We start from the raw sequence: 54,732 nt of genomic DNA on the forward strand, positions 1-54,732 counted from the left end.
ACTGTTTTTATTGATAACTCTCCTCCTCTGTGTTCCACCACCAGTATCCTCCTGAGTTCTTTGTTACCGGCAGTCGTTGCAGCTCTCCCATAAGCCCTGCTGGGCTTGCAGCCTGTTTCCTGTGTGGTTTAGCAGCACAGCAAGGTATCAAAGCCTCAGTCCTCCTCGGGGCCTGCAGATAGTTCTCTAATGCCCTCAGAGTAGTTTCCTGGAATAAGCTGTTTCAGCCCCAAGTTGCACTGATCCCATCCTTTCATCTCCAGGCTGCCTGATTAAAAGGCTGCTTTAAGCAGGAGCAGCGTGGCTGTCATACAGGCTTGAAGGCACCCCGCTCCCCCATCCACCCCCCAGTCCAGCTGTTACAAATCACTCCAACATCTGCAAGTCATTACCAATGGTAGAGAAACAGCCGTGTGCCAGGGAGGTGCCCTGTTAGCCTGTAACACGTTAGGATGAGCTGGAGGCAATCAGTGGAAACCAGTTTCTCCCAAATCAGTCAGGAAACTGGAGCAAGTTGGAGGAGGGGACAAGAGCCTGGACTTGGGGTCTTTCTCTGAAATAACTGTTTATATTGGGCAATGCTGCCTTGCTAAACTAGGGGTCCATCTCTCCAGAACTAGAACCAAACTACAGGGAATTAAAGATGTTTGCAGTCTTCTGTATTGACAACCAACAACAGAAAGAGGAAGGCCGATTGTGAACAGCCTCCCAGCAGGATGAGCAAGCTCTTAACAACCTGGACAAGAACCCTTTACCCAGCTGGGAATAAATGCACTTCCACTTCTCCATCACCCTAGGCTCAGTTTACAAATGCCAGGTAGATGTGCCAAACTTGTAGAAAGTAAGTCAAAGTGCTGCAGTAAAGCAAATGCCTGTTCTGTTCTCTCCATTGCACATCACCACTGCTCTGCCCCAGTTAGCACCAGAGCCTGGTGAGGAGGAGGAGGAAGGACTGATGCAACTTGGACTTCAACTTCACAATTCTCCCCAAGACTAAGCCTGACTTTAGTGTTGTCTTCCCTCAAGATGTGTCTTCTCAGGATCGGAGTCAAGCTCTTTCTGTCCCCTACTCACTGGTTTAGTGAGTGCCATCCTCCCCAGCACTGCCATTTTGCCGCATTCAAGATGCACTCAAAGCAAGGCTGGTTTGAAATGGAGCAGACTGGTCCCCACACAGAGCCACTCTGGCAGCTTCCCACTCCCACGCTTTCTGCTCCACATCGCTGCCTGCGCGCCCCGAGCTGGGGCAGCTCCCTGCATCCCTGCTGCTGCACTTGTGAGGAACAGCCCGACAACAGGAAACACTGTTTACTTTGTTAACAAAACCACCTAATTAAATCCATGTGGAGAGAAAGCAAGAGAGGCAGTTTTGTTTCTCTTGCTAAATATTGACTGTTTACCCTTTGGGCACAGTGACTTTATTTCTCCCTCTCACCTTACACACAGGGCATCAGAACATGAGCCTCTCCAAACTCGCTGCCATTAGAGCTTCCCTAACGAACCAGCGTGGCTGCAGCACAAGGGACTAATTAGAATAGAAAATTCCAGTCTCCAAGCGCCACCACTGACCTCCAATGAAGTGAGGTTCTGGCACGTCCATAAGGCAGCATCCTGCCTCTCAGACCTTTGCAACTGCTGTCAGTCCAGAGCAAACAAACTAAGCAGCTGAAACCGCAGCTTTCCAGGATTATCCAGAAAAGTAGAGAACACAACGAAGCACTCTGCAGAGCTCTGTACCCGTTCCATGAATTACCTTCATCTTTTTAGTTCAGCTTCAGAAGGACCAGCCACTCCCAGCTTTCAGCCTGATGCTCCCTACAATGTCCAGAGGGACTCTGGAGCTTCTGCACTGACCAGGGCTGTCATCTCAGCATAAGAAGCAGCAAAGTTAGGGCCACAATTAAAGATAATTTCCCTTAGTGCCACCTTAGAGCTGAGCACCGGGTATGAACACAGCACTGGTCCACAGGAGCACAGGCCAAGCAGGATGGGCACATTAGCCAAACTGGGATGCAGCTTTAGCCAGCAGAAAGCAAGTAGCGTCTGGTACGTGGCCAGGAGCAAGGGTGCAACGTCTTGTATGCTGCGGGGTGTGAAGCAGCACCTGATTTCGCCATTTGCAGGAGTGATTGAGAAAATTTCAGCTCTTGTGTACTTTTGACACAGAATGTCCACCCTCTTGGGGGTTTGCTGAGGTCAGCAGCCCATTTCATACATCAAAATGTGCTACAGCTGCAGACCAAAGACAGCTTGGGGTGGGGTGGGTATGCACACCTGTGACAACACAAGACAGACATCCCTCTGGCTACCTGACAAGTGAAAGATCACACAGTTTTATAATCCTGGTGTTGGAGGACATGAGCTCTGAACTTCTCTGTCCATGCTGTTAGAGGTGGAACAGGGTTGTCTCACGGGTCAGAACAAATGGCTATACACAAGCCTTTGAACCTGTTATTTTACATATAAATATATATACACACATACAAAAAGGGAATATGTCTATATAAAAGAGACATAGTGTCTATATAAAAGAGACAATATATACTCACACATATAAAAGGAATATATATGAGAAAGTTTAAGAGTTCCAGGAAAATCATGTGCTTATTTGTTTGTAACTCACATCAAATTCTACCATGAAATTATCCAAATATTAAAAAAAAAAAAAAATTTAAAAAAAAGAAATGTTGAGCTGTGATAACATTAAACCAAAGTGGCCTACAAAAAAAATTATTCCTACTCCTCTGATACACTAGGTAGTTAATCAAGACTAGAAAAGTGGTGACCTGAATTAAGACAACATGTCAGTTAATGTAATTACAGGACAATTACACAGATCCATTATTTTGCACTGTTCACCAAGGAGCCAGTAGCACATCTGCAGACAGCAAAAGCCAGGCACAGAGCAGGTTCACGCAGGGTGCCTGAGCACATCTCTAGGCCCTGCATTCTCCACGGATGGCACACCTTATTTGCAAGATAAAACATTCTCACACACCAAAATTATTACCAGAACATGTCTCCAGGGTATCAGACAGGTAATGAAAAAGATGTAGAGCTCCAGCTCAGAATTAAAAGCTCCACTGAAGAAATTTGAATAGAAAAACAACACTGGGTTTATTTCTTAAGGCATGGCGTTTCCAGAATTACTTTTATTTTTTAAATGCAGGGGAAAAGAAAGTTTCTTTTTTTTTTAAATACAGGAAATTTTGTACAGCATTTCTGATAGAAGTTCACGATGGTTTGCTCTCAATGGTAAAAGATTTTCCCTACTATTAAAAAAAAAAATAAATCACGTAATATAACAGTCTAAAGACAACCTACTTGTGCTTTGCAGTTGATTAAAAGTATGTGCACATACTACTGTGATATGTCAACCAAAAAACAGAGGTACAACATAAAAATACATAATGCATTTTTAAGGTTACCTGATGTTCACAGCATCTTTATATTGGACTAGAAATCTTAATTGACTGAAGGAGTCGGGGAGGGGAAAAAAGTTAAAAAGCATGTTTTACACAACTGGTATACTTGATTCTAAAAGACTTTATAAAAAGTTACAGGGAAAATAAAAGTCACGTCACTGAAATCCCCTCGTCCTTGTTTCACTGTGTGTTGGAGCTGCGTATTTTCTGTGTCAGTACCAAATCTAGCACCATATCCTACCTAATATGAATGTTTGTTACATGGCACACACAAACAAACCGCATACAAGAAGTTTTACCATAAAAATGAAGATATTTATTCAAGAAGTACAAATTTGATGGTACCAGCCATCTTTGAAAGCCATTACCATGAGGCAGAGAGGACACAAACCAAAATCTCTTGCTCAGAGCATATGAAAGCAAGTGTCTTACAAATTGCCAGCTAATGCAGTCATTTTGATCATTGCTCAAAAGCCACCTCCACTTTTTAAACATTCCCTGGACTTGAGAGGCACAAACAGGGTTTTTAATACAAGACCAGTTAGTTATTTTAATAAAGCCATCAGCTAAAATTTATTTTGTTTTAAATTTCCTTAATTTGTCTCCAGCCTTTGACTGGATTCAAATTTCCTAAGGATAACAGGACTCGGGAACAAGCAGGTGCAGAATTTTTGGAGCTCAAGATGAACTAAAAGTTTTAAGGCAGGAGTCAGGATTTTAAGTTCTCTATTTGCCCCATGGCTCTGATCAAATTGTCTTCATCTGTAAAATATACAAATACAGAGTTCTACAGGATAAATACCCAACAAGTGGTCCTGCTTGGAGGGCAGGAACATATTTCTTCATGAAGAGTCCTATGGACACATTTATTAAAAGTCTCAAAGTCCACAGTAAGAAGCCCGCTGTCTAAAACATCTCATCATCCGACTATTTGACTTTTGTAGGCTCAGTGGCATGTATCTCCCTTGGAAGGAAAGCTATAGCTCCATCTCCTATGAACAAGAGCAACACACACACGGCTACAGACTAGGTGGATGAAATATGGAAGAGGAGAGCCATTTGCAGAACAGAGCAATCAAAAACACTTTATGAAAAGGAAAAGTCTTAAAGCAGGCAGACTTGTATATACAGTCATTAACCAACAGAAGTGTTTGTAGCTGCAGATATAATAGCAGGACATTCATCTTCTTTGGGAGAAGACGGAAGCACGGTCGCTGGCAAGTTTAACTCAAAGGCTTCCTAGATCAGTTAACTTGCAGACCACCAACATCTAGTGGGTTAGAAGCTGATTTTTTTTCTTTTTCCAAGAAAGTTGCAGAGCATACAAAGCTGATTCCCCAACCCAAAGCAAGTTTTCAAAAACGCCTTTCTTAAATACCACTACATCCTACTGCAGGAGAGCACAAGCTGTCCAAGAGCTGCCAGCCATCATCCAGGAGGGAGGCAGAATTACGGGAGAAGTAGTGAAGGGCAAAGGAAAAAAAAGCCCTTTTTCTAACAGAGACTACTTTCATTTCAACTTAACAGGATCTGAGCAGCGCAGTGAAAAAGCCAACAATTTTTTTTTTTTAAATGTAAACATTCTCTGTATAAGGTGCAGGGTCTTGGATGTATTTACAGTGAATAAAAATAAAGACATAGAAAAGAGTTTGTAAAATATAGATCAAGAGTCAGAAATGTAGCTACTACTTATGCTTCTGAAGAAGACAGAAATGGAGAAACATACAGCATTCAACAACTTGTCAATGCTTACACAGCTAAAATGCTTTCAAAACTCCATGGCTAAAAGCATCCCACCATTGTAACAAACTAAGATTTATTTTTTTAAATTGTTTTAAAAAGATTTTTACGTTATTTACTAATAATGGATATATATGCAGAAACATGTCATACTACAGCAATATTTTATCAGTCGGCTATCTGCTTTATCAAAGGTTATGCACATTGCCATGTGTTGCTCCAATGAATCTACCTTTCCTCTCCTCCCCAAAGCAACTTAGGAGCTTTCTGGAAAGGCAAAGAGGAGCTGGGGTTTTGTTTGGTTGCTCCTGGGGTGGTTTTTTTGTTGTTGTTGCTACTAATTTTAGCATTGGGGTGTCTACTAAAAAACCCAACTTACTACACTGCTGACTCCCATCATGTAGTCTTCCAAAGTATTTCCCAGATCCAGAGAAGCAAAGGCTTTCAGAAAGCTAAAAAAAAAAAAGTTCTTGCAGTGCAGCTATTCCAAGGTGTGTTTCCTGCAGAGGACACCAATAAACCGTGATGCACAAAGAGCCAAGGTAGTCAATTAAACTTCTGTGAGCTGGATGTTCAGAAGGAGCAGCTGTCACTCAGTTGTGGAAGATGACCTTGAGCATCCTTCTGCAGCGCACGGAACAACGTACCTACGGCATCTGCAGCTCTTCTGGAGCTCCCTTGCCCCTGCAGACTACATGTGTTCATGCCTCTCTGCCTTTCAAGCTGTTCAGGAGTGTGGACTTTCACTAGGTTATTACTTCTGGGTCAGGCAGAAGCAACGATAGAGTATAAAAATCTGAATCATGTCAAACAGACCTGTCACTAACACAGTAAAAAGTGTTATCTACTGGCATCAGTTCACAGACAGAGCTAATCAGGAATGACACAAAGGGCTGATGGGTCTAAAAAATAAAAAATATCCTATTACTCCTCACTTGTCTGCACTTGGCATCTCAGTTCATGGCTGCATGCGTTAAAAAACCCATTGCATTACTCCAATCCTAACCCAGACACCGCACAGCACTGGGCAGCACTCCAGCCAGCATGCCAAACCCAGCCCAGGCCGTGCTGCCAGCAGCGTGCAGCTCCACGTCCATCCATGCTGCAAAATGAAGATGCACACACCAGCGTGCTGCTTCTAATCATCCTCCCTGTGAGGAGCGACTGCTGTCGGCCACAAAGCCCTGTACCCGTCCTGCCTCACCCAGGCTGCCAGCTCAACAGCCATTTAATACTTCGTTAGTCTCACTTCAGCCACGTCTACTCTGCTCTGCAATTAAAGAAGCCTTCCCTCCTGCCTTCCCTCCCTCCTCCAGGCATGCTCTGCCCCAGGAACCCACACGAGTCCCATGGGAGTCCCCAGCCTGGTTTCCTGTGCTGGTGTTTGCATTGAAGACCATCTCTTAGGACAAAGACAAGGCTTTTCAGAGACAGAAATTACTGTTCCCTCAATGTATATTGCGATCTCTAGTTAAATACATGGGATACATTAGTCAACATGCCGTATGCTGCTACGCCTTCATTACTGATACTTTTTCCAATATATATATTTTGAAACTTAGAATTCTTCCCCAATACAAATCTTGTAAAACTTGTTTCCAGCAGGGTACGTGCTTAGCACATCTGTCATGTTATACAGAAGAGGCTGAAAAGTCTTCGCTTTCACATACAAAATCATTTTACGGCTGAATTTTTTCAGTTTTGGATATGTGCTTAAGGGATAGGAGGGTGAAGGAGGCTGTTAGGGAAGAGTATTTTCCTGAACCAATTCCCTGTTCTACTCAAAGCCCACCCATGACACACCCTGCAGACCATTGCCTTGCTCCCCACCATAAAAGCAATTAATGTAAAACATAGCAATCTATTACAGCATAACAAAACTGAACCTTTTCCAAGTAAGAAGGTGGGGAGGGAAAGAAGCAGCTCTCCCAGCCCCTATACACTGTAATCTCAAAACCAGTACATGGTGACAATTGCCTGAAGAAAAATAGAAAAAGAAAAAAAAATAGCATCCTAACAAAAAAGTAGTGTTATAGTGTTCACAGTTACAGAACTGTCACCTTGGTTTGCTCCTCCTTAATCTATCACGATTTCCTCCCTTCCAGAAGGGACTGCAGGGAAATGACATCGTAAAGACCATTTACAGAGATACATAAGTTATGACTTAGGGACAAGTAGTGTCTTCCTGGCATGAAACCATCCTTTGCCCACCAAAAATCCAAGAGATTTTTGAGTTATTTATATAGCAAATATTTTTCCCCTCTTCCGGAATGCAAAAAATCTGTCTGCAAAAACCCAGTATGGTAAATCATATTTGTCTTAAAAAAATGCCACAATAGAAAACTTTTGTTATAGATTAGTATTTATCATCTTAAAAAAAAAAGAAAAAAGAAAAAAGAAAACCAAGTCACTGTGGTGTTTATGAGAACAAGGAACTAATTTTCCTTTACAAAGCTCTACCACAGCCATCCTGTACCAAACCAGGGCTAAAGGAGCTGTCAGAAAATTCCAGCTTTAATACAACACGGAGACCAAAATGAAACCTATATTTATATGAGGTAGGGTGGGAAACACATAAAATGTGGATCTGGTTTCCAACTATCAATGTCAATTCTGCGCCTGCTTCCACCTGCTGAGAAAGACTCGTGATGTTGTACAGGTAATCTCTGCTCATTCTGGCTCCACGCTGATGCTCATGGAGCAAGAACTCCCTTCGAGTCCGAGAAACATTAATGAAATTAATGAAGGAGCAAAAGTAACAAGTTTAAAATCGTCAGTATAACCCACCAGTTTCACTAGCAGACAAGAAAGAGCTGGGACAACTGTAGCTTTAGAACACTGAGTCAGAGATGGAAGACAGAAACCAATAAAAATATGCTATTTGTACTTGAATAGCACATTCGACTTTGGAAGAAGTGAAGTAATTTCAGTGATGGCTGAAAAAAACAAGCAAACTAGAAATCACGTTTAAAAGGAACAGGGCATTTGATCTCAACCAAAGTCATTACCAGACAGGGGTGCAGAGCAGTCAAAGGAACACAGAGAGCATCTCTAACTGAGGGAACAAGCAATCAGATTCCCCTTCCCCAAAATATGCCCCGATTCAGATTTTTGAGACTAGAAAAGGATTTGTCGTTTGCCAAAAGGGCTCCTCCTACATTCTGAAGGGAAAGCACTGGCTGTGAAGCACCACCAGCACACTCTGGGCCATGGCTGCCTGTTGGCAAGGAAACCTCCAGCTGTCCTGGCTGGAGAGTCACCAGAGCTAGAAGACTGGCTGCTGCTTCAAATTACATTCACATGAAAAGCTGAAAACCACGTGTTGTCATGTCCCCTTTACCATCTTCCGTGCTTTGTGACCTCTAGGAACTGAGGGAAGGAAGTTGCAATCCACGGCATCTGGGTGGAGCTGCAGTTTAACCTGGCCCTATTACACAGTGCCATCTGACAAAGGTGATGCACCTAACGCTTAAGGACAGACCAGCGCATCACTCGCCTTAGCCAGCCTGAACAAAGCTTGTTTTAATGATCTGAGTGATACGGTGACTCGACAGACACGTACTCAGGTGCCGGTCAGCCAGTAAACATCAGGCTAAGTCAGTCTTGTAGCAAGTTTACAGTACAGTACACGAGAGTATATATTGACTAAGTTATTGCCTAAGGCTCCGGCAGGCTGCGCTCCCAGCTCGGGAACCAGCAATGGCACGGGACTGCGTTGCCATCTTGGAATGTACAATTGCTTGGTCTGAGCATCACCAGGAGCTGCCCACGTGGGATGGAGACCAAGCCCCGAGCCCAGCTCTGCTGCCTGGGGCCAGCTGTGCCCCAGCGGTGCCTGGGTGAAGCACGTGTGTAAGGTCAAACCAGAAGGGATCCCCGTGAACAGGCAATGCGGGACCTACCCAGAGCAGCTGCGATTCTTGCATCAACTGTAGGTGGTGCTGATATGAAATTTTATAAATTGATGATTTTTAATTTTTTTTTTTTTAAAGTAAAAGTGCTCTCTGCTGCTCTGGCTCCATGGATCAGGACACCACCTACAGTTTTAAGAATCATTACATATTTGTATTGTTTAAGTGAACGACAATCTCTTCCCTCCCTCCTCCCTTCCCACTCCTTTGCCCTTGCCCTGTGCTGCTTGCTGTTGTGTTAAATATGAGATCAGGCAAACCCCAAAGGCCAGTTTACATTTTTGTGTTTTGTTTTTGCAGATCTCCATCACAGATGGAATTTTTGCTGGTCATTTCTTGGAACCAATCCATTAGCAGGACAAACTGAAGTAAGAGAGGGCAGTGAAAACAAACCCCATGACAGAGACGAAGGAAAGAAGAATCAATAAACAAGCAGAAATCAGTTTTCCACCGGGGTGGGATTTGCTAAGGGCTGGCTCACGATGACTTGCACCACGTAGTCCTTTGGGATTTTCAGCTCCTCCAGTTTCATTTTGTCTGCCAGCGGCCTGCCTGAGAAGAACCAGCGCTGGCTGCCTGGCTCCACTCCCTCTACCGCGTGCAGCCGCCTCTTCATGTGGTACACCGTGTCCATGCTGCGGACCATGAGTTTGAGGTCTTTGCCTGTGGACAGGCGCAAACGAAGCTGGCATTCGTGCCCTGAATTGGGTGGGGGATCAGGAATATCCAGAGTCTCCAGGTCGCCCTTCTCCTCTATCATGTTGATAGGCGGGGCGAGGCAGTAGACGGGGAGCTGGTACCGGTTGCCCAGTTCATCGTAACACTCTGTAAGAGCACCTTTAGGAGATAAGAGGGAAAAAAATTAATATGAATGCATTTCACATTTAACACTGAAGCAGGCATGCTCAGAGGCACTGACCCTGCTGTTAAACCATTTGAGCAATGAGGTATGAATTCAGGCTTTAAGAGATTCATTTAAAAAAAATCTGAAGTTTTCGTTAAAAATTGCTTCACCTCATTTTCATAAGGAAACTTGGGGTTGACTTAAAAGCACACCCTAAAAGTCAAATGCACCCCTCCTTCCAGATAAACCAGGATAAACTTCAAAAGCAGCAGGAAGGAAGAGGAGGGATGAGGGAGGATGATGTTCTCCCCATGTGTTGTTTTAAAGAGGAGTATTTCACCAGCAGCACAGCCCGAGGTTCAGGGCACACGTGCACCCAGAAAACGCTACTTGGATGAATTACACGATTCTGAACCTGACCTCCAAAAAGGCAAAATGGCAAAGACCAAAAGACAAGAGACCACTGTGAAAGGAAGATTTTTTGACTTCTCAAACATTTAAAAATTGCTGAAATGGTTTCGTATAGGACTCGTGTTTTAGTGAGCACTGCCAGAACAAACAAACACGACCACCCAAGTCAGACAACTCTGCGGCTCTGCTGGAGCACTGACACCCAGCACATACAGATGCTGAGCAAATGTAAAGTAATTCCCATATTCAAAGCCCTGAAGTTTCAGGAGTGATTTTTACTTCCCCAGACTCTTGAGAGGCTCCCCAGGATAACCGGTGTGTTTGTGTTCAGGATGACCGGGCAGTGGTGTGCTGCCTTGCATACAGCATTGCTTCTTACTGACACAGTTCAACGGGTGCAGAACAGCTCCAGAACTATAACACTTACTGAACTAACAAATACAAACTGACTTTTTCTCAGCATAAGACACAATGTATAAAGATATTTCAAGAAATACCTTGGAAAAATGGCAGCACATTTTTCATAATGTGTTAAGAGTTAAAAGCAAGAGAAGGCGGGAAGCAGAGCCCTGCTGCATACAGCGCACGTCACTGCTTGTGGCGAGCCAGGAAAATGAAATGCAGAGGAAGCTGCATCCTAAATCACAGCAGAAATCCCTTCCCAGTGTGGTTAAAAAATCCCAGATATTAACACTCAAAGCAAATGCTTCTCCCATGTCTTGCATTTACCTGCTCTAACAGATTTCCACATTTTTGCCCCTAGAGGGGGCACATTCACTTGCAAAATTATCCGTCCTTTTGTAGTTGGAAATGTCTGAAGAGGAGCCAAGTCCTTGAGCTACAGAATATTTAAAAAACCCTTTGACTCGGCAGTTCTGCGCACAACACCCAACTGCTCCTTGTTAGAAACTAAGGGTGGGTTTGTTGGAGTTTTTTTTCATGCTGGCAGTGAGTTCTTTGCTGTCTGATCAGCAAAATTACTGCAATATAGAATTATAACTTGGGGGTACACTGTGTCATTCAGCCCACAGTGACAGCAGCATCTTGTGCTAGAAATTTTCTTTCTTTTATACAGAAATCCTCTTTTTTTTTAAGGATAATTTGTGTTGATGAAAACAGACAGAGGAAATCTTTGCCTAAAAGATCAATGTTTTAGGTGCAACTGCTTTTGGAGGCTTTTCTGTTTGCATAGGTAGCATCGAGGCTGCTATGCCCTGAGATTTTTTGAGAACACAAAAGAAAAGGAAATACAGAAAAAATATAGTTATACCACTCATTGCTGTCTTGTATCATTTCTGAATCTCAGAGCAAAGCAGCTTTTATCAAAATTGTATTGGATACATGCCTTTCATGGTACTTTGTGATCTACAGACTAAGGTCTGAAGTTCCCATACTTCAGTTTTGGTTTACAGTGTTCATTTCATTCCATATGCCTGATCAATTTAGTAAATGTCATAGTACTAAATTCTGGATCACAGATCACAGAAGCAAACAGATGTAGTTTGCTGATAAAAAAAAGAAAGAAAATTCCAAACTTCAATAGCTTTTAAATTTAGCCAGAGCTGCTAAACTTGTATCTTTTTTTAAAAGTAATGTATCTTAGAAAGAATGTTCCTACTTTAGAACACGATACCAAAGAGTTAATTTTAAATACAATGGGGTAAGCTCACTAAGGAATTTCTTCAACATTTGAAGCTGAACTAACATCAAGGTTAAAACACATGCTATAAACAGTGGATTGCTTAATTGTAATCAGATAAGCAATATTAAAAAAATCCTCTGAAACAGCAGCTAACTTGGAGGTCTATCTTTAAAAAACAACAAAAAAAGAGACACAGTAGAGGAAAACTCTTGCCAATAAAAACTCACAGTCCCATCTCAGGCATAAACCTCACCAGTAATCCCATTCTTCCACTTGCACTGGTAAACACACCCTTTCTCAACTCAGCTCCTACTACCTACCACTCAATGGCTTTCAGGACTGGATATATTGATTAAAGCACAGAAGATGACTATTTCTGCGAGCAGAAGACACTTTATGACTGCACCACCTTCTTATCGGCACACTGTGCCTGCTGAAGGCCAAGCTGGAGCTCCAGGAGCAGGTCAGAAGTTGGTACTCATCTCCAAATAGACATGGAGCAGTGCACACACAGCCCAGTCCTCTTCAGTCAGCTAATTCCAAACTTTCAGTTAAGTGATCTCTGGAGAAGGTCAGGCTCTGCTAGAACCTTGAAGATGTCAAAAATGGCAACAAACTCAAAGGTAGAGCGTGAAGGGGTGTCATGGTCAGGTTGTTTGGAGTTCAGAAGCGCAACGATGGCTGAATGTGCTAACCAAAGGCGCAGTAAGTGCAGAGCTATTTTAAGCGATTGCAGGCAAATGCAAGTTATCGGAGAGGAAGAGAGAAAGTGGCTGAACTACCCGCAGCGAGTCCTATCTCACCAGCCAGATGGCAGCTCTTCACCGAGGCGTTTGCAGCTGCATCGCTTAGGCAGCGCAAAGCATGCAGGAAATTAAACATCCAAACTACAACACCCTTCATAATTTTGCTGTTATAATTCAATCCCATGTTTCTGACCTTTCCTGCAAGACGCATCAACTTGGGCCGCAAAAGTTATTCAGTAAGAAGGAGCACTAAAAGAACGTCAAGCTTTTATGAGAAATCACAGAGTAAAAAGAAAAATTTTTTTTTCTCTTTTTTTTTAGGTTTCTCCATTACCTAGGCAACAAGGTCTGCACCAGCCAGTTGTGGCATAGGAAGGATGCAGCTTCTTGTAAACCAGAGACAGAAAATGCAATGCACAGAGTTTTTACAGTCCAGGCTGGCAGCCCTGTGCCCTCTCCTGCCAGCATCGCACTCCACCAGCGGCAGGGTGCTCAGAGCCGCCAGGCCAGCCCTCCCACAGCCCCCTTAGACAGGTTCCTCCTTCCCTGTTTCGCCTTCCTTCCACAGACCCTGCAGCTGGATGTTGCATCAGGCAGCCAGACCAGGGTCAGGTGCCAAAGCCTAGAGGGCGAGTTGTTAATTTGGATTTTCACTTCTGGATTGTACAAAGAAACCAAGTAAGAGGGGAAGAAAGCAGTGGAGAGGATGGGTGGCAGGCAGACAGGCCCAGGTGGAGGATTCTGTACTGGACATGAAAGACCAAGATGTTATAGAAAGATCTTACAACAATATTAAGGAGAGGACAAATTAAGCTCATCAATACACTTCATATACTTGAGCATTCCTTGTGTATTTAAATACTGCTCTACATGTTAACATGACTTTAATAAACTCGGACACAAAACATCACAGTAGCAACATGAAGAACTGCCTTTGAGGAAAGACAATGACAGAACCAACCAATAAAATGACCCAACCAAAAAGCCAACCCACCCACTCAAACTCTAATCCTCCCTAACTTTCTGTCGTTCAGAATTAAGACGCCATGGCACACGCAAAGGAGTGCTCTGAGGATCTCACTGACCAAGTCATTATTCTGAAAATTTCACAATTAAGGACTTACACTGTCAAACAAGCTCTAGAGTCACTCAGTACCAATGCTGCATCACAGTTACAGAGTGAACTTTAGGCTTGATTCAAGTCAGACAGAAGATACAATGCTAGAACCACAGTGGTTGGGATTATTTTAATATTCCAAAAGTAATATCGACTTGGAGACTGGGGAATTATGGAGTGAACTGCAAGGCAGAACTTCCTGTTGGTTGTTATCCAGGTAGGAGACAGCTTGAGAGTTTCAGGCGGAAAAATAAGCAGATGTGATCATCATCAAGCATATGGAATTGGAACATTTTGAAATGAATTGCCTGCAGGACATAAAACTTTGTTTTACTGCGATTGTAAGGATGGAGATATTTCTCAGGCCTAGTAAGGGAAAACACTAAGAAGAACTGGTTGAGATACTGCTTCCATCCCTAAACAGTTCAGAGCATAGACTTACTGTCCCATGCATGAAAGCACCAGGAATTTAAGAGACCTAAATGACATAAAGGTAAACTTTTGCAAAAGTTATTGAAATCAAGCATATATGACCACACTCATCCAAAACTATAAACATTTTTAATGCACTTTAATGGCATTTTTCAGTTCTTCAAAGCTGCATGCATTCTCTCTTCAGAAGCAGCAGCAAATTTCTTGTTGTCTGTTCATGATGTGACATCTATTTCTTTGATATTTTGAGCAGTTTTGAGGACAATTGCTTAGAAACACCCTAAACTTAAAAAACGAGCAGACTTTCTTCTCTTCTTCCCTTCCCCCAGACAGACTTGCTGCAGTAAGAGAAATTAAGACAACACAAAACAAAATCTAGCATTGCAGTGAGACTAGCTAATTTAAGGAGCTTAAGTGTCTGTGTGTAACACGTTTGCTCAAGGAACAGCTGGTTCATTTGTTTTTCTTACTGAAAAGCTCTATTCCAAATCCAAGCTGAGCCTGGATTGCTGAATAAATTGGCAACAGTAGAGCTTTCACCTGTAAACTATTGGTTTGAATCCAATATAGGTCACTAATGCCTGAAACTCATTATGAGCATCAGAAAATAAGTGGGTCTTCTTCTGGGCCCTACAGTACAGCAATTCCTAGAGAGCAACAACCGAGGCAGAAAAACTGAACTATCTCTTAATCTTTGTAAGTCGTTGATTCCAGGTCACGGCTGGGAAACACAGGATCTTATGAGAAAAATAAGAAGTGTACTGACGTCAACAGCATGCAAGAGTGGTGAAGGGTGACTTTGTTCAGGACATGAACAAGATTGAGACTAACAAGTAAAAACATGCAGTGCTTTGTTCCAGCTCACCTACAACCACCACAAACTGGGAGGAGTTAATAGAGAAAAAAAAAAAAGCTCTTTCACATTAAACTCTGTATAATTTAATAATGACTGAAATGGCTCAATGCTGCAGTTAACAACTGTAGCTCTCCTGTTTTCTGGAGGGCAACGCATGGGAGTACTTGTGCAAGACAGTGCCTTGCACCACATATGGAGAACAATAAAGCAGCTATAATCATTAATGGTGTGGATGAAACACTTGATAATAAGCCACGTATCTAAGCTCCATCCCATGCTTCTTCCACACTAAACTTCCATGGGCTAAGAAAATTTTAACTACCACAAAGCTACCATGCAAAGCCTCTATACAGGTGCGAAATTGTCTCATAATCACAACTGCTTACACAACATGGCTCTGCTCCCATCCTCAGCCTCCCTTTATAATGAAGAACTTAAGTCCAGCTCCTTAAAGAATGGGTTTTGTAGATAATAAGTGTTAAGCATTTAATAATTCTCATTTCGATTTAACTGAAAAACAGCTCTTTCATTATGGGAACATTATCGGTCTGGCTCAGTTCCACAAAGGAGAACAACTCCCCAAGCCAGCAGGAGATGCCAGTGCTTCAGGAGCTGCTTGATGAGCGGGGACCAGCTCACTCCTGCTTGCAGCAACTGGCACAAGACCGACTGGAATTGTGCTTGGTGCATTACAACAAGGGGAAGGAGGAGAAAATTAAGATACTCTGCTACTGCCTTTGTAATCCTCCCACCCCGTTCTTTGGCAGGAGAACTAGCTTGTAGCTGGTTCACTGAATCAGCTATTGCACTGCTCATGCTCATCTCCTCACTTGGATGTTCTTCAGAAAACCCAGCTCACCCAGCCTCCAAGATTGCTGATAAAATAACATATATTCATCTGTTTGAAAAGGCAATAACCTGAGACTTTGTCTGCAGTAGAGAGCTGGACTACACAGACTCTTGAGGTCCCTTCCAACCTGAATGATCCTAACTAGCTGCTTTTGCTGTAATAATACTTTAAAGAGAAAACCTCAGTCAAAACACCTAGCCAAAGATCCTCCATGTGTATCTAAGTCATCTCACTTCAAACTAAGCACACCTCAGTCTAGCATGAGGCAGGTTTGGGAACCAAGCTGTCAGTCTCATAAGTAAACCATTCTTAAAACCAGTTTTGCAACTCACACCTGCATGCTGGTACAGGGGAGGAAAACCCAAACCACTGTCACCAAGTCGGTGGCGCCTGGTACCTACAGAAGCCAGAGGCAGCAGCACTGCAGGGAGCGAAACTTGCACTCAAAGGCGGCATTCTCTGAGCACCACCTGCCAAAGCAACTGAGATGCATCAGAGCAGCAAAGCAAGACAAAGGGTTTGTGCAGCTCCTTCTCAGTAACCTGCTGGTGAAGAGGGACATGCCATCATCACCCAGCCTGAGGTGCTGTAACACAAAGCCAGTCTGCCTGCACGCCATTGCTACCCATGTTTGTCAGAAACCTTCTGGTTTGGGTTGCATTTTGGGGAAGGGGCAGGGAAGTAGCAGGGGGTGTTTGTTTTGGGAAAAGGCTGGTGCAGATATGCAAGGTGCATCACTGGGCACACTGATACTCTCCCTTTATCACAGCAGAGCACCAGCATCAGTTAATTCATTAGCACTAATTAACTAGGCTGAAGGTGAAAGACAAGTAAGATTAACACAGTCTTCTGAAAGACAGAAATTTCTGCGCTAGATAAGCAAGCCACTCTTCTTCAAATTTTAGCTGCAGCTGGTAGGTGTGCTTCCCTTACCATCCCACTGTCCCAGAGAGGGGAGAGCAGGGAAGGGAGAGGAGAGAGAATAGCTGCCATGGGAGGAGAGATGAATGGGGATGAAGAATGATTTGCTAAGACCAACATTTATGGGAAAGGGGGACTCCATCAAAATTCCTCTTAAAAATCCTCACTTGAAAAATGCCAACAACAGTAGTGGCAATCCTGTAAGAAGAACTGGGATCTGCAGCCCCACTGTGCCTGTCTGCCAGAGAAAGAGAAGCCAGAAAAGAGGGGACCTACGGCAGAAAGCTCAAAACTCGTCAGCAGTGTAACTTACAGAACAGAGCTAATTATTCCTTAATACAGTTCTACTAGAGCACAAATACCTACAGTCTATGCACTTCATTGTCTTTTCATCTCCTCTTGTCCTGGCAGACAACTAAGACACCCATCAGGCTGGTACACACCTGTAATCCACACCATGGCTGAGGACTGCCAGTTACTAGAGTAGGACGATGAATAACAACCATGCATGACACAATGCAAGATGGTGAATTTTAACCACAACCATGGGTTCAGAGGCTGGTTAACCAGTCACCCAGCCATGGCATCCTTGATGACAAGTTCCCCATCCCTTTCCTCGCAGGCTTTTGCTGGGAAACAAACTCTAGAACACATCAATTCACTGGTGAGTCATTCTTTACCCAAATCAAGTTGGACAGAGAAAGTTAATTATGTATTAATGCTCGGTAGTTGTCGCGTTAGCAATACCATATGTAGTGCCACTTCTGTATCACTCTGTGAAACTTGGATCAAATATTGCAAGAAGGTAACAGCTTCCAAGAAACATTACATCAGGGTTCAAAGTCAACAAGTCTTTTTAGTAACGAAGTATTCATGTACTATTCTGCTTTGCATGTCATTAAAATAGATGCCTGTCTAGACAGGCTTCTTAGATTTTTTTTTTTTTTTTTAAATCTGGTTCATAAAAGAGGTTCTCTGTATACCCTCTTCATTTACATTTGCTGTTCTCCATTATCCATCTTCTTAAAGGGGGTGGGAGTATTTGGAGAAAAAAAGAAAGCGTAGTTTCACGATCACTTGAGCATGCATCATATCCCTCCATGGACAGCTAACGTGGCAGCATTTGAAGTGACCAGCTCACCTGTTCAGTGTGAGGACACACAGAACCTGAACTGAGATTTACAGAAGTTGTCATTGCTTTTGTCACCACTGAATTTTTAACTAGGCTGTTGTTCCTGCAAACCAAGAGCAAATACCTAGCACTCAGCATCCAAAACCCTATGACTAACGTGGCTACAACGGCAAACCGAACGGGAGGTTAACAACAGCATTTTATAAAACTGGGAGAGAATTTTCTTCTTCTTGCCAACCACAAAGACTTCACCAGTTTTTGCTTTCTTTGGAGGTCTACAAAGCTTTTCCTCTGCTCTCCTAAAACAGACTTGTAGAAGTCCCCTTCTAATGCAGAAGTCATGGATATTTGACTAAGATGTTGCAGAAAGGCCACCAGAAAGGCTCTTGAGGTACAAACGCTATATGCTTTCACAAAATAGGAGAAGAGAAGATGCCATTCGGACTGCAGAAGTTCTGTTAACCCTAAACTAGATCTCGACATTTATGAAAGGACTCCATCATCCTATGAAAAGCAACATGCTTTGTGAGCACTGTTTTTGGTGTGCAGAGAAAAAAGGCTTTGTTCATTACAATAGGACTTTTTGCATAATAACTTTCCTTATATGACAAAATACTTTGCTATTTCCAGTTACTTCTCGAAGACAAGGTAACTGCTATGCTATTTGCATTTTACTTTAAGAGGATTTTCTTTTAGCTAAGATCAGCAGGATACTAGTGATCCACACTGCAGACCACTACATCATCTGACAAATATGCCAGAGCCTGCTGCACTCCCTTCTGAATAAAACAAAAGGCAAAGACAACTCTACCTTTTCTTAAGACTAATCTCATTAAGAACAATCCACTTGTCCTTAACTGCTTGTTCTACCTTGGACTGATTTTTGTAGCTGCCTCAAAAAAAATTTAAAGAAGTCCTTTTGCTTCTCAGGTGGAGAAGGCACAGTCTGACCACGCTAAGAAGTCCTGCCCTACACAGGGAGGTTCAATTAGCAACTAGTGACTGCAACAACTCCAGCTGCTCCACCTCCATTGCATGGCCAGTACCAGTTCCCTTAACCTTGGAGCAATCCCCTGCCCATCACAATGCCCACTCTGGGCAGCAAAATTATATTTGCGACTTAGTTTAATCTGAGCTCGAAATGGAATGGATGGAAATTTGGCTTAAGATAGCACTTACAGCTTCAGCTAACAGAGCCACAGAGACAACCCCTTAGACCGAACAGAAAAGCAAATATTGGCTTTTAGGGAGCACAGAGAAGTCCCAAATCAGTTTGCAAGGAGAAAAGGATGTAGAAGCCTACTTTCTAAGACTAAACAACAACTCTCCCCTCGACCTACCTATATGCAACAGGGGACAGAAAGAACAGAATGACCTAGACAAAAGTTTGCCCTGTACCATTTTTTCTTGTTGCTCTCAAATCTGCCTGTATCCCTGTGATGACATTCAAAGACCTGTTAATGAGCCTGGAAGTCATTCATTGGCATGCTCAGTCTTCAAGGATAACCAGCAAAAATGTTAAAGACTCCAGCGAGGTCAAGCAAACTGACACAACTGCACATTAGTACCTACATCCCAGAATAAAACACAACACAAGGCTGTTTAACTAGGTGGGGATGGAGGGGATTAAAGAAGGTTAATGAAAGCAACAGAAGGCTGCAGCATTGCTTTATCCCATATAATGTGCTCTTCACCTCCAAGATGTTTTTCCTTCAGTTACCCTACTTACAATAAAAAAGAAAAAAATGAATTGATTAAGCATAAACGTAGAAGATTGCATGTTAGTCAGAGCAGCGTCATGCCCTAAACATGCACCTAGCAGAGGCTTTGGGGATGTATCTGCACAGACCCTGGGAGCCCAGACAGGTTAAAAACTCAAGGCCTTGCTGCCGCTATGACCTTCTACAAAAATCTTGCTTGGTCGCTACAGAACAAATAAAAGCAGCTCTGAGATTTAGTTATTTCTGTATAATAACCAATAGTGGAAGCATGCATGAAAACACATCCTTTGTTTGGTTGCAAGTTTTCTTTGCAATAAGGCTATGAAACAAAGGCTATCACTTGTGCTCGAGCCATGCTAGGTTCTGTATTAAGCTCAGAAATTTATCAGCAAAAAAGCAAAGCCTGTTCCACTTCTCAGTGATAACTGTCAGCAAAAAGCAACTACCAGCTCTAGGTCTGAACAAACTCAGCCTCTTCCAAGTTATGACTTAGAAGGCCTCACCGGTTTAACCTTTCCAAGTCATACTATCACAATGCAGCCTAACACTAAGGAAAAAACCTAAATTTCTCAGGAATTAGTGTTTTTCCCGTTATTGGCAAAGCTGGATTTCACCAGATGAAGCTGGTATCTATCCCATGCTTTTGTTGTGCTCCAATACACCCGGGCCAGCCTGCTAAAGCTGTTAAAGTGCTAAAGACATTCAGGAGCTTTCTCCTCCATTTCCAAAGGCAAATCTGTTCTGAAACGCACTCTCTGAAGCCCTGTAATGACCTGAAGTTACCATTCCAAGGTATTTATTGAAGGAGGTTGTGGAAGATTTAAAAGCACTAAAATACCTCCTTTTGGCTCACTACCAGGCTAGTGAGTACTGCCTGGGCTCTCTAACACACCCCAGGTAGGACTCTCCTCAGTCACTACCTGGCCCTAAAGAGCTGTGTTAAGGAGAAGCCTTCCCCTGCGACTCAGACACTTCTGACCATAACTCTCTTGCCTCAGTCTTGGAGAAAAGATATCATCTTCCTATTACTTAAATACCTGAAGCCAAAGCAGAGGAAGATGACAAATGTCATGGCCACTGTCAACTGGAGATCATGGAGGAGGAGCAGAGTGCATCCAGGGGCAAGGAGCAAGCGAGACACCCAAGGTCTGGCTTGAGCTCCTCCTTTACCAAACTGAGGCACTTTGAAAAGTATGAATTCCTTCAGGAACATCAATTTTCAGGCAAAACGCTCTATTCCAATTACAGAAGCAAGCAATACCACCTCTGAAGATCACCTTTTCACACAGAAGGCACCATCTAGAGAGCTCTCATTGGCTTACACCGAAATTTTCAATGAGGAATATGTTTGAAACACTGCATATTTCTTTTTCTCATTTCACTAGCAGACAGCAAGGCAGATGAAGCAGATACCCACCGCTGTAAGCAGTCAATGATGGAGTAAATGCCCACACCTGTGGAGTATCTAATAAACGAGACATCACGTCCTGACCACTATTAGATATCAGAGGAATATTATTCACTTAAACCAGACATACTCCTGTCTGGAACATCTGCAACATGCAGATCAACAAGCAGTCTGCAGCTTCTTATAAGAAGAATTTGAGACATTCCTTCATCATGAGTGGGGCTTATTTTGAGCATTTAATGACCACCATGTAGAGTTACTCTTGGTTGTTGTTTTTTGTTTGGTTGTTGTTGTTGTCTCCCCCCCCCCCACCCCAAACCTTTAAAGGAGTTAGCTGCACTTTCCTGGTCACACATTGATGGTGAAATAAAATGCAGTTCTGAAGACAGTGTTGTACAGTCATCCTCACCATAGCAGAAAAAGCAAATTGAAACCAAAGACAGGAAACAGACGGGCATATGCTACCAGGAAAAGAGACTTGAGAAGAGTCCAAATAATTATGTTGACAAAGCTCCTCAAAATACCTTTCAGAGAACAACAGTAGAAGTTAAAAATATTTAAGGAAAACAACTGTAGGATGTAGCTATAAGTGGGTTTTTATTTGAAGAGTTGATAGTTTCTAACCTGCACTTAGATATATAAATATTTCAGCCAGCCACAACTGCTTTACATCCTGATGATTTGATTCAGTGCTCCATTTGAAGAAAACATAGAAATTCAGCATCCCTCAGAAAGGAAGTTGTGTATCTATTTTAAAAAATATTAATCACAGCAGAAATGATGGAAAGCATCATCTTAATTGTAGCTCTGGACTTAATAGGCTTTTGAGAAAAAAGACTGTTTCAAGGTTAGAAGGAGGTCTGGTGAAGCACAACAGCGTAAGATGTCCTTCACTAGCATCAAAACACTTCTCCAGCGATGGCAGAAAGGGCTTGTGCCATTCCTATGGAAAACAGCTGCTGCAGAATCACACACGTTCCAATGCCACAAGCACTAATACAGGCTACGGTAAGGAAAATAAAGCAATTCCCAAAGAGGGATGGGCTTTCTCACTGTCTTCCTGCAGTAGCCCTTTGCTTTAAAGAAGAACAACGTGCATTTTACATCGTGAATACATGTACCCAGTGTCTGGGTACTGCCCCAAGCATGTTAGCTTTAAGTGAACGGGAGGAAAGAGTAAGAGATCCCACATAATGATCTGGGATTTTGAAAAGGATGGAAAACAAAGTTAAAATAACAGAAAGCGGTGCACCATTAGAATAAAAGCACCTCCAGTAGTGATATGCTAACCCAATTACAATTATTACCTTTAATTCCCTCATTGATTAGCTATTGTCATTTCCCCTCAATTCTCTACTCACTAATCTCCATGCTCAGCTTTCCACCGCACGCTATGCACAGTGGTTGCAATGCAGAAAGAACACGAATATTGGCCAAACATTAGCCTGGCTGTTATTTGCTTCCTTGAGAACAAGAGAAACACCAACACCGGAGCACCATGTGGCAGGCACTGCAGACACAGCCTTCTCACATGGAATTTGCCAATTACAAAAGAATTTATTTGTATTCCTCTAATTTTCAGTCAGGGGATCTCTTGAATAGCTCAGTTTTACAAGAAGTATGTCTCTAATGAAAAATACCACACAAAACACACGGTTTTAATTCAGCCACAAGCTGCCTAGTGATGGATGATACTCCAAACATCTCCTCAAGCATCTCTACCTCTCACCTCTAACACATCCCAGTGGAGCACAGTCCTCCCAGGGCACAGGGGCTACACCTCAGCGCTCTTCAGAAACTTGAAGTCACACCAGCTCAGGAGATGGAAATGAAGAACCCATTTAACAGTGCTGTTAGGAATCACTTTATTATGCGATAGACGATGGTTCCTCTGCAGTACACTGCATTTTAAAATTGCTGCTGGTTTATATCTTTCTTTTTCTGAAGTACCTGCAAGTAAAGACCCTTTGTAAATGATCCCACCACTCCTGAGGCTGTGGATGCACGGATGTGTTCCTGAGCAGCAAAACCATCCCAGCAGTTACCCGACTCCCAGCTCCTGCTCTTTCCTGCTGCTGCAATACCCATCAAATCACCCTGCTATAGGGGCTTGCACTTGTCTTACAAACTGGATGAGGGAATTGATGAATGTCAAAAGCAACCCAATGTTGTGGCAAAAAACATTTTAAACCCAAAGACCCTGCTCGGCATCCTGCAGCCCCGGAGATGTGCGGGGGAACAAGCAGGTTGTGTGAAAGGAAGCAGGCAACCTGCTCAGTCTTGCTCCACAACTTGGTGTTCAGGGTCCACAGCCCTGGTCAGTATTGGGAAACCAACTCTATCACTGCTCTCTCAAACTGAGAATACTCATTCTGCTTTCTTCCATGCTGCCTCTGACACCTGATAGAAATGGTGAACACACCTACAGACCCCACCAAAGTCCTTAGCTCTCAGTACTTCCCCTGCTCGGATGCACAGTCTCCCCTCCAAAGTGTCAACAGCTCTAAAGCAGGGTACCCAGCAAAGCAGCAGCCCCATCCTGCTGTACAGCACTGGTTCCTCTTCTTGCATCCCTCCTCTGACTAAAGCAAAAACAATCCAAGGAATTATATCAAATGAAATAAACCAGCAACTGATAGTTTTGCTATTTAGGAAAACAATCTTTTACACCACTTCACATGAAAACAAGGGTTTCTCTTCTTGGGTTTATTTTTGTGCTTTATAGGCACCTTCACACTAACACTCGGCTTTGCATGGGTTCTTTCAGAGTAAAAACTGGAGCAAAGACAGGAGAAAACACCACTGAAGAGCAAAATTAACTGGCTGTGAGACTCCAGGTCAACACAGGATGGGGTTACCTGCCTTAACTCCTGCCTCTCTTCCCTAGAAGGCTTTCAAAAGAGAAATGGGGAAAGTACTCAAGAGCATAAGCATTCGCAACTCCCCTTAAATATAAAAATAAAATCAAAGGTTTCTCCAAAGCTTTCAACTGCCATCTCTGAAGTGGTTACTATGATAGGTGTTTCTACTGCACTATAGTCTATAAATTAATGCTGCAAACTTGCCCTTTTTCAGTGTGAAGGTAAACAAATGGATTGCCTTAAGCACCCAAGAACTGAGATAACATGCTGTATTTTCAGCCAGGAAAAGCTGTTTTCTCACTTATATTTATAAATTGAATATCTCCTCCTTGGAGTTCCAGTTTAAAAAGAAAAATACAGCAAAAGCTGCCAATTGTGCAACACTCATAAGATGAGGCTTTATAGACTTGACAGTGCTGTTAAACCAAAGAACAACAGAAAGTGGTAAAAGAGAATGTGAAACAAGGCTTTAGAAAAAGATTTACATGTTTTGCAGTTTGCATCTACGTTTTGAATCCTCAATAAAACAGGACAATAAAAATTGAAATAATTGGTGTAACAATTGACTTCCATAATTTCACATGGATCAAAAGCTAAAATGAAACAAGTCTCTTCATTTTACCAGACAACTTGCTAGACCCTGTAAGTATCTGGCCAGTCTTCAACTGTGAAAACTACAGAGCTAAGGGACCTTTCTTGATTTGAGTGTAACATTTAAAAGGACTTTGCTCATGCAGCAGAGCAGCAGTGCAACTGCCCTTCCCCAGCACTGCGAGCATGAGTGTCTCCTGGAAAAAGGCTTTTCCCAAGAGCAATAAGCCATCCTTCCAGGTGTGCTGCCTCAACGATGGACAGAGAAAATGCTGAGAAGCTTGGAGGCAAGAGACAGCAGAGGAAGAGAAGCTGCCGTCCTACCAGCTGCCTCCCAGCAGCCACCAGCAAGCAGGTTGAAGCAGGTTGAATTCGGTGTCCGAGCAGGGGGCACATAGCCTGGAGGCCATTGGTTGAAGATCCCTAATTAGATAAAGTCTCCTAACGAACTGAAACAGCCAGAGCATTTCAGAGATTTCTCATCAGCAGGAGGTACTTTCTGTGGACAGAGAAGGCAGAAGAAACATGCACAAAGCTGCTCCATGAAATGGATTTTGAAGATGAGTTGGTTTCCCCCACCATTTTGCTGGAGCTCAGAGTAAGATGCCCATCCAGCAGTTGAACAATAACACGATTTCTTTTCACACTTGTCGCATTCTTGCGCCACGTCTGTGCTTCAGGGTATTGTGATGATGAGACTGCAACAACCGGAGCAGCCAAAACTTGAGAGGCACCAATGAAACTGGGACTGCAGTTCTCACCTGGGCAAACAACCCTTTTCCAGAGCACCTATCGGTGCTGTGCACACATGGAGGCGGGAAGATAATAAAGAGACTAGGTGCAACCTTGTAAAAGCTAGACTCCATGTGTTCACTAACCATTTCAGCAAAGATAAACCTAAGGAGAGAATTTGACATCAACAACTTAAAAACAGACACTGATACGTAGAAGAAAAACCAAAATACAAGCACTCTCCTAATGCACACTCATGTCCTCAGCACTAACAGCAACTAGCCTGGTTCCTTGCAAGACACTAGTAAGTTTTGGTTTGTAATTCCTTACCTTTGTTATTTTTTTAACTTAAGTAAAAACAAAACAGAAAAACCTTCTCTCAAACTAAGAACTTTTTTCTGCTGAGCAGAGCTTAGCAGAAAACAAAACCAAGAAAACCCCCAAAAACTAGTAGCTTCAACTGTAAGTTTTATGATATTCACTACAGAAAGATTTTAGAGTTTCCTTAACTTTTGCAGCCTGCGTGCTCATCTCAGGACTACTGCTGATCATATTGACAGATACACTTTGATAGTCAGACCTCCCAAAGCTTTCATAACTGCTGAAATCTAAAATTAGACAGCCACAGTCACCAAAATACCATTCACTGTCTTTTTAAAGAGACATTAGAAAAACCTGACAGAGCATTCTGCATCCACATAGAAAAACACATTGCTCAACGTTTCATGTGTGTAAACAATGTAATACATCACAGAAAAAGTATTCATCAAGGACAATTAAAAAGTCTCTGCAAACAAATGAGCTCCTGAGAAAGCAACTTCTGCAGCCTTAACCCCCTAGCAAAGGCTAAGCAATGGGTACAGCAGCTTGCAATCAAGGGTGAGAGAAAAACACAAGGATCTTGTGGCTTAACGGGCAGCAGTTTACAGAAGCAGATTAAATTTAAATGCTAAAGATGCCATGGTAGAATTTACTGTACAGATTCTCTCAACCACAAATTCATCAATACAACAGTTGAGTTCAATATAGCCATCACACAAAAAGCACTGCAAAAATTACAGAGTTCCACTTCTGGAGCTACTTATTTTAAGGGAGACATGCATTAAATGGTCAGTGTTAAACATCCACTATGTAATTTTGTTGCAGATATTTCAGAATTATTCTACAAATTTAAAGACTAACTCCTGAGAGTCTGTCAACTACCTTCCACTGCTTCCTTACCCATCTATGTCTGACAGCTGCCTTCTAGCAATTACTGTTTTGGGAGCCTGGAAAATCAGTATGAGACAGATACACAGAGCCCGTTGCAGAAAGCTCACTTACAGCAGCATCCCACCACTGGCATTCACATACAGCACTCCTTGGATGTTAACAAAGATCAGGCACATGACACAAGGAGCCTTAACATTCCCAAAGGAGCAGGGTTTGGCAGATATTCCCTTTTAATAGGTAAGAAAACCACAGCAGATGTATTTTCTAAAAGGTGACGCACAAAGTCTGAAACAGAATAAAATTAATACCTAACTATTTGAATTAGAGACCATGCTTCAACTTGACTTCGAAAAAGTAAGTCTGATTTCACTCCTGGATGGCATAAAGAAACCCTCTTCTGGTACAGGATCTGGCTTTAATACAAATGAGTTTATATGCCTGTGATATATAATTACTTTTTATTAAATTAATACAAAGTGGCACAGCCACTAACAGCTGATACAGCCTTAAAAGGACTGCTGGCACTTGGGTGCTAACTTTCCCTCTTTGGGACAGAGAATTGTCTGGTTCCTTTTCAATAAAAGCACTGAATGTTATTTTCATCCTTAGTTACTGTTTCTACAAAAATAAGCTACTGTGATTACTGCTCCCTTCCCTAACTCCAAGTCATCCACAACCTCGGGCAGTTTTGTTGTGCAAAGGAGGGTCTTCTCTCCCCTTATAAGCAAGGATGAGGCTGGTTGGGATGACTAACTTCCATCAGTGGCATATACTGCTCAGCTTTCCCATCATTATTGTGTCCCTAAGCCCTGCAAGGAAGAAGGAAATGGTATTTTTGCTTATGGCTTGCCTCCACTACCAGTACAGACTGTGTTGTCCATCCAGTCTCCAGCACTAGGGACAACTGCTTCAGGCAAATCTTGTATTTCTTGCACCAGCATGATCTTGCTATGTAAAATTTATATAAAACTATTGCAGAAGAGAAGTTAGAGCAAGCCAAGACCTGTAAGCCTGAGATTTCCCCAAATGTTCGAATAATCTCAGGAAGGATAGAAACAAGGTAATAGCACCCACTAAACAAAATTCATAAAACACCACCCTAGTAAAGGTAACATATGAACAGTCCATCAGTGCCAGGCAGCAATAAAGCACACTGATGCCCACCATCAATAACCCGTGTGCCCATCCAACGCTTCTGAGCACAGGCACAGCTTTTGTTTCCAAAAAAGCTTCTTTGAGACCAATGAGAGAAGGTGAAATACAGGCTGCAGCAGGGAGCAGAAGTCTTCCAACACTCCCAGTGACTTACCTAAGCAGTATAAAAACCCGCTCAGGACTTCTTGCACAATGAATATGCAATCAGCACTAAAAGCAACACTGACATCCTGCCAAATGCACCCGCGCTATGGGCTGCTTTCCCATTTACCCCAAATCACACTGTTCCATCAGCTTCAGCTATTGCCCTCGCTCCCCTTCCCCTTGCATTCCCAAGCTTGAGCAACAGCGTGAAATCCTTCATTTACAAACAAAAATGTGTTCTTCAACATAATAGAGAGCAACTTTCTTTATCAAGTACAACCAGTAAGTGCTCAAACAGTAGTTGCTAAGTACTAAATAATAATAATAAAAAAATCACAACCTGCTCAGTACAGAGCACATCCACCCTGATGGTCTATTGAGACACAGCGCAGCACTGGGATGCAGCTGAGCGCTGAAGGACAGCAGGTACGTGATGTAACGTGTCCTTTCAGACAGCAGTCTCCAAAACCCCTGAGCACACAAAGGGGAGGCAGCGCACAGAGGGATGCAGGACTGCAGGCACAGCCATTAAAACCTGCTCTTTAGTGCCAGGAACCATCAGGCCCAAAGGCAGCAAATATCACAGGATGATGCATAGTTACATCTTAATAGGGAAAAAAAAGAGTTTTGCTGGAGTTAAGAAATTGTGTTTGGACTGGGGTGAGGTAAAGAGTGGAGGTGAAGCATGCTTTCCTCTATACCACTGCTGTTGACTTAGGGGGGGTTTTGTGGGTTTTTTTAATGGTTTTCTGTTGAATATTTCACCCAAAGGGTGAAATATTTCTGTTTAATATTTCACCCAAAGGGGAAGAAAATGCTCTATTCACAGCAATAACATTTCAATAATTTCACCTACTTTTCCCCAGTATTTAAGTTAAACACTCACATCCTCACTTTTCATGGTCTCAAGTGTTACACACAGTAAATGTGACAGTTCTGCTTGCACACAAAGAGCCAGCATTGCAAGACTGCTCATGGAAAAAGCATGCTGCGAGCTACAGGAGCTGTATTTTAAGGCACAGAGAAGTTGACTGCTCCTGAGCACAAAGCCACTGGGCTTAACAGAGAGGCCCTTTTATCGTTCAAATAGTTTTAAAGGAGTTGAATTCAATATAGCGGTAGCTATGCTACAGTGGATTAAGTGTCCATCCTGAAATTTAGAAACTCCACTTAACCCCAGACAGATTCCAATTAATATTAACTACTATCAGGACAAGTTCATCTCAACACTAACATTTGATGCAGTCTCTAATGAAATACTACACACTCCAACATTTCCTTTTTGATAGCTGAGAAATATGTGAAAGTGTTCTTCATTAAATTTAAATGGACTTATTAATAAAATATTGAGGATGTGCTACTTTAAGACATCAGAAAAAAGAAGTATAAATTGGTGATAACATTATTTCTATTTTTAAATACATCCCACAGAGGCACTCAAGATAGATGAGAAGTGCTAAGCCCATCCCACAAGCTTATTTATTTATTTAATACTTCTTACATGCTATTTTTAACTGCAGAAGACGGCAAAAGGCATCCATAAGAAAAATTATATCAGTTAGAGTTTTCCTCACACAGGTTAGACAAGTGAGATATCTGGCTGAACACAGTGTTAAGAAGAGATGGGGTTTTTTTCCCCATTTTCCTATAGGTTTCTGGAATAAAAAAACCCAACTTTATTTTTGCAGCATCAGCTAGGCCAGAATTCATACCTGCAAACAAACCTCTGTCAGTCCTTACTCACTCCCCAGCCCCCTCTTCCCACTTCTCCACTTCCCACAAGGTTTAATTTTGTAAGTAATACACAGTTTGACTGCACACGCAACATGCTTACCACTCAGGGACAGTTAAAATGGAGATATACAGGTTTGGTTTTTTTTAAGCCTCAGTTATGCACATAGAAAAGAAATGAGAGGAAATGCCATAGTCTCATAGTATTGCATCATTTTGCAGAAGAGCTATTCCTTCGTGAGAGGAAAAAAACAACAGTTAGGAAATTTCAATTTTTTCAGTACAGTTAAAGAAATTTATCTTAAGTTTATGTTGGTAATGCATTTTTCCTTAGGAATCAAGTTCATGGGCAAGCTAAGAAATCAAAGGGAGAATGTTCCAGCCTTGTATTTGTGGTGGGGTGTTGTCAGACAAGTTTTTACATACAAAAATGCCAGAGCTGCATTGTCAAATTATTTACTTGCTTGGGGGGAGATGGGGGGGAGGGACGGGACATTGACTTGATTTCTACCTGTCATCTTCCTAACTGCTCACTTTCTCTGCAGAAATACAGCCTCAGCAGAAATACTGCCTTTTCCTCCCATTTGAAGAAACAAAGCCTGAACTCCAAGGAGGCACTCTGGCACGCCCTAGCAGTTTCTACCAGCGTCGCTGACGGACAAGAAGACAAAATTGCACGTAGGCATTTAGGTGTTATTTCAGGAGGCTCTGCAAGCATTCTGAGTCTCCTCCTAACTCAGTCACAGAAGACAACCTGAACTGGCTGTGTGTTTGATTTGCTGCCTGATCAGGTAAACAGTGGCAAACAATCAAAAGGCTATAAAAGATGAATTTGAGAGGTGACACAGGTCCCCTGCCATGCTCCAGATCCTCGTGTAGAGCTCAGGTCAGGGTGGGAGGACAGACCACCCTGCACAGGACAGGGTGCTGCAGGCACCAGGATGAGCTCTGCTCAGCAGCTACACGTACACAAGGAGAGCCAGACAGTGGTGTACCAGGTAAGCTCAGGACTGGATAGTTAATGCATATGCAGCAGCCTGATTTCTTAACAGCTATTTTCCCTTCTCTTTAAATTTTGCACAAAGTGAGGGTTTGGTTTTTTGGTTTTTTGTTTGTTTGTTTGTGTTTTTTTAAACAAAAACACAGAGGGTTTTGGTGTCACTCAGAACAAGGACAGTTTATTTGTTCTACCTACCTGGAGATAAGCTCAGTTGGCTGATAACAGGCATTATTGAGTCCATAAATGGAAGGCTTTTATTCATAATCTATTCATACATGGCACTAACAATGCCTGATGACTAAGAAATACTTGAATTTCTAAAAGAAGTAGCTTTCTCTGTAGTGGAAAGGTCACATTGCCCAGAGAACTATGCAAGCAGCTGATGCACAAGACAAATACCACCAGCAGAAAGTTGGATAAAAAGCAAGTAATGCAATTTTGTGGGTACAAAAATCACTACTAGACTCAAGATCCTGGATAAATATTCCAAATATTCTCTGTATTTGGAATCCAGTCTCAGGCCAAGCCTAGCTTGGGCAACAGAGCCTCTGATACAAGTTTGATTCCTGACTTATTTCTGAAATATTCTGAATATTCTGCACGTGGGCCTTAAAAAGCAGTCTACAGTCTCACAGCAGTAGGCAGGACCCCAAGCAAATTGTCTGCTGAAAAGCCAAATTTAAGAGTTCACATACTTCTATCCCCTTAAGTATTACATTCAATGACATTAAAAGAGCTAATTTCCAGGGCACGGCATCCATCCTACATTCCTGACTGCCCAAAGAGAAGAAATGTGAGTTATCTGCTCAGTTTCAGATTTTTGCTTGCAACCAGAATCTGCTGAGACTTAAAAGCCTTTAACTCTGAATAAGCTTAATAAGCAGTTACTCAAGAAACAAAGAAATGTTATTTTCAAAATCTGGGAGAGGTGGAACTATACATCACCTATCCTCTCTTCTTGTAAGCGAGGAGCACGGACACACAAGTGACTCCATCTCAGAACTCAAAGACACACTTCTTCCAGGCAGACTTAAAAACTTTCCCACTTGAATAAAATCCTCCTCTTCAATTACAAGTTGTTATGCTACTCTAATGAGAGGAAGCAGAGACCTAACATGTCAAATGGCTTCTTTGCATGACTTGATGTCGTAAATTTAACATTTTCCCTGGAAGTGCTGTTCATATGTACACTTGTGCAGCATTTAAACTGAATACATAATCTAATGCTGTCAAAATAGCTCATTACTGGGGTCTCATTAAATTCCATAACCACATTATACAACTAATATCCCTCTCACTGCAAAAGCATGATTCAAATTTTCATTTACGAAAAGGATTATGTTTCTATTAGTCTTCTGTGTATGGTCATAAGCAAACTCAGACCCTCACTGTGGAGACTGAATTTTCACAGACTAAGAGATAATTAATTCTTCAGGCTAAGCTACAGTCTGATCTGGAGAGCAATTCACATAAGCAGTTAAAGACCACAGTAGAAGGTAATCTATATTTTGTTAAACCTGCCCCATATACAACATTGAGCTTTCTTGACCTCTACTTTTTTTATTCTAGCAACTAAGCAAAACAATGCAGCAACTAACTTAGGTCTGCAAATACTCAGTCTCTGAGATATTAATTATTTCCATTTATCTGAATGGTGACTTAAAATTATCAATAACTTCAACTATCTATTTTGCCAGACTCCTCTCATCTATACAATTTTCTCTGGCTCACAAGCTGCCTAAACAACCAGTTTCTTCAGGGACATTTTCAGCAATGTAGATGTTTCGGAAGGACAAAAATCCAGCAACATTATAAATTTAAAAAGAGAATATTCTATTGTTTTCTGGACACAGAATAAATACAATATGCTATTTAAAATACAGTACTGGTATATATAATATCAAAAAGCCTGGTAGTTAATTTTGGATTTCCAGATTCTGATCATTTTTATGAACTAGTGCAAGGGAAGAAATACGGTATGGCACACATAGGCAGAAAGAGGTCTTCTGATACCAGTTCTATGCTAGACAACTTGACTCCCTCCTCTCTCTTTTGAAAACCACATTAGCAGGGAAATTATTTTTCTCTCTCCAATGGATTTGGCCTAGAATGTACATAGATCTGTCAGAGATCTCCTTGGCATTGGCAGGCTCTGGAAATAATCAATAAATTTCTCTTTAAAACTACAGCTACTACGGAAACCATTTTCTGTAGGTGTAACCACCCTTGACAAAAACTCCTTCATTATCAGTCAAACCAGCAAAACGCAAACCTCCTTGAAAACAACCAACTGTCGGGAGGACCTCAATTGACTGTCCATGAATTATGGAAAAGCCAGGTTGCATTGCAGCACTGAAAGTTTCCACCTCTCAGTGATGTTTCAAAGATCCTGACTGCTCAACAGGAGTGGGGAAAACAACACGTTAAGCCACAACTACTAGTAACGTTTCACACTTTAGTATGGGAAAAGACAGATAGATCCCGAGCTCCACCCCTTCCAAACTAAATACATGATCAGCTGTGACTTCTTCAGGAAACTGAGGTCCTAAACACTGTCAATAAAAGAAAAGAAAAAAAAGGCAACATGAGTAGTGACTCTCATGAAGACTAGTTACTGCAGAAAGCAAGGTACATGATCTTCCAAACCATCATTTTTATCTTCCCAGGAGACCCTAGTCAGCACATATATAACGTCTTTTATACGTGTCAGGAGAAAGTTCATTATTTAGTGCAAGCCTCTTCAAGCCCCTTCTGGAAGAGAGGGCACCAGGCAGAGCCTAACCACAACATGTGTCTGCTCCAGTTTAGTGTGTTTTGTTATGGATTGGTGGGTGATTCATTTTGGGGTTTCTTTTGGTGAGAGTTGGGGTTTTTTGTTGCAGTTTTCATTTGTTTGTTTCTAATTCTGTCCCTGTTTTTTCAGGTTACTGAAGCTACAAAGCCATTCAATTATTTATTTTTTTTTTTAAATAGAGAACTTGAACTGTATTTCTATTGGGAATAAAGAATAAGTGATTAATTTCAGAAGGGTGAAGTGAGGGAGAACAGAGCTTGAAAAAACATAATTCAGAACAACAGAGTGAAGGGGAAAGCACCTGAAATAAGTGCTTACAAGTTTATCTCATACCAGATCTTATGGCAGACTGCCAGCACCAAGTTTTTAGGAAACTTTTTCATCCTCTTCAGAAAATAAACTTTAAAAAGCTCCAACAATTCAAGTGCCAAAGAAACCCCTAGCACCGGGGAGGGGGGAATTCTACTCCTTTACAAAGGGAGACTGGAAAAAACTTAAGAAAATTGTGTCTTTGAGCATACAGATGTTTCAAGAGATTACAAAAAGTCACAAGTGTTGCCTACAGAGATCAGACTGTTAAACTGTGCATTACACCATGTACCAGATCATACATTCAAATTTAGGTAACAAAGGTAAGTTTTCTCAGTCCTTCTACACAGGAACATGATTTTGCTTTGAAATATTAAACAGGAAGATGTGCACACTGAAATACAGGTATTTTAAGCTACTGCATACACGTCTGCACTGATTTCTAAGTTAAAACCACATTTGCCTTAACCTACTGTTACACTTCTCCCAGGCCACATCCACTGTAGATGAACCTACCATGTGGTAGTGTTATGTTTGCACCATCAATGATTGCTTGTGCCAGTTCGTGATCGTTGCTCTCAAAAGCATGTGCAGCAGCCTTGAGGGCATCCCAAATCTCCTTGCGACCTTCGAAAGCTGGTGCTGTGTCCCAAAACTCGTCTCTCTTACTGCGCAACTGTCCGTCTGTCATGGGGTAATCACTCTTCCATTTCGGTTTCTCTTTTTTCAAGGGCTGGTTACGACCAAGAGCAACTGTGGAGGAGAAAGAGGAAGGGAAATTAAAAAAATACAGCAGCACAAAATAACTCAAGTCCCCATTGGTTATTCTGTTTAGGATCTACAAAGCTGAAGTTTACTTTTGGGCAATCCTGATCCTTTTTTCCCCCCCATCTCCTTCAAGGCACAGCCTCCCATAGATACGGTGCTTAGGGACATGGTTTAATTCAGAGCAAGTATACGTAGAAATGCAAATAAGATGCACAAAGGCTAGAACTGTCAGAGGCAGAAATCCCTAAAGAATAATCCAAGAATCCATCAAGCTCTAAAATGTGGTTACCTCATTCACAATAAACAGGAAAGCATTTGTTTCATTTTAACTACAGCAATTTTTGTGTAATAGCCAGTTAAGATAATTACATAGGTATAATGTTGGTGGATTAAAACTACCTGCTCAGTTTAAATTACAGCACTGCTAAGACTGTGCTAAACTCCTTCCCTTCCATTTGTGCAAGTAAGGAGTTATTTCAACTTTTATTGAAAGGAAAAAGAAAGAAGGAGTAAACCAGTGCACACTGGGAAGAGTTTCTCCCTGCAACAGTTAAAATCCCATTTCCTTCAGCCTCCTCCTGGCAGCCAGAAGCTCAAGGAAAAGGTTGCTGCAACAGGACCCTGCCAGGACAGTACAGGGAAGACAGCAGCAGCAAACCACAAAAAGCAGTTCTCGCCATAGCTCAATACTGCAAAACCTTGAATATATAGTTTAAATGTCTCCAGAGGAAATGAACAGTCCTTCAACAGTTAAACTAAATTTAGTGTGTTTGCAGCTGGAAATAGGCAGCCCCTCCATGGGACAGGTCACAGAAACTGGGCAATGAGTACTGAACGCTTCTGAATGACAGGTAAGCTACTCAGAACTGTAGTTAATTAAGGATCCCACCACTTATAATGCTGGGGAGACATCGTCCTCTACGCTCTCTGTGAAGTCCTTGCTGTCTCAAGAGAACAGAGGAACCCCAGCTGCCATCAGGCCAGGGAAGCATGAAGAGATGCAGTCTGTCACCCCACGTCCATGTTACTGAGGCCAAAATATCTCCTACAAGAAAGTCACTACAGCTGGTGTGAGATCAAAGCCTGCAGAGCAAAGCTGCTGCTTATCAGGTGCTCCTGGCTCATCTGCAGGTATGGGAGAGCACCAGGACACACACGAGGATTTACTTTTAGCATTCTGTATCCCATGTCCATCCTTGGAGATAATAAGAAGCATTTCCTTTCATCCAGACCCTCTTACTTTTCTGGCAGAAAGTTGACAATAGGTGATAAAAAACCATCTTCCTCTCACCTCAATCATACTCCAGTGCACAGTTTTCAATGGAAAAATAATGTAATGTCTAAATATTCTTCTTAGTTCTTAATCTAGACTTACACTGTATTTCTACAGTTAACTGCAAACCATATTTATGGAAAAAAGTGTGAGGGGGTGAGGGACGTGACTGAGAAGACTGTCAATATATCAGAAATACTCATTTCAGGTCAGCTGAAGTATTTTTCAAAAATAATACTTAATTCAAATATTCCCCTTCCTTCCTTCATTTTTTTTTTCCTGCCACAGATGCACTCAGCTATTTTCAGAACAGCACTCAACACCAAGCATTGGGTCTCAGTGCCTGGTGTTGCAGAAGGCATTTCAGCTTCACATAGGCTTTAAGGAGATCAAAACACATACATGAGGTTACACCATGTGTCCTTATACAATCTAACTTTATATGACCAAAGAACTACCCAATTCATTTCATAACTCAGAATGACACTCACACTTAAGTAGCTAAGACTTAAGTCATTGAAGATAGAATATTTAAAAGAACTTATAATCATAGACTGGTTTGGGTTGGAAGGGACCTTAAAGATCACCTAGTTCCAACCCCCCTGCCATGGTAGACAACTTCTGATGGTCAGATGACATTGCCAACTACATGAAGGCATGAGCCTTCTTCAGATAAAAAAAAAAAAAAAAAAAAACATAGTAGAGGATGTATTTGCATGGAAACAAAATCAGACAATAATTAAAAGTAGCAAATGACAAATGCATGGCACACATGCAGTGATTCCAGCTGTTATTCTGTATCCCATGCAGAAACTAACAATAATAAACTTCTGAATCCTTTCAAGTGACCACAAACATTTATGTCTTTTTGTTTCCATGAGATTGCTCCCATTTGCTTTTCAAAGAAGTGCTGACCATTTAACAGATTTCAGAACAGCAAACCCAAGTGTTTACAAAACACCAAGTTTCCTGGCAAAGCCCAGCAGTTCCTAGTCCAAGTCTCAGCTGAGCACACGCAAGCTGGGAGCTGATGATGGTCCAGCCTAGAACAATGGTGAAGAAGACAGCCCAGGCGAGATGGGCCGCATGCATTAAACACTATATTATGAAATTTTAAAAACATATGTGGTAAAACATTTAAACAAGGAATTGTTTCCTTATAAAGGCTTAGCAGGCAGAGCATGAGGATTTCAGACAGACCAACAGCACACTGTAAGAAATTTGAGTCAGTGGGCATCTCTTCTTCCATTATACTTGGGCTAACATATGTGTACGCTCAATGAATGCTAATTTATCCCACAGGGTCCTCTCCTTCTCCCCACACATTAATTATGAAAGCAGGTTAAAGGCACTTCCCAAGCTCGGCAGCGTTTCCTGCACACAGCCCTGCCTGCCCATTCCCCAGCAGCACCGCAGAAACTGCGCCAGGCCATTGCTCTCCCTTGCCTCTTTGCCCAAGACAACAGCCCAATGTATCACCTCTCAGTAGACAAGGAGAGCAAGGGAGAGACTAAGGAGACAGAGATCCTAACAGTCTCAAATAACTTCTCCCTGGAGATACAATCCTTCCTACACAGACAGCAGTGATGATAAACCCAGTGATAAATTCTTTTTTTCAAGCTGGAAAAAAGGATGGTGGAAGAAAGTGACTCTACAAATGCCTCTCAAGCCAAATGCACTCTAACAAGCCATCCATCCCAGAACTAAACCTTTAAACACAACTTGGCTTCACAAGCCAGTATTTAAAAAAGGCCTTTAGTGTGTTTACCGCTCACTAGAAGTGCTTCAAGAATCCCCTAAAAGCTTTATACACTCTCTGAAGAAATATTCATCTCTCTAGCTGTGTGGATAGATGGAACAGAAAGGATACAAGAAACTTAAGACATGTCAAAACCCTAACATGTAAAAGGGCCCAAATCTTTTGCTTTCCACCTCATGTTTTAGTCACTAAAGAGAAACATCACTACATGAATTTCTACAATCAAAGTTTCGGACCACATGAAAGGACTTTCCCTTTTCAGTAATAAGGTTGATAAAGACTAGTCAGAATGGGCAATGAAACAAACATCAGCAGTATGAAACACTTTGACAGTGTCAGTGTTATATTCCTCACTTTGGAAATAAACTAGAGCTCAAAAGAAAATATTGGCTTCATTTAAGACCACGCACATCAGAGGCACAACCAGCTTGCAAGATCTGGAAGAGAAAGTAACATCCACATTAATTTTTCATCTTACATCACTTCAGCATAAGTAAGAAATTATTATACTCTGCTTGAAAATATGAATAGTTTTATAAGTGCCAAAAAGGCATGTTCTCTCTGAAGCAATACTGAAAGTTGCCCATCTCAATAGATGCCAATGGGTGATATTTTTGGAAAGAGATTTATTGAGAAGGAAATATGAAGACCATTAACAGTCTACTTTCGACAAGGAAAAGATCAGCACATTAGCGACACTTCAAAATAATTTAGGCTGTTCTCGCTCCAGCAGCTCACAAATATTCAAGTGGTGCTGTGCACCTCAAAGAGGGGTAAGAAGTTGCAAACAACCTGCAGGATTTTGCTTAAGAACGGCCTTTCTTAGTGAGAAGCAACCACGCAGGTCACTGTGGCCTTACCAAGGCTTTTCCTCAGCTGCCCAGAGAGGTTACTGCAAAGGATACAGATGTTTTTTATCTTCCTGGATATTGGACCTGGTTTAGCCCAGAGAACTGCCTTGAAGATGCCTCCTGAGCTGTTTCTGTTCCCTTCCAGTCTGAATTGCACTTACTACTTGCATGGTACGCAGAGCACAGACTCCAAACATCATTTGTAGGACTTGCTAAGGTCCATTCAGGTTAACGCCAGCAAAAGCAATAGCTAAGAAGGTAAGAAGTCCTGATCACTACTAGCAGCATAATGAAATTCCTAAGGCCCAGCAGGCATAGGAGAAGAAACCCAGAGCTCTCTAGTTAGGCACTCTGGGATACAGGGTGAGGCTGGGGCAGGAGAGGGGATCACAATGATGTGCAGCAGGCTGGAGAAGCAGGTGAGGAGAGAGGCTGTCTCATCTGAACTGAGCATCCACCCATCCAACACGTCTGCCATTCAGGTGTCCCTAAACATGCAGAATTCAAGCACTGCTCAAGCCCCCTTCCCAGTCAAGTGGCCCTTACGAGACTGTCCAATACCTCAAAGTGACCTAAAACCAGGGGCAGACGAGCAGTTGGCTGGTTCTGTCCCATCAATACGATTTAGCAGCATATAATGTATTTTCCCTTCACAGGTAGAGGAGTATCCTGGAATCCCGAGGTAGCTACTACTGTCTGACTCACTAACCTTAGCTCCTGGCAAACTACTATTTATTTTTCAGAAGAAAAGACTTATTTCTCCACTCCTTGCAGACTATTTTATAAGCCGCATTATAAAAGTTTGTTTCCCTTCCCCGCAGCTTCCCATCAAAGCAATGGAATCAGTAAGGTTATCTACACTTCTTTTGAGTAAGCTTATGCTGATAAATCCAGATATTTAAAACAGTTTCTTAACAGAATGTCAAAAAACGTATGTAGAACTTTTTTTAAACAGCTGTTGTGTTTGTGATGTCGCTATCACTGTGGATCACAGTATTGCCGCCTCCTCTAAAGCGGACCAGATGAGTAGGAGCAGCTGGTAACAGAAGAGTCTCATACTAAGAGCCAATATCCAGCTAAAGCAATCATAATTCCCAGTTTATACACCCATGAACTGTAGCACTCGATAATCAAATGGGATAATATTTCTGCCCCAAAGGGCTTACTGTCAAATCAAATAACACAAATGCAACAGCTGAAAGAGACATCAGACAGCTTACAGCCTCTGGAGAAGGACAGGTGGACCTCTGCTTCAACTGTGAATTAGATTTTCCTCCTTCCCAGTTACTGACCACACAGGTAACCCTGGAAGCGAGGCCACAGGATTTGGTCCCCTGTTACAGCCCAGAGTTACCTCCAGCAGCTGAGCTAAAACTTAAGCATTTGGGGAAATGCCTCCTTTGCTGTCAGTCAGCCTTATGTGAGCTCTTCCCTCCCAGCTCATTTCTTCAAGTACCTTTCACCTATTTCTTAAATGTTAGGAATAAAATTTGGCATGTTAAATTCATGCAACTGCTCCACAGTGAATGTCTTCCTTTTCCTTTGAAACAGAAGCATATGTTGCTTGTAGCATTAGTCTTTTGCTGCTCTTGTAAGAGGCAGGAGAAAATGTCTCAATTTGGCCAAAGCATGCATTGGAAAAGTCTCCGAGCACACACAACCCACCCAGGGCATGGAGAGTCTGGCAGTGCAGTTCCCAGAAGGAGACATCTGGACTGGACATGCTCCATTTTAGGTCTGGAGGCCCAAAGCTGTTCATGTCCATAGATCCACCAGCAGCTGCGTGCTGGAGTGGCAAGAACAGGGCCTTTCTGTGCTTTCAGATCTCTGCAGATGTGTATGAAGACTGATATACAACAAGAAACAAGCACTGGGGAAGGCTGGCATGGAGGGACCCTCAACCTGTGGAGCTTGATTAAGAGCAGCTGCAAGGCAAGTGTTAGAAGATAGCATCAAAATGTTGAAGTGATGCCAGTATCACGAGAATCTGGCATGATATTTTAAATTTTTTCTTTGTTTTGTTTAGGAAAATATCTAAAAGATTAAGGTAACTGCTTAAGTGCTGAGAGATGAAAGAAATTTTGAATGAACTTTGAGGAAAGGAGCAAGAGCACCCAACAGAAGTGCTGAAGGAAGGACAGAAAAATCACCAAAACAGTCTATCTGGATGGGAAAGATGAGACAGATTTTCAGAAACTGTTTTCAGTGGTAAAGATGGGATTTGATGACTGTCAGGCTCCATGGGTGCAGAAGAGAAATAAGCCGTCAGGGAAACAATACAGACCAGGACTTGCAGAGGGTGAGGCCAGAGAGGAGAACGTGGCACTCAGGTCCTGTTTGGTTTGCTTAAACTGTAGCCACGTGCCACTTCCACAGGGGAAGCAATCTCCTCCCAGGGATACACAATCTGAGAAACAGCAGTGGGTAATTATTTGAAGACAGTCAGGAGAAGCTAACTAAATATTACAGAAATTAAACTAATGATCAAAAATATTTTCTTTACAAAATTGCCTCCCCACTGAGGATCAGTTCCTAACAAACTATTTTTCTAAGACAAATGAAGTGCGAAGTAACAGTTTATTACCTATAAAGTTTATTTTAGTAATAGTCCCAAGGGTTTCTCTCCCCAAAATCAGCAAGTAGTACTTTATCGAATATGTCTCATTTTGAATCTATTTTGCTCCAATTTCCTCATAAGATGTCTTGTAATTTGGTATCAATATCTAGATACAGCTCATCCTAATCATTTCTTTTGCATCATTCTCTAGTGTAATCCTGCCAGTAGTTGAATTACAGCGGCGCTTGGAGGAAGAGTCAGTACAAAGGAGAGGTGCAGAAACCAGCAAAATCGAGGAGGGGGCAGGGGGAAGTGTACTGCATCTAGAAGTAGACAAATAGAATTACATTAAGTAGCACAGGCTTAAGCAGTTTAAATTACACGAAGTAGCACAGGCTTACACAACAACAGGAAAATGGCAGAATCTTATCTGTTCATTGCTAGTTTTCAGCATTTTTATTTCTTAAGAAGGTTACATTTTTGCAAGGCAAGAACAGTATTTTGAAAAGGAAGAGTCCCCGAACAGTAGTAAAAGACTTACAAATGAAATATTTCACAATTAAATTTTCCTAACAAGGAAATGAAGGAGCACCAAGATTTAATAGGAAAACTAAAAGAAATATCTATTGGCACAGTCCTGAGAGTATTCAGAGCAGGATAACATTTCTGGAGACCCTGTGGGACTGAGAAAGTCATGAGCTTTCCAAATGCTGTGTGTAGATATAGATACAAAGAATGCTTGAAACTAAATTAAATTTTAGTCTTTTCATGAACAAAGACTGTGGAGGGTGAAATGAACACTACAAGAAAAACTACATTTCCTGACAGAAATTCAAATTAAATATTTAAACAGATGGGTAATAAAACATCAGGCTACAGACTCAAACTTATGTTATAAAGGTATAAACAAAACAGTTAATTTTGAGCCAGACAAGAAGTAAACTTGTGGTGTGAAGCTTTTTAGAGCATCAAACCCAGCAAAGTCAAACCTGCGCACAAGAAGTAAAACCACCAGCCGACCCGTGGGGCTATTTCCCCTTTCTCCTACCTGAAAGGGTGTGAGAGAGAAAGAAGAAAAAAAGAAAAAACCTATCAAGAAGGGTAAGAACTAGCAGAGTAAGGCAGACTGATCACCATCCCTCAAAGCCAGGCTTGCATGAGCAGCCTGCCAGACATGACATGTGCTGGTGCTAAATGATGTATGTGGTCCCTTGGGGAAAGGAGGTGCCATCAATCACCAGTGCCACCCCTGCGCCCAAAGCCAACCAGGCAAACAGTGCTGTGCTCCCCAGGCAGTTGCTCACCTGCGTCGGCACTATGGATGTCGCAAAGCATTGCTCAAAGCAGGAGCAGGGAATATGCCTTCCCTGTTTCTACAGGTGTCTCCTCAGCTCTTACCTAACACCTTCCTCCAAAGGGAGTTAATTGCACGAAAGAAACTGGAGTGAATAAAATGTAAGTTACACTGGTAATTACATGCAGCTTTGGACAAGTCATACATGCACAATGCCTCCCTGCCTCTCCCCATGCAAAGCACCACATCTTCACTGAGTCAATGCAGAGGCTTCACAGTATGAGATATAAAACACATGAGAGGATGAGGGCATATGAAGGTGCTGGACAAAGAAAAATTGATTGTAATTACCAGCTATGACACTGTATTTTCCATTTCTCCCATCATTTTCAACAGGAACTGCAAAAGAAATCAAGAGAGCCTGGTATTTCCAAGCGGCTCATCATCCCTAACATTTCAAAGACAGCAGTATTGCAACAAGAATTAGAAGCTTCAAAGCTTTGAGATTTGCTCCCCGATGGTACACCAGATCCAAACATCCCACCTCATCCCAACATACATAGTATCTATCCAGATCACCAACAGCTTTGATGCGTGCTTCATGCTGGGACATGCTGCAATAATGTAGATCACCTTTCACAGGAATTTAAAACATATCAGTGTATTTTGTCTAAAATGAGGTGCAATTCACAGCCGAGAGTCAGCTGGCAAAAGAGGTGAACTTCAGCCTCCCGTTTGTTTGTGCAGGTTTTATTGTGAGGGTGATTCCTCTGCTCCCAGAGCTGCGAGAGCAGGACAGTGAACCCCGATGGTTACAAACGCTCTGGGTAAGTGGTGTCAGATAGAGCAACGGTGCAAACAAAGCCACTGCAAAGTTCTCTACTCTTATTTGCCTCAACATTTCACACAATATTTTTCAAAGGAAACTTTTTGCATTGGTCTCCCACCCAAAGCTCAGCACTATTTCCTAGCGTTAATGCTATGGCTTTATTATTAGTTTACAAAAGCTTTGTGGTTACTCCCGAGCCCTGCCTGCCCACCCAGTGTCCCACTGGAAGCACAAGCAGAATATTTCTCAATTAAACTCACGATTAAACACCTCTTCTCCTGATGGTAAAAACATCTAAGGAAGCAAACACCTTTATAGAGTCACCACCCCAAATCCTTAGTGCTTCAGTCAAGGGATGACCATGGATGAAGTGGGAACACAGCCAGGCAGGGCAAAGGCCAGATGTTGCCCATCTGTCTCAATCTCACCTCATCAGAGGAGTCTCAGAGCCACAAATCCTCAGCTTCTGTAGCTGGTAGGAAGAACAGCAGTGGCTGTACCGGCTGCTCAGCGTTAGCTTCAGCCTTACAATGAAGTTCTGGTAGTGCTCTGATGGAACAGCTTCAAGGGACAGACATTATCAATGCAATTACCTGTCAGCACTGTTTACCTAGAATTTAAAGGGCTCTTATCCCTGGTAGATGCATGTTTTCAGCTGGATGAAGAATAGGATAAAGATTTACCCATTCCCAAATCACAGTGTGCAAGCACCAAGACCTTTAATCTGTATCATCTACAATGCACAACTAGACTATCTTTTCAGAAACCTATGACAAGAACCATTAAGGAACCTGTCAGCAACATGAAAAATACTCTATTTGCGATAGGCTGCATAAAGTACACGCTTCTTTTGACTTCTGAAAAGCGCAGCTTAAGTTAAAACTCAATTGCAGCTAAGAGCTGGCATCAACACAGCCTCTCACATACAAAACAAAATAACTGTGGTACACGGCACAGCAGAACTGGAACCAGTTGTCAGAACGCACTGGGAAGCTGCACAGAGCTTACCTAAAAAACCAAACCACCCATTGCTTTCTGTCTCCCATCACGAGGAAGCCGGCAACTCAGAAACTTCGTTTCTGAAGCACTAAAAACCTTTTGTATCTTCCCCCCGATTCGGTTAACAGGGAAACTTTAGACACATCAGATAAAACCATAAAGCAGCGAGTTCCTCCAACTGGTCAATTCCATGTTGGTGTAGTGATGTGGGCACCTGCTCCACGCCACCAGCACGGACCAGTTCCATCTGCTAGCGTGGATTTAATACAAGGAAAGATCTAGCATTCCCAGCAGGAAGTGAACGTTGTCCTGGCTCAGACGCTGCCTTCGCCCTTAATAACATTCTCCCTCTGACCACTGCGCAACAAGCATCTATATGAACTGCTAAGGAAAGATCTGAAGACATTTACTGGAGGCTGACATCCCTCCTGCCAAAAAAATTACAATTGGAAGTGTTGCAAGCACCTATCCGCACGCAAACAGCCAAGTTGTGTGTTCTTTGAGCAAGGCACAAACCAGGGTCTGGCTCAGTGGTGTTTAAACCAAAGCTTTGCTTTTATGTTGGCCTAAGCCATGGGAGCAGTGCAGCCCGCATCGAGCCTCTGTCACACAGCCACAGACCGACCACACAAGGTCATCACAAATTCTCTGAGTTTGGTAAGTGACAGACAGGGACATCTGCTGTACATCTGGTCTGCATTTAACGCACCACAAGTACTTCCAAAACTAGCACAATTTTCATTTAAGCAAAGAAAAAAATTTAAAAAAAATTAAAGGCAGCCTTATCTTTCATCCTGACAGAGCTATAAAAAATATTAAGCTGATAATTTTCTTTAAACAATGAAGTCAACTCCACCCTGAGTAGGTGGAAGTGTGCTGAAAGCCAGCTAGCAAACCCTCCTCAGCACAACCGCGTGCGGTGTGTGCACACAATGCTGCAACTTCTGAAGACTTTCTGGATGATGCCATAGATGGATTTATTACAAGTAAACCCAGGCTTCTGCAGCTCTGAGCCTGTTCACTGGGTCACGAGGAAGGACAGTAAGGGAAGAGCTGGGAGAGGGAAGCACAAAGCCTGGCCCAGAGCAGATCCCGCTCACGCCCAGGGGGTCCCACTCCAGTGCCCTGACAGAAACAATCTCTGCCAGTGCCATAGAGATTCAGAACTAGTTTTAACATAATTTAAACCTTTTCAGGTCACCACTATGGCTCAGTGTTGGCCAGGAAAATTTTAAAATCAGGGATCCTAGAAATCCATAGGGTTCCCCTAAAGTACAACAGCTTAAGAAGAGCTGCAGAAGTCAGCACGATTTCAGATCCCATCTCACCACAGTGCTCATTTGCACTGGGCTATGTTGCATTAAATCCTTCCACCAGAATTTGAAATTTAACACAGGCTGTCTAATATAAGGCAAAATGCACAGGACAGATGGTCAGTTTAATGTTCCTAATGAATACTTAGGTGAACGTGGCACTGCTTGCCATGCCACTCTCCCAGGCACAGCAGTCACATTCCAGAAGGGAGTGAACACAAAAAGCCTCCAAGTTGGTAACTGTTTTTACAATGACCCATGATTAAATTAGCTGAGTTACAGGATCTAACACCATGTCTTGAATTTATTCCAGTGTGACATTTATTGGCAGGGATAAAGTTTCACATTAGCCAATTAACTAAATGCACTATTACTGTAACTCAGCTGCTTAAGCTCATCAGTTAATTAACAGATCAGTATAAGCTGAAAATAGGAATCTTACCTGACACACATACCAAACATACATTATCTTAATTATTTAATTTTACAGTTCTGTATTACATTCCACAGGTATCATCTGGAAAATGGAAAGGCAATTGCTTGGTTTAAGGAACAAGTAAAAGATGCATAAGCAAATGTTTAAAGATTTGATCTAAGAAATTGTATTTCTTAGAATGATACTTGCTACTTTACTAAGGTCTATTTTACAAGATAGTTTTTCATTATAAAATTACTGTTTCACATTTATTAGAAATTACTTCTGTATCAATTTTTAGATGCTTTCAACTTGGTTCCCATTTAAGAAGTGTTCTATCTTAGTGTCTAACTAAAAACTACCCCTCATTTTCCCAGGGACTATGCCTTGGTAATTTCTGAGAAGTGTGTCAGCCAGGGCGAGCTGAACAAGGCAGACCAGTGGGCACACAGCCGTGTAAGCACCTGCAGCTGCAGACAGTTGTGTAACATGGGACCATGCATTCTCAAGGCTCCTCAGATGTCAAGCTTCTTTCTGCAAAGTACCGTCTCACCCAGTTCTTAACAGTAGATAGTAACATCTTGTTTAAGAGCTGTCAAGTCAGTCCTGTCATACCCAACACCAGCACACCGATGATTTAGAAGTATCCCACTTGATGTTTATCCTTTAGGATCACACAGCACAAGTCATGACACCATAGCATCACTCAAGACTCCCCCAGAACATGGACCTGGTTTTCCACCTACCACAAAGCCTGTCTTCTTGGAGTATTTGTCCTTCCTGGCAAGTTTACAGCCATAGGATTAAAAACCAAACCAAAACAACCCAAAAAACCAAAAACAAACCACAAACAAACCAAAGCCTTGCAAGGGTGAGACTTCATTTCTGTGGCAGGGTGATTAAAAAATTAAAAAAAAAAAACCCAAACCACCCAAAACAAAAAAACCCCCAAACCCAACAACCCCCCCCCCCCTGTATTTCAGCTGCCCTTAGCACAAAAGGCTCTTCACCCACACAGAAGGTTTCTAACCTTCTATTATGTTACAGTTAGTTATAATAAGTTATATCTATTATAAGTTATAATCTATTATAACTAGCAGGACTCATCCTCCTCCCCTGCTGTCCCTTGTTTCTCACCAGTAAAAAGCAATTCATCACAACATTAACAAATCAGTATGACCACAGAAGCTAAACAATCGCATCACTGAGCCTCCAGGTGCTCCCAAATGTTGAGGCACCAAAGTCCATTTTCATTTTCGTACATTTAACTGTGCACACTGAACTTCTGCAGAGAAGTCTGACAGACTGATGGCTTAATGCCCCAGTGAAAAGCAAAAGCATTCATTTACTTCTCTTCTATAGTCAATACTTTCTGGATCCACAATCCAGTTAATAAGCTTGAAAATTTATTCACGGAAATAGATATGCTCACAGCCTAAGCAAACTCCAGCATGTCATCTAACACAAGCATGGAAAAAAGCAGCTAAGGAAAAATGCTGATGCAAGTTGGATTTTTAAATAAGCAATTTTGGAACAAAATTCTTATCTCTTCTTCTGGACAATCATTCTTCAAGAAACTCCAACAGTCAAGACTGGAGAAAGCTCAGCAGCTGGAAGGTCTATGAATGGGTGTAAAGGCCAAGCAGCATTAATAGCTCAAAGGTGCAACACCTGGACTTCCCTGACAAGAGATATGGAGCTATCAGCAGTTGTCTTGGGATGCTGAGGAACTCTACTTCTCCCCATGCCCCCAGCAGGGGTTAGAACACACAGTAAAGAACAACTGAAGAGAAATTTGGAACTATCTGCTTGAAAATTTACTCCTGCCAAAAACTCTGGTGGGACCAACCCTAGTTGATTTTCACCCCATGTGAAGGATAGGAACCTGCTTTAAAATAATGTGTAAAAAAGCCACAGAATCTAAAGCAGACACTGGAATCTGTTAAAGTGAGTGCATGAAGTGATAAAATGAACGCAGTTACAGGAGCTGCAGGGACTCAGGAGCAGGTTACAGAATTTGACTGACAGCTCTGTTCTCCAGCTGAAGATGCTGGAGATTGAAAATCATGGGAGTAAAACAAAACCAAAACCCAGAAATGAGAGCAGTTCAGAGGCAAGCTCCATATTAGGATCACCTGAGAGCACAGAAACAGAATAAAGACTACCTCTGAGTGAAAAGAGTCAGATGATCTCCTCACCAGCCATCCATGTGTCCCACCCCATGTGTCTCACAGTGTATGCAGTTCCTCTCCCATACCATAAGGTGCCACAACCCTTCTGGAGACTGCTATTGTACACTGACAGAGTGACATCCATCCTCTTGCCTCTGGTTTCCATGGACATTTAATTATGCAGTTCTTGGAAGAAAGGCTAAAACACGCCATGAGTTGAGTTTTCATAATTAAAACTTGTTTTCAACTGCAATCTCCAAGGTAAAAGATTTTAGGGAGACAATGAGCGTCACGCATCAAACAGGTTGAACAAAGCTCCTGTCTGTTCTCCATTACTTACAAAGGAAGGGAAACAAATCATAGCCAAGAATTAAAAAAAAATATGTATCTGCTAACTATTCTTACGCAAACAGAATAAGGACTTTCTATACTGTTTTCCTACATAATTTAATAAGTAACAATAAATTAATGATAATAATTACATCATTAATTATCACAATTACCTTTGCGTAATCCTTCTCTTGACAGTAAATGCAGAGAGCTTCCTCTTTTGTGTGCTCCTTGTGTATAATGTGAGATGGCAAGAACCAGGAGCATATGAGGGTGATGAGAATGCGAACTCTGCGTTCCAGGGTTTGGGGTCGTTTTTTGTTTTCTTGGTTTTATAGCTGAGTACAAGTTGGCATATTCTACAAGTTTAGTTATTTCTCAGCATTGTTCAGATTAATATTGATATAGTTTACAGGATAGGTTGGATATTAAAAAGCCTTTAAAAAAAATCTTAGTAGGTGATTCTTCAGAATCATTCAATATGGGGCAGTTTTCTAAACTTTCATCTGAAAGCAGGATTTCTTTAAAATTGCATAAAGTGTAATTACAATATTTTATGAACTACTTACTAATAATGCCTGGGCAACTTCAGAAGACCAATCTGCCTTTTGAAAAACATGTATGTCCAGCTATTTTATACATATGAACCTCTTTCACCATAACGAACTTCTACCTTTCAAGTACACATTTTGTTAAGAAAACCATGTTTATCCTAGAGTTAGAGACAAGTAATAATACATAACGACACTACAGCCTCACTTAGATAATTCAAATGCTATCATCCGTCTTCTTAACCTAAAACAAGAAATATGCAAGCCTTCATTGCCACCTGTGTATGTGTGTGTATATATATATATGTATATGTATGTCTCATACATCCAGGCAAAAATAAAACTCTGCTGTTAAATGAGAGCACTTGAACAAAGTATCCTTAAAACCACATCCTTCCAAGGCCATTTTAGCCCCCTGTGGATGTACTTGGGGAAAAAACAGACCTACTATAGCCTATGGTCAAGGATTACTGAGGCAATCCAATTTTAAGCATTTAACCAAAGGTGCCCAAATTAGAAGTATAAACAAGGCAGCCTCCTCCGAGCAATGCTGAGCACAGACATCAGCTTCTGCTGTGAACCTCCCTCTGCAGGAGCCTGCTACTCCCCGTAAGATGGAAGGAACTTGGAGTAGGCATGTAAAATTGCCCTCTTCATTTTAATTGCTCAAAGGGAGATAGATTAAAGTAGCCAGAACCTTTCCATCTTTAGCAAATTCATTTGATCTCTTTCAAAAGTCCCTGAGCACAAAAGTCTTTAGCTCTATTAATGGACTGGGCAATGCCTGTTCTGCACTGAAGAGCAGCGTTTCCAACAGATGCAACAGCACATCCCTTAAGTAACTCCTCTTCCTTCCAAACGAAGGGACGACTATGAAACATAATTTGATTTAAAACTCAGTTAATTCTCAACAACTCAGAGCAAGCTAAGAACTGGCAGTGTCATGATTATGTTGACAATTGTATCAGCTGTTACGTATCCAGTAATAGCTGAAGTAGGTCTTGACCATGGGCTACGCTTGTCTTTTCTAAAAACATACTCATCACAATGCTTGAAGGAGCTTATTTCTCCAGTGTTATCATCTACTCATAAGCAAAAGTACTATCATTTGTCAGGACAGATGCACTTTTCCTACTCTTTCACATAATTTAAGACATGAGCACGGTAACAGCAGATTAGAATAAGTGTACATTGATTCTGGACTTGAGAGTTAAATCTCTGTTAAAGTCTTTGGTTCCATGTTAAGGCAGAACTCTACAGTATTAGACAGACCCTCTTCTCACCCCTTCTCCTCTTACTTGAAGGGAAAATAAGCCTAGTTTCAAATTTAAGGATGAGAACTTTGGACTGGTAAAGAGTGAGAATGCATTAGCAAAAAGAGATTCTTATTTCAGCCATTTGAAAGTAACAGCCCAGACCTCCCATGGTTTTTCATACATTGTTTTGCAGGTACAATTATTTTGTTTAGGTGGAGGGACTTCTGAAAGCACTGGGGAGGTGGAGGGTGGAGAAACACAACTGCTGATTGCTGGCTCTAGCAGTTAAAAGAAGAATTCACAAAAATGGTTGTATGCAAGTACATTCCAGATTCACCGAGCTCACTGTACTAATAACTGTGCTCTAATGAGCAAACCATGGCCATAAAGTGCAGCTTCTGCATCTCTGATCGAGGCTGCCTCAAACCCCGGACCCAGCAGAACTGAGGCTGTGTTTTGGACTCCATCACAGTAAGCAATCAAATCGTAAACATGAAAGAAACCCATTCAGATACCCCAGCAAACAGAATAAATACACAAAGAAAATATTTAAGTTTCCTCGCTATTAAAAGCCTATGTCAAAACTAGGAATGGAAAGCACACAGCTGAGACTGAAGCAGACTGCACAGCTCTGCTGAGCTCAGGCCAGGCCCCAGGCAGTGATTTCTTCCAACAGTAGCTTCTCTCCTGCTTACTTAAGCTGTAGCTTTGCTTAGCAAAATTATGGCCCGTGTTCAGGACACTCCCAACTACAGCAATATTTAGGCACTACTAGCAACAGAGGCTATTAAAAATAATAATCAGAAAGGCAATAAGAAACAAGAGACTCCTTTGCTGTGGGAAAAGTAATCTTTGCTGGGGCACCTCCAAGATGAATACCAACTACTTAGAGATGTCTGGAAAAAATCAAGTAGGAAGAATAATCCTCTTCACACATTCTCTTCATAGTAAACCTGAAGTCTGACCTCTAGTATTCTGGACCAACCGCTATTTTTATGACAGAGCTGTAATTTCCCCTCCCTGAAGCACAGCGTCTTCCTCTTGGATATCACAGAAGAGCTTTTGTCTTTCAATTTATTAGATACCCACACCTGCAACAGCAAAGCTGATTCAAACTGTCCCAAGCTCTCAATCCAAATTGTCACTCCGAGAAAGCCATTGAAATATGTATGTTTTCAGCAATCACACTGCTTGAAAAGCTAGTCCTAGGAACATTTAAAGACTGGTCAATAAAGTACCCAGGACTCAGTTAACCAGCCTCAACTGTATTTTCCACAGAGAGAGCAAGCTGTAATATTAGCTACTGGGGCGGGGGGGAAAGCTGTGTAATCCAAAAGCTTTGATCTGTATAAAAGCTAAGGATGAGCATGAGAAAAATGCACCAGAAAATACTCATGTCCTAGTAGGACTCAACCCAGCTCCCCCAGCTGAAAAGAGCTCATTCATAGGGGCTCATTATTTAGCATCAAAATTGACTTTAACACATAATAATCTGCACTGAAAAAGCCTGAAAGGAAAATATTTGTAAGAAAAATATCATAAACATAAACAAGTGAAGGCTGGAAAGTTTCAAAATAAGAACAAGAAAAGAAATGGTGCAGATACCTAAATCTGAATTGCATGGCAAGAGTTACTTCAGCTGGAAAAAATCCTTGTATTAACTTATAATAACGAAAAGAGACATGTGAAAGAAGGAAAGGTGACTGCACTGAGCAGCTAAAAGTGCACTTTATCAATGGAAGATGAATTCAGCTTGGAAATTTGTCAGGCAGAGCAATCGGATAGTGACAGCATACTTGAGTAGGCAAACCTGGAGAGAGTTTTAAGACAAGATTATATCAGTTGGTAGAATTTCTAAAACAGAATACTCTGATACAGCACCAAACTAGGAAATACATAAGCTTTTGCCAGCACTATCACCTTGGACTTTGCACAACATAGTTTTAAGTAATGACAATTCATCTGAAAACAATTTTATTAACAGGGCTGAGGATCAGATAGCCGCGCTCTCAGCATATCTCTGGATGTAGCCTGCCAAGAGACGTTAACAAGGTAGGACACTGGCAGGAATTGAAATGCTGCCTCCCCCACCCCCAAGTATCTATAATATTTTCTTAACTAATGTGGAGCTCAATGCAAATTATTAACTCTTGGTAATAACTTTCCCACCACAATGAGATAAAATGCTAATGTCGTTTCTTCCACAGTCCTGCGGCATACCATTTTCCCTGAATATAATCATCAAAAAGAACATAATTGGAGTAAAAAAATTGCACTTGCATTTCTAAGATAAAACACCTGTCTTCAGGATGGATAAAGCCAGAAAAAAAGTTAATTCCATAAGTGAACAGTTATATAGAATGCAAAAGAAATACTTGATTATTTTTCAAAGCAGTATTTTGGAGAAGCTGTGGTAAGCACTGCTTTAAATATTTTTTACTTAAAAATCCTTGAGAAAAAGTTGTTCCCTGGGAACTGATCACAACTGATCATGTCTTGGGACACATGAAGGCTGGGAATAGGGACTGTTAAAGAGTCCACCCATTCTGCATGTGTCATCGCTACTCAAAGTGAAGTGGTTAGCTAGACCCCATCAACAGGATGGGTACAAAGGGGGTGTTTCATTTGGGCTTCACCAACTAATGCACCCCCAAATTTCTACTCCCAGTTGGTCTGGTAAGCAGTCTCCACATAACAGACATGTCAAAAACACTTAGTGCTGCTGGTGGAAATTTCTAAGTGACACCTGCTATGTTAAACATAAACAGGAATCCAAATTCCTCTTTTTCCAAATGGGGTCACTGTGTTTTTCCCATGGCAGGGCACTGACTCTCCAAAATCCAGGGAAGTATTTCAGTTTTCAAGCTGCCTAAAAAGCCAGAGTGGTAATTTCATCACAAGCCATGACTTCTCCTCCTCCTCAACTTAAACCTAATTACTAGAAGAATAGTATTTAGGAGAATTAGGTGCACAACAGACCAGTCATTCTGCTAGAAAGGGCGTGAAACTTCCCAGGGAGACAAAGCACAGCTAAGTCTTGAGATTCACCTCTACTAATACCTTGCTGGATTTTGGTGGGTGAAGGACTGCGAAGCCATTCAATGCAGAAGTGAGAGGGTACCTTAAAAAACATGAGTGTCTTGGAGCATTAATTACTGTTAAATAGGCAAGATAAAACCAGCAGGAAGATGGGAAGGTTATGAGTCAAGAATTCCCTTCGGGTTAAGCTTACTTGATCAAAAAAATGGATAAGGACAGTTCAGAAAATGTAGAAGATGCTTCCACCAAACCTGTAAGGGTCAGTTATCAGCCTGTAAACTCTTTGGGGACAGTATTGTTCCTTTGGTTCAATTTATTCAGTATTCATGAGCTAGCCCAACAGACACCCAAACTACAACTTGTATTCAGGAACAGCACAATTCCAGCTGTAAGCACATCTCTCCCAAAGAAATGTGATTTTTAAGAAAAGACCAGGAGGGCAGAATCCATGAGAGTTACACAAGGTCATGAAACGCTGGAGTTTTCCTTTAACTCTAAAAAGCATATTTTGGTAGTGTTTCTCTGTAAGAAACAAAAGGTAGAAAAGCTTTTGGAAACCTGTATGTGGACACAGGGCATTATTTACAGCCTGATCTCTCTAAGGCAGTGGTGGCCCAGGCAGCTCTGTCACAGTTAAGCATTTAGCATGGTTTTCTAAGGGTTCATGCCATTTAGAAGAAAAAAAGATACCCCAATACAGTCGATTTGGTTTTAGAGGTTTACAGGGAAAAAAAATTAAAAAATCTTTCTGTATCCTGGATTGTTTTTTCTCCTTTTGAGAGGAAGCACACTGGCTTAGAAAGTCTCTATCACGAGCCAGAGTTCAAGAACTAGAGTATTATTTACACCTTGTCTTGCAATACCAAACCACAATACCCATGCTCACTTGTTCCGACAATGCTGCTGCTCTTTTTTTTCTCCCAGAGGAGAGACTAAAGTTGTGTGTTCCCTCTTATTCCATTCTGAAGGAGTTTCAGTTAAAGCCAAAACTTGAGCCTGTAGTATTTTCGGAGCTATTTTGGTGCTGTAGTGTCACAACAGCAGCTGGAGTGTCCTGGTTATGTAAATCCAATGTGCTTGTTTCAGTTGCATTAAGGCAGTGACGGGACATTGCATTAAGTAACATCAGCGTGAGGCTATACAATATGTGACCGATTTAAAGCATGTGACTTAATCGAGTAATGCGATTTCAATACTCAGATGGTTTTCTGTTGCAATTCAAGCTCTCTTGGCACCAGAACTAGTTTTAGATTTGGATAAAGATACAATGGAGATCTACAGATGTGAAAAACCAACACACAAGTGAGGAGGACTTATCTATAACGAGCATTTAAATCTCTCTTAGAATAATATCTGATATTGATAAGCACTTTACAGAACATATATTGATTTGATAATTGTTTGTATTTATAGCAACCCATGTTCTTTTATGGTACTTCTGTAGGCACATAGCAAAAAAAAAAAATTACCAAAAAAAAGCAGTCTGTTATGTATTTTACTGAGCCAAGTCATCAACATGCAATTCACAAGCAAGTTCCAACTCTTTAAAAAAAAAAGTTTAAATAGATATTTTGACAGCTTTCTCCTTCTTCGTCCCTCAAAGTGCTAACCCTTGGTTGGGACCTGTGATTTACCACCCGTT

At 41.8% G+C, this 54,732-nt stretch overlaps 1 protein-coding gene across 1 annotated transcript; it reads right to left on the reverse strand.

The window, feature by feature from the left end:
- Positions 1 to 9,216: 9,216 nt before the first annotated feature.
- On the reverse strand, positions 9,217 to 34,432 carry UBTD2 (ubiquitin domain containing 2). The gene is made up of 2 exons (XM_010167962.1): positions 34,202 to 34,432; positions 9,217 to 9,913 (listed from the first exon to the last, which is right to left on the reverse strand). The coding sequence occupies exons 1-2, from the start codon at positions 34,374 to 34,376 to the stop codon at positions 9,516 to 9,518; spliced, it is 573 nt and encodes a 190-aa protein (XP_010166264.1). The 5' UTR covers positions 34,377 to 34,432; the 3' UTR covers positions 9,217 to 9,515.
- Positions 34,433 to 54,732: the final 20,300 nt, after the last annotated feature.

Source organism: Antrostomus carolinensis, unplaced genomic scaffold (assembly GCF_000700745.2).
Source record: "Antrostomus carolinensis isolate BGI_N321 unplaced genomic scaffold, ASM70074v2 scaffold9110, whole genome shotgun sequence".
NCBI lineage: Eukaryota > Metazoa > Chordata > Aves > Caprimulgiformes > Caprimulgidae > Antrostomus > Antrostomus carolinensis.

Excerpts from the sequence above, each read along its gene's own strand:
- UBTD2 (XM_010167962.1), bottom strand. The coding sequence starts at position 34,376 with ATGACAGACGGACAGTTGCGCAGTAAGAGAGACGAGTTTTGGGACACA. Across the intron at positions 9,914-34,201 it reads AAACATAACACTACCACATG|GTGCTCTTACAGAGTGTTAC; the intron begins GTAGGTTCATCT and ends TATCTCCTAAAG.